This window comes from Cupressus sempervirens, chromosome 1 (genome assembly GCF_028749045.1).
Source record: "Cupressus sempervirens isolate cs-2001-9-10 chromosome 1, ASM2874904v1, whole genome shotgun sequence".
NCBI lineage: Eukaryota > Viridiplantae > Streptophyta > Pinopsida > Cupressales > Cupressaceae > Cupressus > Cupressus sempervirens.
The window spans coordinates 480266940-480339028 of NC_143118.1; positions in this window are offsets into that span (position 1 = coordinate 480266940).

Here is a 72089-nt window from a genome sequence, read left to right on the forward strand (position 1 = left end):
TGGTATTGAGTCAAAGTATAAAATTTGACCCTTGGGTCATCATAAGGTACAAAATAAGAGCATCAATTATCTCTCAAATCAAAATAAACAAGGTACAGACTACAAACATGAGAGGCACTACAAAAGCTATATACTACTATGACCATAAATTTTTCATTAAAAAGTTGGATGACACAAAAATAAAATGTAACTCTAGGATAATTGTAGTCTTCAAGGTCACTAATATTTCATGTAGAAATGACATATATCCTCAACAATATAAAAATTGATACTATGGATTTTTGGATGATTTACTTGAGTGCAACTTTAATTCTTTCAAATTAATTCTATTCATTGTCAAATTGTACCGATACGATTGAATAAAAATAATCCTAATAGAACTATTATTGAACATGATAATGGATTTACAATGATTAATACAAGCTCATTTGAGCTAGTTGGAGATGTGCCCTATGTTCTTCCAAGCTAATGTGAGAAAGTGTTTTACATTAGCATTCCATATAAAATGGGTTGGTCATATGTTGTTATACATGATCTAAGAGGAAGGTTGGTAAAGTATAGTGTGATAGAAGAAGAAGATACCAAAGAAGTAGAAGATGAAGTAAATGAGTATCACAAATGATAATGAATCAATGATGAAGAAGAAGATGATGACAATGTTGGTGATGTTGGTGATGATGGTGGTGGGTGATGTTAGTGATGATGGTGGTGATGAAAATGGTGGTGGTGGTGATGATAATGATCATGATCATGGTGATGGTGATAATGATGATCATTGTGATGATGATGATGATGATGATGATAATGATGATGATGATGATGGTGATGATGATGAGATAGATGAAGAAGATGATCAATGACATGAATGAATGTATGAGGTATGTGATTAGTATATTTATATATATTTAATATTGATTTTTTCAAATAAATTTGTTTGAATTATATGTTTTCATAATTAATTTACTATGTGTTGAACTCTAATGTTATGGTATAATTAATTCATTGTGTTCAATTCTAATGAATTACAACATAGGTTATTTATGATACATGTGTTTCAAATATTACTTGAATATATTTAATGTATTTATTATTTTAAAAATTACCAATGTATTGATTATGATGCTCAATTATTGGTGTTGATTGCATGCAGTATATATTTTGTGTGATTATCACCCTTTGTGGAAACAAGAAAATGACTATAGACATCATCACCCCTTTTGTTGATGTTCATGCATAGCTAGCACACATAAAGTAGAGGTAATGAATTAAAAGCTATACAATGATTATGATGAATGCATATTGATCATGTTGTCTTCTATGTAATTTTTAGCTAACTTAAGATAAATGATTTACATATGCAGGACGTATAACCCCTTTGATGAGTATCGTGCACAATGGCATGGATCAATAAATATAGGTCAATACACCCTATAGAAACAGTTTATTATTTGCTTTCTTTAAGTCCATCTTCATTGAGTGGTTAAATAATAAGGTATTAAATTTCTCATGATTTCATAGTACTACCCTCAACATAAAATTTAGGCTGATTTCATCAACATTACCCTCATTTAGCAAAATATCTCACTCCTTACCAACTATATCTCTCATTTGATGGACTGTGGGTACCACCAAATAGGTATCTATCAGATCTATCTTCCTTAGGTGAGGGAAATGTGGGAATAGAAGACAAAAATGAGACATGTAATAGGTCTAAAATAGGGATATTAACTAGAAGTCAAAATATTAGAAGAAAATTCAATAAACGCATGCAGTAATTTTTCCTTGCTGAAGGGGAGGTCATGTTCTTATGATGATGAGATCAAAGGTGACATAAAGGTTCCCTTGAGGTACACACTATTGGAAACTTACAATTGGAACAATTTTTGTTTTTTCATTGATGTCAAATCTATTGATGAGACATATTGCTATCTAATCTAAATGTCATATATATTTTATTGATGAAGATGATTTGAGAAGTTGATCATAACTATAGCACCTAGAGGAAAGGTTGAAGTTATGAAAAGGGAGCTACAATGGACATTTGATTAGATAGACTTTGATAAAGCAAACTAATTGTTTATGTCAACAAAGATAAGCCAAGCTAAGAAGAAGAGTAAAATACCAAGGAGTGTCAAGTAATGTTAATGTTAATCTAGCTACAGTTACTATCGAGAAAATCTAGCATTAACCAAGCATTAGTATTGACCAAGAAAGTTAGTTAATGTCAAGATAGAAATCTTTGTAGTGACCCAGTATTTTAGTGATGACTATAACACCCCACCAAGGGATCCAAAAGAATTAACCTAAAGTTTCACTAAGTTTGATAAACATTTTTTTTTTTTTAAAGTAAGAAAGTATAACATACACATCAAACACATAGTAGCGGAAGCAATAACATGTAATCATCGACAAACATACATTGCAAGTTACATTTCTTAAAAATCCCAAGACGTCGAGTCACATTTAAATTTAATTAATTCTAAGTCTAATAACTATCACATACATATGAAAGAATAATTAGAAGTCCCATGTCTATATTATACATTTGTTCTGAATGCCTCTTGGCAAATTAATTCGGAATGCTCAATCATCCACTGTACATGTCACAGGGTATGAAAGGCTTAAAAGAATATACATATGTAAAAATAGAAATGCATCAACCTCCATGAATCCATGATACAAAGTACAGTAAAGATATATATAAAACTATTCACCATACATGAGACATCCATACATCCATAATGATAAAACATCTATCATAAAATCTAACCATCCATCATAATAATCCAAGAACATAGTGAAGATAAAGGCCAATCATGAAAACTCCAGCCACGGTGACCACTGAATGGATCTCAATGGTAAGAGTAAAAAGCACTACCACCCGACCGCGTGGAACCTAAATGGTCCACTCCCACCGCGTTGAGGAGATAGTCGCAAGTCCCAAATCGGATAACAAAACCTATAATTATAAATACTCTCTAAGTCCAAAAAATCCTATAAGTATACTAACTCAAGAGTTCCTAAAAAGATCGACATCTAAAACCCAAAGGTACCACAAGACACGTAGGAAACCTAATATGCAAGCGGGAAAGTGTCATCGCAAAAGTCATGTAGAAGTTACCCGAGCAATCCCTTAGGAATCTCAAGTCCCTACTGATCCTGCGGCCACTAGTATCCTCTCGTACTAACGAGACATACTACGAAGTGCAAGGTCATAACCAAGCGTTCTCTCTATCCCATCCTAGTCTGTACTAGCACTCAAGGCATGGGAGAGAACATACAATTATCTTGTTAGGTTCATTTTCTCTCATTTAGTGTAAATGTTTTCACTTATTAAAAACAACTTACAATGGGTTTCTCAAGGCAGCCTCTTAGGGCTCCGACCCCCATTGCAAGCCACTTCCCGACTCTACAGATAGATAACCTACCCTAGGCTCATGAAATCATAAATCAAAGAATCATAATAAAACCACCTCAGTCCTATACAAGCAACTGAAAAGACATCATAAAAGATAAGCCACAAAATTACATCAATTCTTCATGAGCAATAGATAATATCCAATAATAATCATATGATCACGACAATTCTCTATCAGCAACTGAAGGCATCAATGATAAATCAAAAAATCCAATGGTTCTCCAATGAGCAACCAGAAAGTATCCCAATAGTAAATTACAATACTGATCAAAGACTCCAAAATGGTCAAGTCAAAACATGACATCATCAAGAACATAATAAACACTTCAGTCCTCTCAAGCGACCAAAAAGAAATCCAAGTATAACTGATCGAGACTCAAAAATGGTTATCAAATATAACTGATCAAGACTCAAAAATGGTTAAGTCAGGTATCTCAAATACATACACCTCAGCTTCACACAAGGAAACTAGAAAGCAATAACAAACAGTAAACACAATCATGTCATAGAGCACTTCATCACATTACCATGGTCGGGTTAAGAAAGATCGAGACCAAATCATCATGACATCACATTCACAACCCCGAGCCTCTGGTAACAACCTAAACTGGTCAATACTAGAACCACCCCAAAACACAGAGAACACAAAGAAAACATCAAAGTCTCAGAGATTGGATTTGAAAGTATATTATTGAGTTAAGGTAAGGTTTATGTTTCAGTTTAACGTCGATTTTCACGTAACTAGGTTTCCACAATTAGCCCTTACAATTAACCCATTTCTATTTTTACATGATTGTACAATTACCCTATAAATATTCTAAGGATAATCTTTTATTTATAAGTTATATAAAAAAAATGATTCTTAATGATTTTAAATAAAACAATTATGACTTTATTAAAATTATCTTTATTTAAACCCACATTAATAACTTTCATTAAGTCGATAGTCTAATTATACAATTTTATCAAATAATATCTATTAATGATTTAAATAAAATAATTCCAATTTTATTAAAATCAATAATTAAATACTTGATAATAATAACTTCTATTCTTAATTAAATATTAAATCATAATAACATTAATCAATATTTTATTTTAAATATATATATATATTACATTTATTATTAATATAACAATTATAAAATATTGTTTGAAATTTAATAATGAAAAATTAATATTAAATAATATCATAAATTTTATTTAATTAAAAACTATTAAATTAAATTATAATTTATAATATTAAGAAATATCACATAACCAAATCCGAATTTCGCATGGCATTTGAACTGTTTTAAAATGTGCATTAGCGATTTAACAATCACTGCCTGCCAAAAGCGTAGGGCAGGACTGCTGTCGCAGTCGTCCTGCGTCAGCAGGTACGACTGCGTATAGCAGTCGCCTGCTGCATGTTAATAAGGGGGCAAGGGGTGGTTAAGCCGCCCCTCCCCAATACTTTGTTTATTATTTGTTTTTTATATTTTTTTTTTTAAAAACTATTTTATTTAAAAAAGATCTTGTATATATAAAAAAAGATTTGTTAATTAAAATTTACATATATGTATATATATTTTTTTTATCTCAAAAAAAATATAATCATTATAATAAAATTTATTGATATTCAATCTATTAAATATATATATAAAATAATTTTATATAAATATATTGAAAACTTGTTTTCTTCCTTATATTGATATAGAAAATATAAGCCAACCATCCAAACTTCTAATTTAGAATTTCAGTCTTAGATTCAACCCTTCCCATTTAAATCTTATGTATACAGAAGTTTATTGACAAGCATCTGATAAATTCTAATATCGTAATGTTTTAACATTCATCACAGAGAATTCCAGATTTACAAACCCCAGACACGAAGAAGACAGGAAAGGATAATTGCGTAATAAATCGATAATAAAAAAAACAAGACCCTACCTGATCCTGATGCTATTATGCAATCTCCAGGAACTGTAAGAGAATTTGCTTCCCTCAATAACCTTCCTCTGGAAAACTTTCTTGGTATCAGCCTTCTGAAATTTGCTTCCAAAAGTTGTCTCCCAAAAATTCCCATCTAATATTCGTGTCCCCCTAAAATGAACCCCCAAAGTTGTGATAAGCAATTTTCTCCTCAAATCGGGGCACTAATTGTGCGTTCACCCGAGAAGACTCTTTGCACAACTGAGTTAACTCCAAATTAACCTTTCTTCTCTTTTCTTTTAATTTGCATTCATCTTTTATGCACATTAAGTTGATTTATTAAATAACTTTATTTAATATTCTACTTGACTTCTATTTTAAATTAATTTATTACTTTAATCTTATGTGCACTTTATGAAATTAAAATAACATTATTAATTTCTATAATTTAATCCTTTAATTTATTACTCAAATTTAAACTCATGCTTAGATCATGCGATCTAAAATCCTTTAATAATTTAATGTCTTTCAACTTTTTAAATTAATTTTAGAAACTTAATTGATAACATATTTAATTAATTTAATTAACAATAATATTTAGCATTTATTTAAAAATGAACTCCAATTATATTATTATTAAATTAAATAAATATTATCCTGTTCTAAATTTATCTTTGAACTTTAATCTCCAAATTTAATTCTTTTATTTAATTAATTTCTCAATTAATTAAATATTAAAGATAACATATTAATCCTCTATTAAATTAATTCATTAATTAATCTTTTAAATTAGGCTTAATTAATAGAAAACACATCAAGTAACCATATAACAACCCCCTTTTGCCCATATTGTTCATCATTTTAGCTGAATGCTTAGGAAGGTTTATAGACTGTAGAAAGAGTGAGGCTTGTATCAAAGGGATCCTTCCCTCCTCTAATTGCGTTCCCTTCACTCATCAGCAATTTGTTGACGATACTATCTTGGGGGGGGAAGCTTCGGTCAAAGAGGCCAGAGCCCTGAAGAAGATTCTTGATACTTACTCCAGTGGGACGGGTCAGTTGATTAATTGGAACAAAAGCTCGCTCTTTTTCATCAACACCTCTGAGTTTAGACAAAGTAAAATTGCCAGGATTCTGGGTTGTGTGTTAGGCTCTTTCCCCTCTACCTATCTTGGTCTTCCCTTGGGATCCTCACCCCCGGAGTCTTTTTGGAATGATATTTTGGACAGATTCAACAGGAAGATGGCTGGTTGGAAAGGGATCTCTCTTAGTCAAGCGGGGAAATGCCTCTTAGTCAAATCTTCTCTTCAAAATCTGCCAATCTACGCCCTGAGCCTCTTTGGAATTTCGGGGAAAATAGTTGAAAGAATGGAGAAAATCCAGAGAGACTTCCTCTGGAATGGTAATGAAGGGAAGAAAAGATATCCTCTTGTTGCTTGGGAGAAGGTTTTCCTCCCTATGAGGTACGGAGGTCTGGGCATTAGAAAGATCACTCACCTCAATAAGGCTCTCCTAGCTAAACAAATATGGCGGATCTTTAGTAGCACCGGTGAATGGAGGGACACCCTGGTAAACAAGTACCTTAGAAGACCCACTCTTCTTTTCACCCTTTTTAATGAAGATATCCCAAAAGGATCGAACATTTGGAATGGGATCATGAAAGCCAGGGACCTGGCTAAGGCCAGGATATCATAGAAATTGGGAAATGGGAAGGACATCTAGTTCTGGTCGGATAGATGGCTTTCCCAAGATCCACTTATCAATAACCCTGTTTTTGAGAGATGGATGCAAGCTTGTACTGATCAAATTGGGTCCAAAGTTTGTGATTATTGGAATGGCCAGTAATGGAGTGACCTATCCCTCATCTCTGAGGACTTGACTCCTATAATGCTTATGCTCAATTCCATGATTCCTATCAATTTGGGGGATGAGCTGGTCTGGAGGGATAATCCCAATGGAAGATACTCTGTTGCCTCAGGCTATAATTCCCTTTGGAGCTTAAAAGAGAAGGCCCCTTGGGCGGAGGCTTGGATTTTGGGTCTCACTCCAAAGATCAACATTTTTTACTGGCTGGCTATTCAGAACAAAATCCTTACTCATGACAATCTTATGAAGCGAGGACATGTTATGCCCAGTAGATGTCCCTTGTGTAAGAATCAGGCTGAGACCGGAAATCACATTTTCATCTTATGTGACTATGCCAGGGAGGTGTGGAATGTCATCACACATGATAATGAAACCCTATGGTGCAAACCGGATAATCTCATGAATTTTTTCCATCAGTGGAAAGGTCTTTGTAAGATTGTTGGTCAGCAGGATCACTCGGACTGGATTTTACCCCATTTTTGCTGGGGAATCTGGAAGGAAAGGAACAATAGAATATTTAGAGACAGAGAGGAGCCGGCTATAATCCTTGGCAGGAAGGTCTTGAAGAATATAAAGGAAAATCTCCAAGTGCTGAAGGAGGAAGAAGAAGAAGAAGGGGACAGAAAGATAGCTAAAGAAAAAGACAGGAACCTCAAAAGGCAAGATGCTAGCTGGCTTCTCCCCCCAGATGGTTGGTCAAAAGCCAACTTTGATGGGGCCTCCAAGGGTAACCCAGGCCCTTCAGGCTGCGGTGGAATCATAAGAAATAGCTATGGGGAGGGAATAGCTACCTTTGCTTCCCCGCTGGGAATCCAGACTATTCATCTGGCTGAAGCTAGAGCTACGAGTAAGGTGGTCAAGTTGGCTTTTGAAGCCGGGATTACTAAACTCTGGCTTGAGGGGGACTCCAAAAACATTATTAATACCATTAATGGTATTTCCCCTCCCTCATGGACGATTGCGAACATAATTGCTGAGACTTGTGCCACTCTCACAAAGTTTGATAAGGTCCACGTCACTCATGTTTACAGAGAGGCAAACCCACTCGCTGATTGGTTTGCTAATAAAGGGGTTAACGCCACCAATAATCTGTCCTGGCATGCCGAAAAAGATTTTTTGGCGGAGGCAAAGTTGCTCATCGACCAAGATAATATCTTGGGAAGGACGGCTCAAATCCAATGCAATTATGGATAATAAAGATTGCTTAATAAATGGTAAGTGCCATTATTGGTATCGTGATTTGCACTACCAAAAGGGGTTTCCTCTGACATTTCACCTCGTTCGAAAGGACGATACCATTATTTTCAGAAAGGGGTTTATTCATGGGTATCATAAAAGAAACATCACCATTTTTTCGAATGCAAATAACTTGCATAGATCAGAGTTCATGAGAATTGTGGAAGTTGATCAGGTTAACATGAAGGGTGAGAGGAGCAGAAAGGAGCCGGTGGGGGAAGCTCAGAAGTGGAAGAACAAGGCCAAAGTTTGGAGAGAGCTAGAAAAGGGTGGGGTTACTAATTTCTTCAAGAAACTTCATGGCTCGGATCCTGAGATCACTAACAGCATGGTGAATTCGTGGAATAATGGTAAGGTTAAGGTGAACGGGGTCTACTTTCAAATTACTGAGGATGTGGTTTCTGAAGTCACGGGGATTCCGATGGAGGGGCATAAATTTTTCAGAGACAAGAAGATGTCTTCTAATGCTATCAAGGATTTTGTGAAAAACACTGAAGAGCTGAACAAGCTGGGCAAGAAAGAGACATTTTTTGTAACGGATACTATAAAGAAGCTCTGGAGGTATGTTCTCTATGCTGTCATTGAATATATAACCCTAGACCCCAGGTTTGATAGGGTTAGGACTCACCATTTTGTGATTCTGAATCATTTTAGGCATGGTAGTAAGATCTCCTTCCCGTATTATCTTTTTAACTCGATGAACGAGGCCATTTCTAGTTTTAAAAAGAAAGCTACCGTCAACCCGGCACTGCATGAGGGTCTTCTGCTTCTGATTCATGAGCATTTCCATGCTCAAACCATTAGCAAAAACCCTATCCAGGGGGCGGATGTTGACAAGAGCAGCTCCAGTTTTTCCTCAGATTCCGACGATGTCGAGAGCATCAGCTCTGATGAGGTTTTTGAGCATTTAGGTAAGAAGACTAAAAGCCATAAGAAGGATTACCCCTCTATCAAATTACCCAGCAGAAAGAGCCCTAGAGGTCATACCCCAGCTAAAATTGGCTCTGCTGAGGAGGAGGAGGAAATGGATACGGATGATTCTGACAAGGCTTCGAAGGAGGAGCTAGATGAGGAGAAACTGAGAAAAAGATAGAAGAGGGAAGAAGAGAGCATGGAGCGCTCCAGTAGCCAGGGAAAGGATTCTCTACCCATTCCCCTCTCCCCTATACATCCTCAGCCTCCTTTGGAGGAAAATGACAACTCTGGACAGATTGAGGGGGAAGTGCAAGTTAATAACAGAAGGAAGGCTTGGAAGAACTTCAATGTGAGAACGGCCACTATGGGAATTTACAGAGAGGCGATGAACCCCCAACTCCTGGTGGACGACCTCGAGAAGCCTAGACTCAATGAGCTAATTGACCCGGCTATGGTGGTTATTTCTGATAATGCAAGAGAAACAGGTATGAATCTGTTGAACAATGCCCACAATAGCATGATCGACAACTTCAGATCAATTAAATGGCTTTTCCATGAGCTTGAGGATGTCAAAGATAAGGTTTCCCAAATGGAAAAAATCAAGAGCAAGACAGGTGCTGAAAGCCAAGGTGACCGGAACAGTTGGGAGACTCTGATGGAGAGGAGAGTAAAAAATATTGAGAACTACAATCACAACCTGGCTAGTCAAATTATCTCCCTCCTCGCTTCAATCAACGACAACATCCTCTCTCTCTTGGATAATCTCAAAGACAGGAACCAGATGGAGGAAGATGATAAACAGAACAGAGACAAAGATAGGCTGGATGTGGATAAAGCCAAGGACAACACTATGGAGTAGGATTTGACGAACGCCCAGGATCATAAGGTAGAAGAGCAACAAGAGTGCGCCGAAGCTGCCCAGACCATGCTCGAGATGGAGAAGTAGTCTGCTAGGTTTGGTCTCTGTCCTTTGGTTTTTGTTTCTCCTGGCTTTGGCTTTTTGTCTGGTCTCTGTTTTTTTGGTTGGTTCTCTGGCCTTTTTAGTGGGCAGCTGTTTCGGGCTGGGCCTTTGGGCTTATTTTCAGCCGTAAGGATTATGATTTGGCTGGGCAATTTTTCGCTTATTTTCAACCTTTCTTGTTGTTAAACTTATGGGTTTCAGGACCCCTTAAAACCTGTTTACCTTATCAAAAACATACGAAAACCCTACAAAGAAAAACACATACTAAATCAAAACAAAAAGGTTATAATCCCAAAATTACATCATTTGATGTATTTGGAGGGTACTTAACTCAGATACTTGTCCTAATTATCAATTAGGACAATTGGCTAAAGGGTTTAGGAATTGGACTTAAGAGTTTATCTCCCCTCTCTTACCATTGAGACAATGCGATAGGGTACGCTCATCCTGACAATTTAGGGAAGTCGATACCCGGTACCTGCAACCTGCATAAAATTCACGCATGTACAAACACAATATTCTAAGCTAAATAGACAATGGCAGGAAGTGGTGCATCGTGTAGATCCCGTCTAGCAGGTGACTACGACTCCCTCCCTTAACCACATCAGAAACACCATACATAAATAAAACAAACACGCACACCATACACATGTAGTATGGGGTAAGTATCCATAGGAAGCACATGAAATAATAAACCATCTAACTAATCATCATCGATAACTGAAACCATTGAATAATCATCATACATGCATGAAATATAGAGTACCAAGTAATCTCATCATATAATAAACTGAGTGTAAAACAACATCTAATAATCTCTAAAATAATAATACTAATCATCAAACATAAATTGGCCTAAAAGAGTTTGGCAATGATATCAGGAATGTAACTAGAAAATGTAGACTAGGGGCAGGCTCTACAATGACTGAGTGTCAAAATTTAGAGATTTTCAAGAAACACTAATAGAATAAATTCAAGGGAATTGCAAGATAAAGCTGACTCACTTGATTTCTTGGTAGATGTAAAATATGTTGAAGATAAGATTAATGAGTTTGATCATTAAATTCAAAGAGAAGATTAGGCAAAGACCTAATAGACAGATTCTAGAACAGTTTCTAGAGGATAATCAAGAAGATGGAAAGATACATTGAATCAAGTTGAACCTGATTGTAAACCCTAAGATCTACATTAGAAATGGAAAATGGTAAAGCAAGAATTTCCTATTTAAAGAGGTATAAAGCTTTAAAAATTATTGAGGAGAACAATTAGGAAATTAGGAGATCAAAGAAGTGCAAGTGCAAGGCACATACATACAAAGGTGGATCAAAATCACACAAGAGTGAGAATGAATGCAAAGCCAAACAAGAAATATTGCATATGTTGTGTTTTTTTTTATATTGTGTTGATGAGAAGAGTGGATTTATTGCTTGAAGAGTGTCCAAGCAAATCAAGATAAAAAATGTCAATGGAAGGATTATTAGTAAGCTAGCATAAGGACCGAACAGAGATATGAACCTACAAAAGTGAGTTATAATAACAGATCAAAACTTATTGTTTTATTTCTTATCATTGTAAACAATGTGTATTGAAATCCTTCTAACAAAAGTTGACCTAACAGTCATTTGAAGACTTAATAGTTTATGTAAATCCTTTAACTAGGTGACATTCCAATGGAATAATCAAAGTCCTCTAACAAGGCCACTCCTAATAGGGTGATTAAATCCTCTAACTAGGTCACATTTAACAATACATTTTGTAACCTTTAATAGGATTGGTTCCTATCAAGGCTCACTTCGAAAGAGTGAAATAAAGTGACATTTTGTTGGTGGTTTTTCCAAATTGGGCTTCCACGTAAAATCCTAGTGTCAAAAATATGATGAATGTTTTATGTGTGTTTACATTTGATGATGTTTTCATCATGAAATGCAAGTTATGTTTATGATAGTTGTATAGTAGAGATTGGATAACTATAGGATAAGTAGAATAGTGAAGTGTTTATTGTTTAATTGTTCAAGTGGTACATATTGACCTTGAGTAACTAATTCACCCCCCCAGTTATTCTAAACATTGCTAACACACACATCCTAATAAAGAATGGGTAACCAAGGAACTACCTCCAATTAACATTGATTTTTGTATTAACAAGAGGATATATTGCATAGCTCCATTGTCATTATATGGTTTGGGCCTATTTTTCATGCATGGCATAAAGGCTAGTTATAAAAAAAAGTTGTTGAATTGGAGTATGTGGGACCTTGTTGCAATTACAATAATTGGATGTAGATTATTCAATATAAAAAATTATGCATGGGTATGCATTGTCATCAAATTAGATATAATGGAAAATAAATGATCAAAGTAAAAGAATTGCTAAGTACATTTATAGAAGCACAAAAGAAAAAAGAAATATTTTTGGTTTAATAAATAGTAGTCAACCTGGGTCAACTAATAAGTGACCCAATTGTATATTCAATGCATGTGAGGAAAATTAAGGTTCTATATGTATGAGAAATGCAGGAAAGAGATGATAATAGATTACAATTTAAATTGCATAAATACAAAAAAAGTTACCATCATGCAACTAGTAAGTACTATATATATAACATTTAAACCAACCTTTGAGAAATGAATCCAATCTACAATATACCATTTTATTAATAATTTTTTTCTAAGTCTATTGCTTTCATTTCATTATTGATTTTATATTTTATCTTTGTCACAGGATGGCATGGATCCATCACATGATAGAGGCAAGGGTGTTTCTCCCACCCCTTCTTCGACAAAACTAAACCTTAGTATAATTGTGCAAATTAGATAGAAGAAAATTTTTATATCATTATGTTCTTTTCTTTAGGGTTTTGGAGTTATTTTGATAGTTTTACTGATATTCCTACCATGAATTGATGTTTAGGGAAAGGGAAAAGCATAGACAACAATAGAGAAATTACTTACTCATATGGAAGTGATAGTATTATGCAATGACGACATCATATATACCATTGACGCCATAAAAAGTTAATGCACAAATTCTTTTTTTTTTATCAAACCAAATCAAAATGAGTAGATATAGGCAAGGAAAGATGAATTTATATGGAGAGCACATTGTCTATAAGTAAGCAATAATGAATCTTTAGGTATAACAAAAGTTCAATAAAGGTTTATATTTCATACTATTTCATGGATCATGAACTAAAATGTGTATGTATTCTTCTTACACAAATTTTGAGACCTCAACAACCTGTTCAACATGATGAGGGTACTAGCATAGTTCCTTTAGCTAAATAACCCTTAAGGGACTTTGATAAAGTTAACAAGTTACAAGGAATTTTAATTTGGAACATTCACAAACTAGATTGGACTTAGATGATTTTATGCAATAAAATTTATTCTTGTTTGATGAAAAGGAATTATGCAATAGATAGATGAAGAGATTTATTTTAGGATTAAAAAAAACCTTTCACTTGACCTTTAACCATTCATTTATCCTTTAAAGGAATTATTGACTCAACTTATGTTTGGGAGGCTTTGAGAACCTCATTTGATCTATATCCATTACATATTTATTTTGTAAAAATGTATTATTTATATCATGACTCAAGGAGCACCACTCCAATATTGTTGTGTACAGTGTTGGCAACAAGGAGCATACAAACTTTCATGTTTGTACGGACTAGATCTAGTAAATTCTTGTTTCAATATTTTTTTTATGTGCTAATTATGATTTGATTTGTAATTTATTGGGTGGATTTTATAGTCATAGTTTAATTTTTTGTAGTAAGTGATACACCTCCTCATGATATAATAGAGACCAATACTAGTGATAATTTTCCATCATTTCGTGTACTAGCATGTGTTGTTAGTATGTGATCATTGTAGGTGTCATTGTTGTTGACTGAGAAAGATATGATTTTGTTAAAATATCTAAGCTTTCATGTAATTTTAAAATTACTATTATTTATAGTCTAATTGTAGTTTACTTAGTCATAACTTGTTTTGGACTAATGATCTCATGATGTTTTTGCAAGAAACAATATTTTTGATGAAATTCTTTATGAAATTATATTGAATCTATTCAGGATCACCCTACGTGAAAAGTGTGTGGCTTCATATCATTTCTAGAATATTTTACCTTTCATCCATTTAATGTACTATATTCAAGGTACTTAGCTTCAGTTAATTTTTTTATATAACAATTTTATTTTTCTTAAAAGGTGGAATGATCAAGATGGAAAATTAAAAATCATCTCATAAAATATTTAAAGGAGCTCTTTAGAAATAGCATTTTTGACACTTCCAAAGTTCTTCAAAAAGCTTGCAAACATCTAAAGTATGTGAGGGACCAATACATAAGGGGTTTGAAGACCAACCCAAAGTAAAGAGTGTCATCCTCTGATTCCAGAGATTGTCGTAGATGCAAAAGAGATAGCACAAAAGGATAGAGGAATTGGACCACCAAGTGACAGAAGAAGGCATGCGATAGTATTAAGTAGAATGTAACTATGCACTAATTACTGATCTTTATATTTATATTTTCTAGCATATTTCAAACTTTTCATAGATTGTAGGACACATCAAAGGCTACAAAGGCTAGACCAGCAAAGCATGTCCAACACAAACTTGTCTTTGGTGGTTATATGAAACTTCACCCATGACTTGTGAGTAGCAATAAAAGAAATTTTAAATAGAAATTTTTATATTAAATTACAAACCATTTTGTTTAATCAAAAAATACAAGCAAAATTAATGATATTAAGGAAAAATGTAGTCCTCAAAATTTAATATAGCTCCCATGGTAAAAGAGATTAAAACTTGCCTTCAAGTAAGGCTATAAAGTTATGGTGCAAGCCTGCACCAAGATTAATGTGGCCAAATCAAACATTCTAATGCATTGATTCATACATAGGTAAATAGGTAAAATGAAAAATATTTCAAATTGAATACTTGAAAAATAATCTATCCGATGTTAATTTCAAACATAAATTGACTATTTTTTTTATAAAGAAAAAAATGATAACAATGTGCATGATATTTCACTTCAACCTTCTAATCCACAACCAAACCTACACATTATGAAGGCCCTAATGTGTATCAAATTGATGGAGGTATTCATATCTATTGAAAAATAATTATGTAGTTATTAATATAATTTAACATCTTAAATTACAATTGGTGTAACCTTTTTGTGTATATTTTAGAGCATGGAGAACATCATGGTGAATGAGTGCAGTATGATCCGAGTGTTCAACATGTTGAGGTTGGGGCTGAAAAAATGTTATTATAGATGATGTTGTTACTGTACATGATGATTCACATATTCAAGGAACATTAGTGTTGAAGGTGTACAAACTTTACCAGATTTGAACGTCTGAATGTTAAGATTGAGTAGATAACAACCTTCAAAGATTGCCTTTTGTCTCCCTAACTAAAACTACTAAAATGGTCCTCAAAGAAGTGTCTTAGTGATGGTTCTAAGTGGGAAATAACATGATAATTCTCAATGGATGTAAATATATAAATAACTATGTGAATCTAGATACAAGATGGATGGATTAGCTAGAGGTGAGATGAAAAAACTATGATAATGTTAAATAAATGCTATGATACATTCTCTAGCTTAATGCAAAAATAACAATAATGTCTATGCTTCGAGAATTTCGGTCACTTTTCTCTCAATTTTGCCTCCTATTTATAGGAATTTGGAAGTAGTTGGGATAAATATTTGGGATTTACTTTTTTACTAAGGGTAATGGTGAAATTGGAAATATTTCATTAAACAAAAAGTCCAACAGACTTGAATTGTGAGGATAAATAGGCTTTTTCATTTCCTTTTACATCCAAAAAAGATGGATTTTTACTTTTGAGAGGATAATGGCTTTATTTGAATTATTCAAACTTGTATTTCTTTTCAATTTTTTACTCTTTCTTTTTCATTTTATTTTTTTTATTTTTGATGATTTATTTGATTTTTTATTTGTTGTGGATTTATTTTTTATTTTTTATTGATTTTTTATTTTTATTTGATTTTTTATTGGATTTATTGATTACTTTTTGAATTGATTTTAATGCTAAATTTAGGGTGTCTATGAATGCCCCACTTTGAGCTAATATGCAAAGCATATTAGCTCAAATATTATTTATGTGTTCCATTTTTTAACTCATTTTATTCACTGAGTCCCTGATCGCTGGTGATTTGATAACTAATATTTTCATTGTACCTTTTTATTGATGACTAGATGATGATGTCCTTATGTGATTCATTGATTGATGATGATATTTTGCATATTTACAAGACTTCGTGTTGATAGTATGAATTTTTAAAAATACCCAGGTTAGATGCCCCACTATAGATGATTGGTTGGTTTTTGGAGGATATCCACATTTGAATGATTTCATGGTGGATATAGGATAGGTTGGTACCCAATTGGAATTGAAATTGAAATAGGTGCCAAAGGTGTTGATAGGGTAAAGATAATTTCATTTTTATTTTTGAAAAATACGATGTGGTAGAACATAATACCCAAAAGTGATGCGTGTTGATAAATCTGATAGATTGGATATGATAGGATATTCCATGTTCAATATATAGAGGTAGGAAAATAATGATTGGTTCTTGATCAAACCATTAGTATATTAGAAATATTGACTGATAGTGTTGTTAGGGTGTGCAAGAAGGTGCAGGGACATAAGTTATATGTTTGTGGACTCTACCCATGGACATTTGAGTTCATAGAGTGATTATCTACTGGGGAGTGATAGTTGATTAATGATTATGGGATGGGATACCTACTAGATTTTTCATGATTATGAATGAATTGGGGGCTACTAACAATTGTAGCCAAGTGTTAGAACTCAAACCACAACACATTTCATTTTCCCATGGGTGTGATGATCATCACTCTTGAGTACCAAATATGCTGGATTTCAATGGTCAGGGAACTGCTTTAGTTTGATCAGAGTTATGATGGGATGGAGTTCTATGGTTCTAGAGAGATTTTTCTATATGAGGGTTCTTTGACAGTTTGGGTGATGATAGGGGATGCCACATGGAGTGGCAAAGTATGCCAGATTAGTCATAGGATGATGATGTTCTTATAGATATGTTCATTGATGTGATCTGATGATGTGTTTAAATTTTCTATGATGCATATCTAATGTGAAAATAGATGGATATGATGTATTGATGTATGACTAGAAGAGAATGTGTAGGATAGATGGATATAAATGATATATGAAATGGTAATAAAAAGAAATGATTAAGAGATGGATATAGTAAAAATATTCATGATATAATGAAATGGTGTAGGTATGTAAATTAAAATATAATGTTAGGATTTATGGATTATGTGATATATGTAAATAAATGAGAAATAGAACCTAGATGGATTTATGCAATATACAAAATGATGTGAATGAAAATATAAGATTGATGGACAAATAGTGAAATGAAAAATATGTATGATATGGTGTATGGATGAATATTTAATGTCATGATTTTATGAACCGTGTGGATAATAATATATGTTGTTAATGAAATGATAATGAGAGAATAATTTATAAAATATGATTTGAAATTTGAAACACGTTAAATGTAAATGTAATGTTTGAAATAATATGTCAATTATGATAGATAGATGGTAATGTAGAAAATGATGGGATGAATAATAAGATGCAACTGAAATGAACCTAAAGAAAATAGTATGATAATTGATAAAAGAAGAATGGATGGAAATAAAATTAATGAGAGTATAAGTGTATACATGTAATGTGAAACTGAGATGTAGTGAGATAAAATGCAACCTAATGACATAATGAAATGAATCACAATTTATCTAATGATCAATAATGCCTTGGTCTAAGAAATTTGAGATTCAAATGGTACCTAATTGATGTGACATAATAGGCAACACAAAAATTGAGATTCAAATGCTATGATATGATGTGATGAAAATGTGATATGATTGTTACAAAAGTCCACAATACTTGATAGAGCTCATGATTATTTTGATGTTTAATTATTTTTTCATTTTTTAATTAGTTAAGATAGTGATGACATAATGTATTGATTATCTACATAAAGCTGCAAGGGATAAATACATTGATTAAGTCCAGAAGAACAAGTAAGAAGAATTGAGTCTGCTAAGCTTGACCAAGTGCATAGTAGGTGCCGAGCAAAGTTAGTGCAAGTTGAGTAAAAAATTATTTGGAGCCGAGCAAAGTGAAGTTTCAGTGTATGCCAAGTGAACTTAGTGTAAGCTAAGTAAATTTTAGTTGTTGTTGAGCACCAACAAACTTTAGTGTTTGCCAACTTATCTAGTGGATGAAAAGTGGAAGAGCTATATGGAGGTCGAGTGATAGCATATTGATTTTGAGTGTCAATATTCATGTTAAATCATAGATTTGATGTAATGCCCCACCCGAAGATCCTTGGAAACAAGGATGAAAAACAAGCAAGATAAAAATTTTTAAACAAAGAGTAAGTGCACATGATAACAACCTACCCAGATCCTAAATATCGCAATGGAAGACTGACAATCAACCAACACCAACAGATCTCCAAATGCCACTACTAACCAAAACATAAATAAGAAGACATACAAGATCAACCAAGCTAGCAAACAAATGCTAACTCCTAAAAATTGGCTAAGTCTGAAATCGTGAAGCAGGTAAAGGCACAAATCTGTGTCACCATTTATGATACAAAAACTTGTTTTGGTCAAATCTCATTTCTCTATCAAAACTCAACTTTTTTCAAAAACTAAAAATACCCTTTTATAGATCTTAGATTCAATATCATCATTATATAAATTTTTGAGTGTTTTGATTAGTTATAATATGTTATAATCTCAAAATATTATAAGTCGACATTTCAACATTTTAGAAGATGCTCCCTTAAAAAAGGAAAAAAAATAGTAAATCATATCAAAAAAATTAAAAAATTATATTTATCTCTAGAGGAGAGAATCCGCTTTACGAATATGTAATTTTTTTTCAAGAAGGTATAGATTTGATAGGGAAGTTTTGATGGGAGGAAAAAACTATTGGATTTTGATAAGGGCGAACTTGAGTACTTATAACAAAGAAAATATACATCAAAAATAATTATTTCTTTTTTTGTGCACTAGCTATACATGTCATCTATAGGATATTTTCAAATCAATACAAAAAAAGATGATTTACATATACTTGTTTGACGGGAACTACACCCTATATTTTTTATAGTTAAAAAAAGGGACTTCAAAATAAAATAAAATGAATAAATTCTTAATCAAAAAAATTATAAAAATTATAGGCATAAAATTCATCCAATTCTACACATTTCATCAGTTTACATCATCTCCATATTTTAAACACAAATACCATTTTTTTTGTCATTAATGTTGAACTGTCACATTCTGATATCACGTTTCTTTATAAAAGGTGACACAGGTTTGTGCTTTTACCCAAGCCCTAAAATTTGGCTAAGTCTAGATTTTTGAAGCCCTGAAATTTCCTAGAATCTTTATCTTAGCCCGTAAAGGTCTGAAACCCATCTCAAATGAACCATCGCATATATTAAAATATATCTTAAGTATCAACTTATACTTAAATGATATATTTTAAACCCCAAGAGACTAACTACAGAAACACACACAATTGGAATAAAAAATGTGACACCATAGGGTTGAAGAACATGGAAGAGGGTATCCAAATCAACTCTCAAAAAGTTCAGACCAGATCGAATAGTGCTCGCTACCTGCCTGCACAAGTTTTTACAAAAACCAGGTGATACTTTAATATAGCATAGAAATGTATCGTGTGACATTTCTAAAGAAGGAGGGTGACATTTTCAGGGACTGGGCGGTACTTCTCGCAAAGGGGTGCGAGTCTTTAAGGGTGTCGTATGACATTTCTTATAAGGAGGTGCAATACTTTCCAGTATTGCATGACATTTCTCCAAGAGGTGTGCGATAGAATTAGGGGACGCATGATATAGTTTCAATGGGTGTGTGATACAATTTTGTGTTGCACCATGCTGATAAAAGGTCACCCATAGAGACACATGAACACTTAAGAAAAACACCAACGGGGAAAAACAAAGTTCAAAACCTCCACACTAGGGAGTACTGGATCCACATTTTGAGACAAGAACACTCGAATAGAATAAGGAAATATGGAAAGAACAACATCTAACCATCTAACAAATAAGAGAAGAGGTACAGAAGGAACATTGTAGTGAACTAAAGCAACATCGTAATAACTGAAATAACATTGCAATTTACAAAACAAGCAAACTAAGTACGCAGTTCCTCCTCACCATTAATGGCATCATAAGAGCATCATGGGCCTTAGCCATCCCCCATGCATAACATCCCATGCCATTGATCAAACCGTCAGTACTGTTGTGATAGGGATGTCACTACTAAACATGCTAATAACCAAAAACATAAGGAAATCTAACATGCTAGTAGTATAATAGAAGATAAACCGAGAAGTAGATAACATTACCTATCACATGCTAATCATCATAATAAGGAATGCGTCAAAACTAATATCATCTAAACATGACAAACAACATCCCAATGAAAGCATAAATCACAAGAAGCATACTTCGTAAATCGAAGTACCAAGTGAACACATCCAACAATAGTCACATTAGGATACAAGACCATCTTTGTACACTGGTCCCTAGCAGTGGTGAAGGTAGCTATGCCTCCTAACCATGTGGCACTTGTAGGTCCACACCCACCATACTAATGGAGATAATGATCCAATCACAACCAAACACAAAACAACATCCATGGCTAACACACACGCCAAGCAGTATGATGACTAAAACCAAGATATAGACAATGCATAAACTATAGGTCCTGGTTAGACATCTCAATGGCTACTATGTAGGGACTAACATTATGTAGAGTTGTTTGGAATCGAAAACCCCAAGCTCGGGTCACATGTGGAAACATTCTCAAGTTACTCCCTTGGAGGCCATCACACACAAAAATGTGGTGCCAACTTAGAGCTTTTTCCATAATGGATGGGGCTCTTCCTCGAATGCACTCTCAAAAACACCTTGTCACCAATAGAAAAGAGACGATCCAACCTATGGGCATTTGCATACTTTTTTTGCCTATCCTAAGTAGTAACCAAATGCTCCCTAATAAAAACAACCTACTGCTCCATATCCTAAAGCATCTCTAGACCCAAAAGAACTTGGTCCTCTAAATGATCCCAACTCAAAGGGGTATAGCATGATCTATCATACAAGTCCTAAAAAGATGACATGCCAAGAGAACTATGATACCCATTATTGTAAGCAAACTCAACAAGGTAAAAATAGTCCTCCCACTTCACCTACCTATCCATAACATACATGCGAATCATATCCTCCAAAACTTGGTTCACTCTCTTAGTCTGACCATCGGTCTCTGGGTGATAGGTTAAACTAAAATTGAGCTATACACCCAAAGCATACTGGAGAGACATCCACAGTGTAGAAGTAAACACTAGATCTCTATCTCAAATGATCCGATGAGGAATCCCATGCAAATGAATAATATCTGACAAGAAAACATGTGTTATAGAAGAAGTTGTGTAGGATGCTCTCATGGGTGAAAAATGTGCTACCTTGGACAACTTGTCCACTATCACCATGATACAATCATGTCTCCATGATGACATAGGCAACCCTCTGATAAAATCAATGGATATCATATCCCACTTCAACTCTAGAATGGCATGTGGTTGCAAAAGACCTGCCAGATGTTGATGCTCTACCTTCACTCTCTGGAACTCAAGAAATCTAGCAAAAAAATCAGCAACATCGCGCCTCATCCCTACCCAAAAGTACAGCTATTTGAGATTAGCATGCATCTTTTTAACACCAGGATGTGCGGAAAATGGTGCACGATGCACTTCAGACAAAACCAAGGTATGAAGATCACCTGAGACAGGTACATAGATATGCCCCATGTGATGCAATAGTTCATCAAACTCAAGCATATAACCTAAAAACTCCCCTTAAGGGTATGTCCAGACTTGATCTCTACCCTCACCTCCTCATACAAGCGTCACTAGGCAAAGCCTCCAAGATACAGCCTTGCAAATCCACTCCTAATGACAAAACTGATACCTCATGTTGCCTTTTGCTAAAAGCATCCACGATGAAATTCTCCTTCCCTTTAATGTAATGAACATCAAAGTCATACTTGCACAAGAACTCCATCCAACGATGTTTTGGTGCATTCAAGTTTGGCTAAGAAAATATATACTGCAAGCTCCTATGATCACTATGTAACTCAAACCTGTGTCCCAAAAGAAAATGCCTCCAATAGACAAGGGCATGCACTATGGCCACGAGTGCCAAATCATGAGTCAGGTAGTTAATCTTATGGTCTTTGAGTTTTCTAGACTCATAAGAAATCACTTGACCATCCTGCATCAACACTACACCCACGCTTTCCAACGAAGCATTGAGCAAACCATGAAATCACCTACATGATTAGGCACTGCAAGAACTAATGCACATGGCAAACACTCCTTAAGAGCATTAAATGCTGCCTCAAAATGGTCTGACCAAACAAACTTCTTCCCTTTCCTTTGAAGAGAAGTAATGGGGTGGGCTACTCATGAGAAATCCATCATGAAGCGATGGTAGTAACCTACCAATCCCATGAAACTATGAACCTCTAAGACATTAGTGGGTGCTGGCCAATCCATGATAGCATGAATCTTTTCCAAATCCACTACAATTCCATCACCAGTGATGATATGTCCCAAATACTTCACCTCAGACTGGATGAACCCACATTTACTCAAGTTTCCATACAACTGATTTTCTCTCAAGCACTACAATACCTAACATAAATGGACTTCATGCTCCTCCACAGTCTTTGAATAGATCAATATGCCATCTAGGAATACAATGAAACACTGATCGAGGTAAGTGTGAAATACACCATTCATCAAACTCATAAAAACTGATGACACATTGGTCAACCCAAGGGTACAACCATGAACTCATAATGCCCATACCATGTACAAAAATATATTTGATGAATATCAGCCTCTTAGATACGAAGCTAATGGTATCCTAACTTAAGATCAATCTTCAAGAACACTCAAGCTCCCATCATCTGATCAAACAAGTCATCAATCCTCGGCAAAGGATAACGATTCTTTATTATCACCTTATTCAACTATCAGTAGTCAATGCACAAATGCAAAGAGCCATCCTTCTTCTTCACAAAGATGACTGGTGCACCCCATGAGGATACACTAGGATGAATATGGCCCTTGGCCAACAATTCCTCCAACTACAATCTAAGCTCACTCAACTCCTGAGTAGTTGTGCGATAAAGAGCTCATGAAATTGGCTCCACTCTTGGTACAAGATCAATCCAGAAATCAATGTCACATTGTGGTGGCATACCTAGAATCTCATTAGGAAATACATCAGCATACTCACGAAGGAGTGGGTGATCATCAAGTGTCATCATATAACCCTTGGCTTCGTCAAGATCATTGAGAGACATAAGAAACAACTAGCAAGCCTTCAACACACTTTGCTTCAACTGATTAGCTAAGATCATACAAAGCGAGACTGGCCTCTGGACTCCCAATAGGTCCACCTGCCCACCTATGTCATCAACACATTGTACCACTTACGATGGCAATCAATATTTTTTTGATGGGTGACTAACCAATCCATGCCCAACATAATTTCATACTATCCCAAAGGTAGAATGCATAGATCTATTGTGGTGGTGAAGGTTTCCAAATTCAAAACACAACTCCTAAACAATGAGTCTACAACCACCTTAGAACCCATGGCTAACTCAACCTATCACCTATCAACCTAATGCATTGCCACTAGCCCACATCACTAAACCAAAGATGGTGATATAAAAGAATCTAAAGCACTAGAGTCAAAAAAAACTGAAGTAGAAATACCATGTAATGTACTTGTAGCCTCAACTATCATACCTTGATGCTCAACTTGATAGTTGTCAACTGTTGCAAAGACTCTGTGATTCCAACCTGCATATCCTATAGTAGGCTCTGATCTTGCTACACCCTTACTACATCCTGAAGATGGTTTGATGGAGAACTCAAAAGATCTATGGCCAAGATATCCACAAGAGTAACTGAAATATTTTTCATGACCACCCTGAGTAGCACTAGGGTAAGGTGTACTACCCTTACTAGAATTCTACTGAACACTCTACAGAGGATGATCCTGCTGAGATTTCTATCATTGGTTCTAATTATCTCCTTTCTTTCCTAAGGTACCAGAAGATTGACCACCTTTGGTCCAATAACCCTTCTATCAGTTATGATGAGAACCACCCTAAGAGGGTGTTCACTGAGTCTGTCCCTTCCATAAGGACTAAGAATATTGTGCATCCTGAATTGAATTCTTTGTACTCTAGTTTTGAGAACTAGCTTTGCTACTGAAACCTCTAGCCATATTTTCCTTAGCAATATGTTCCTTCTCAATAGTGAGAGCAAGAGTCCTAGGCTGATGCATGTGGACTTCTCCAATGAGGGAATCCTTAAGGCCATGGATGAAATGATGAGCTAAGAGAAAATCATCATTGTTGTAGCATGAATGCTACCTAAGTTCTTGTCTCCTTGTTGGATTGCATGAAACTCATTAGCATGAGCCTCTCTAAACTGAGGAGATAAGAATCTCTCTTAGAATCTCTCCTCAAAGATCTCCTAGGTGAGATCTGCAACACTAACCTACAACTTTTGACTCTCAATATTCCACCAAATCAAACCGTGGTCCCTCAATTGCATAATTGCACAATGGGACTTCATGTTGGTTGAGTATGGATACATGGTGAAGCAATGCTCCATGTCCAACAAATAAGTCTCATCTTTGAGGCCACTTCCCCTTCCATCATAAGGTGGTGGTTTGGAACTCTAAAGGGACTTCATGATGTCCAATCTGATGGAATCCTCACTGTCGAGGTCTCGACCACCTCAACGCTGCCCTCTACCACCTAGTGGAGTAAGAGAATGCTCGCGTTCACATTCCTCATGTCTATGCTTAGAGTGATGGGAATCCCCATGATGAGATCCCTCTTCCTAATTATGATCCTGTTGGTGCTCCTCAACACGAGGGCCCAATAGAGAAAGAATTTCCTAGACTATTGGCAACAATACTCCCATGCCATCATAATTAGTGTTATTACCTTGTTCTACCTCTCCATCCTAACATTCCTCTTCATGGTTTTCCTCCTCTTGAACAACCTGTCGATTACCACCCCAACTAGACCTACATGCAAGAGGCATCCCTATGGAAGAAACAAGGAAAAATCAAACATAAGGATCATAAGCATAAAAGTTAGAACATGAACCCAAGAGATATCATAATAGAAACATAATATAATAGTACACAATGGAAATCAAAGCCATAGTGGAAGCATAACACAGAGATCCCAATGTTGCAACATGGGCTCTGATACTAGATGTAATGCCTTGCCCGAAGATCCTTGGAAACAAGGATGAAAAACAAGCAAGATAAATTTTTTTAAACCAAGAGTAAGTGCACATGATAACAACCTCCCCAAATCATAAAGATCAAAATGGAAGATAGACAATCAACCAACACCAACGGATCTCCAAACACCACTACTAACCAAAACATAAATAAGAAGACATATGAGATCAACCAAGTTGATAGAAAAATGCTAACTCCTAAAAATTGCCTAAGTCTGAAATCCTAAAGCCCTAAAATTTGGCTAAGCTTAGATTTTTGAAGCCCTAAAATTTCCTAGAATTTTTATCTTAGCCCGTAGAGGTCTAAACCTCATCTCAAATGAATCATCGCATGTATTAAAATATATCTTAAGTATCAACTTATACTTAAACGATATATTTTAAACCCCAAGAGACTAACTATGGAAACACACACAGCTGGAATAAAAAATGTGACACCACAGGGTTGAAGAACACAGAAGAGGGTATCCGAATCAATTCTCAAAAAGTTCAGACCAGACTAAAAAGTTTCTGCTACTTGCCTGCACAGGTTTTTAGAAAAACCAGGTGATACTTTAATATAGCATAGAAAAGTCGCACGAAATTTCTAAAGGAGGGCAACATTTTCAAGGATGGGTGATACTTCTCCCAAAGGCGTGTGACACTTTAAGGGTGTCGTACAAAATTTCTTATAAGGAGGTGTGATACTTTCCAATATCGTGCAACATTTCTCCAAGAGGCATGGAATAGGATCAGGAGATGCACGATATAGTTTCAATTGGTATGTGATACAATTTTGTGTCACACCATGTTGATAAAAGGTTGCCCATAGAGACACATGAACACTTAAGAAAAACACCAAAGGGGGAAAAAAAATTTTAGAACCTCCACACTGGGGAGTGCTAGATCCAAATTTCGAGGCAAGAACACTCAAATAGAATAAGGAAATATAGAAAGAAGAACATCTAACCATGTAACAGATAAGAGAAGAGGTATAGAAGGAACATTTTAGTGAACTAAAGCAACATCATAATAATTAAAATAACATCACAATGTACAAAACAACCAAACTAAGTACTCGGTTCCTCCCAACTATCAATGGTGTCATAAGACCATCGTGGGCCCTAGCCATCCCCCGTGCATAACATGCCAAGCCACTTATCAAATCATTGGTATTGTCATGATATGGATGTCACTATAAACATTCTAATAACCAAAAACATAAGAAAATCTAACATGCTAGTAGTACAATAGAAGATAAACCTGCAAGTAGATAACATCACCTATCACATGTTAATCATCATAATAAGGAATCCATCAAAAATAATATCATCTAAACATGATAAACAACATCCCAATGAAAGCATAAATCACAAGAAGCATACTCTGTAAACCGAAGTACCAAGTGAACACATCTAGCAATGGTCACACTAGGATACAAGACCATCTCTGGACACTAGTCCCTAGTAGTGGTGAAGTTAGTTATGCCTCCCAACCATGTGGCACCCGTAGGTCCACATCCAACATACTGATGGAGAAAATGATTTGACCACAAGCACATGCAAAACAACATCCATGGCTAACACACACACCAAGCAGTATGATGACTGAAACCAAGATATAGACAATGCATAAACTATAAGTCCTAGTTAGACATCTCAATGGCTACTATGTAGGGACTGACATCATGGAGAGTCACTTAACATCCAAAATCCCAAGCTTTGATCACATGTGGAAACATTCTCAAGGTACTCCCTTGGAGGCCATCATAGGAATGCGGACACTCACTCAAGGTACTCCATTGAAGGCCAACACATAGAACTTTTTCATTATCTTAAGTTTTATTACCATCCAATGTTTTATTTAATTATCACTTACTTAAAACTTCCTCATGCCAACCCTATGGGACAAGGTCACCAGGCTACAAAATAGAAGCCCCCTACATATGCTACTCTACCCTACCCATGCTCATCCAGCGATGAGTGCGCATAGGCATGCAAACTCCCAACCCAACCCCAATTATCATAACTTCTAGAAATACCATGGAAGATCGGGCCCTGAAAGTCACTCAAAAATTGTACTTGTGTGTAGCACACCACCATCATGAAGATCAATGCAAGGACTAGATGAGAACACAAACAGAAAGTCAATCAACTAAAAGCATAATCAGGATGACAGATGCTACACGCATTCTAATGCATTAAAAAGTGCAAAAGTGGTCTGATGGATATCCAAACGAATCATCCAAGTCCATGACCCACATTGTGCCAAGAAAACTCGAGAAAACAAGGCAACATGCAAAATGAGGCAAAAACCCCAATTTTGGAAAAATTCTAAAGTTAAAACCCCTTTGGCCTTTGGGTGCAAAAATCCTGAAATTTTAAAAAATAATTGAAATTGGACACCATATGTAAAAATAGCTAGCATAATAGCTCAAAAACCCAAACCCCCATTTCAAAAATAGGGAAAATGTCCATACCCAACCAACCGGGCAGAACCAGCAAATAGAAATAGAGGGGAACACTAGTTCTCAACCTCCTAACATATTGCTACAAGAAATAGAAGCTGAAATGGAGCAAAAACAACAAAACAAAAAGGCCCTACTTGATAGAAAAAGGGGCTGAAATAGTAACTCACCCAATAAAATAAATCACCCATCGAATCTGCTAAAAATGACAACAAAGTATAAACTCCCCAAATTGAATCCAATGAGACCAACGTCCTGCAGATCCCACACTCACAACTCCTAGAACAAAAAAAACAAGAATCCTTCAGAAGAGGATTCTATTTCTAAAAAGTGAGAAGTGAATAATGAATTCACTTTTCTGAAACTTATTCTTTTTTTGAGTGAATAGTCAATTCTGAAAATTAGCCAACTAGAGTAGCTAAACTCCGAATCAACCCAAATGAAAATAGGTTATTATCCATAATAGAAATTCACCTAAGGCAAAGCTACCAGAATTAAATCCAAAAAGATTAAAAACCCAAAAACCTAAAATCACATAAAATCACTTAACACTTTTGCAACAAATGCAAATTTTTAAATGCACAGACACGCTCACTAGTCTAATCACATAATGCAGATGAGTTCGGATTTACTAGTCACCAAAAGGTTTAGATCTAAACAACTAAATAAGGGTACGTCAGCCATACAGGGATGACATTGGCAAAATATGAACAGTTGAATCACTAACTCCATGTGCCACTGCCAACGATATAATTTATGTACACTAAAACACATGATCAAGTGCAATTGCATATAATATCATAGCCGAAGCAACATGTATTAAAATACCTATTTAATCCATTTACATCACTCACATTTGCAAAAAGCATAAAGATACAAGAATGAAGTAAATAACCATAACATAGGATCCATCTCATAACATACTCAATAAATATGTCCAATAAACCATAAAACTAGATATCATCATAGATCTACTGTCATCTCAAAATAGCATCAACATGAAAAATGATAAAGTGAACACCATAGCATCTATGGAACTGAGTCAAAGTATAACATCCAACCCTTGGGTCATCATAAGGTACAAAATAAGAGTATCAAGTATCTCTCGAATCAAAATAGACAAGGTACAGACTACAAACATGAGAGGCACTACATTTGATGAATCTAAGCTGAGTATTTTGTTTTCTTGAATTGTGTAAAGCATGTGGTAGATAATTATGATGAGTTTGTGGCACAAAATTCAAGGTAAATCATTTTGAGGTGAATCCAAAGAGGATTGAGGAGGAAGTTTGTAGAGGAACCAAATGGAAAAGTGGGTAGATTCATTGAATCCTACCTAACCCTAAAATAGACGATTGAGGTTGAATAGAAAAAGATCTAAAATCTCTATTTATAGAGAGAGATGGTTATAAGAAAAGGTTGTCATATGTGAGAACCTAAGGAAGATAAGGAGTCTAGGGTATTGCTTCATTCAGTGGCCAAATAGAAGAGACTATTATGAGAAAGCAAAGTAAGAAGACTTAAGAGTATGAATGCTTGAAGGGTGAACAAGCTATAAGAGCTAAATTGTGTGAAAGTGAAGCAGAATGGCAGATTGAAATAGTGATCTATAATCTGCAAGTGAGTTATAAATTGTTATCAGGTCAAGCCTTATTGTTACTTTCTAATCATTATACTAGTCTAGGGTAAATCCTTTGGATTAAGGTTGACCTAACAGTCATTTATAAATCCTTTAATCGGATCACATTCGAAGTGAATGATCTAAAGTCCTCTAACAAGACTTACTCCTAATAGGGTGATTGAAATCCTCTAACTAGGTCACATTTGACAGTGTTTATTGTAACCTTTAGCAAGGTTGAACTTTTATAGGGCATCATTTCAGAAGAGTGAGAATTTGTTGCATGTTATAGGTGGTTTATCCCAAATTAGGTTTCCACATAAAATCCATGTGTCAAATGTCTTATTGAATCTTTTATGTTTCATGTTTAAAATTCTACAAAGATATTTTGACCTAGGACATTAACCTACAAGTTTAAGCATTGTATGCTCTAATGGATGCATGCATATTAAGTTTTTATGGATATGGGTTCACTAAGATATGAAAAGTTTTATTTGTACATCTAGACCATGGATAATTGATTCACCCCCCACTCCCCTCTTAGTTATTCTAAAGGAATCTTCCAACAATTAGTATCAGAGCCATCTACTTAAGAGGACTAGTTTGAAGGTACTAGAAGCAAAAGATCAAGATGTCAAAAAGAGAGGTGCCCAAGCTTAACAAGGACAACTTCCCTACATGGAAAATTCTAATGAAGCTACATCTAGGAGGTCTTGAAGATCATGCACATGTAATCACCTAAAAATGGTCATCTAGACTATTAGCCCCCTTTTCAACATTTTGGCTAAATTAATTTAATCACTTACCTAAGCCAAATTGCTAATAATCAATTTATTTGATTATAACTTATAGTTTGACTATGCTATCCTAAGTTCATTATTTGATTAAAAGAACATGTCCCCTTTTAATTAAATAAAAGACCCCATTCTTCTAACTCACTTAAAGTGCACACATAAAGTCCTTTTTCTATTTTGCAATTAAAAGAAAAGGCTTTGTGACTTTTGTCTTATATGACAAGTCAACTTATATTTTATTGGTTGATTTGTGTGTGCACATGGATCACTCCTCTTTTTGAATTCCACCGTTGATCATCCACCATCTTCATCTTGATCTCTACCGTCCATACATCTTTAAAAGGGAGAGAGCTTTCCCCCTCAATCAATCCATCTTTTGAATATTGTTATGCTACAGGTTTTCTAACAGGTTTCTTTGGAGCTTTGTGGAGAACTTCTATTTCTTGTCTACATTCTCTCATACCATAGCATTTTAGCTTAGATTCATGTTGCATGTTAGTTTAGCTTCTATTTTGCAATAATCTATCTCACATAGCTTAATATTTGGATTGTAACACTCTCATACATGTTTTAGCATAGCTGCATTTGACATTCTCATTCTAGCTTAATCTTCATTTGCATTGCATCCTTGAGGAACTCCTTGGGACATTTGCATTCTTGCATCTTGTCTTTGGAACCTCCCATTGCATGGTTTACTAGCAAGAAGAGTATCTCTAAGGCTCATCTGAGAGCCCTTGAACTTGAAATACACTCTCTTGCACTCCGTCAATAGGGAGCTCTAAGCCGGCATCCAAGCATTCCGAACTCATGGAATCGTTTGGATAGAAGGGTTTAGAGTGGGACACTTTCGAGTGTACATTTTTGGCACCCACCGTGGGGCTTGAATCAAGTTTCTAGCTCCATTTGCTTTTATTTTTCATCTTTGGTTTTTTACAGTAGCATATTGGATCTAATCAAATGTTTTTGTAGAATTATCACTTGGATTTTAAGGCCAATCCATAAGTAGATTGGTTTGAAGGCCAAAAACTTAGTTGGTTTAAAGATTTGATCATATCTTTTAAACCACTTAAAGTTTGGTTCTGAAATTTTTTTTTCAAGTTGGATATATGCTCAAAATGTTTCAGTCCAAGTTTCAGAGAATTTTGACATGATTTTCGGAAGTTATGATTTTTTCTTTATTTTTCATAAAAAGCCCTTTTTGATCGCAACTCAGCGATTTTTTTTTAAAAACTTACATTTTCAGAAATTTTTTTCAATTCTAATTGGGGTTCTTTCTTTGTGTTTTGAATTTTGAGATCTTATTAAGGATAAAAAACTTAATTTGATAAATTTGGCCTATTTTGACAAAATCAATCTCTAGAGAGAAAATTAAGAGATTTTTTAAAATTTCTTGCATTTTTGAAAAGCTCTCTGATTTTTGATAGGGGTCTCTTCTTTTCATTTTCATTTTTGGATACGAAATCATAGCAAAAAAGTCCAATCTTGTTGACTAGGTCAAAACCAAAGAGTAAAAATGAAAGCATTTGTGATTAACTTGCACTTTCTTTGCATGTACTTGGTTGGAGGATAAATTAGATTTTTGAAGCAACTCACCACTTTTTATTGCAGATTTTTATGTTATTTCACACTAACTTTTGTTGCTAACAAGTTGTGATTTCAGGTTGCCATCCTTGTGAAAAAAATTGAAACATTGCATAAAAAGAACGCATGTCAAAGCTTCAAATGCACAAGGGCTACTAACGATTGTTTGCAGGGCTGCCCAAAGCATAAAAACTCAAAATTTCTTGCTTTTTTGTTTTCATGTGTGGCATTGAATAATTTTTCATTTTTCATAGGCACATAAAACTTGTGATTGGAGTCTTTTGGTAATAGGAGAGTATGCTCTTCACCCTTGTGGTGAATCAGAAATCTTGACTTGCCATTTGGTTTCAAAAGCAAGGGGTAACTGAATCTTCTTGGCGTGTTTGGGAGAAAATGATTGGAATAGGAGAGTATTCTCTTCACCCTTGTGGTGAACCAGAAATCTTGACTTCCAAAATTTGATCCACTTTGTGTAGTTAGAATCCTTTAGAGGGCCTGCTCTCGGACAACCTGAGAGGAACGACCCAAGTGGGGACAAGCAGATTACCCGGCTCTTCCAACCCACTATAAACTCAAGGCTACAAAGGACACAAAACTTTGGTAGACATAGTGTTTATCTTCGCCTAGTGTGATTGCTTATGAGATTTCGACCATAGGGAGATCACTAGGCAAGAATGCTTAAGGTACTCTTGTGATCGCGAGATCGGTTACTCATCGCAAGGTGAGGTGTCCCATAATTGGGAGCAAGAGGAGCACTATGAACGGAAGCCCTATCTAAACACCTTAAGTTAGTAACTACCTTTTCTAGCCGCTCAACTTCTTGGTGCAAGGATCGATCGTAGTGGACTACCCGGATCACCCCAAGATTTTACACTAACCATCTGTGTTCCCTTGGTTATGCTTATGGCATTTCCATGACAAATCCAATATCTCTTGTGGGCAACCATTTGGTGTGAGGCAAAGGAACATCAAGCGTGGGCCAAGTTGTTGATTAATGAACCATGACATTTAGGTAGATATTTCTTAATGTGTTCTTGAATGTGCTAGACCTGTGAAAATCTTTTGAACATACACATGACGATAGTTCTAGGGATTTCTTTTAAGACATCACATATGCTTGTATCACGCAAGGTTGCTTTGTCCCTTACTTGATTTTTTGAAGAATACTCCATGTGTCACTATCTTGCTTGGAAAGAAATTGCTTTTGAACATCAAACTTGCTATGCTATCAACTATTGTCAAACTTTGTCAACCAAGGCAAAACATCAAATGCAAACATTTTTTTGTGTTGCTTGCTAAGGGGAGTCTCATCATTTGATTTTAATTTTCTATGTCTCTAGTTTTTGAACATGCTTAAAGTGGCTCTTTGGTCTTAGTTCTCTTGGTCTTTCTATCTTCATGGTCTATTTCCACTTGCTAGTTATATTTTTGTTGAAATGGTTGCCTTGATTTCTTGACTACACTCTTGGGTTGGAGAGTTGTTCACTTCTATCTATTTGGCTATTTGGGCATCTTGCCTAGCTATTGACTTGAGTCATTCATTTCGTAAATTTCTTGGACATATTGTTTGACAAGTCACTATAATATCTCTCTACTATCTTGGCAAGTGAACACTCTACCTCCTATAGTTTCAACATCAAGTTATCTTCTAGACTCTTTTATGCTTGGCTTTGCATCTACCACTATGGAATTCAAATCTTGTGCTACCAAACCTCAATCAAATCTAGATGATCATGATATCCTCCATGTCACTAAAGAGTTTCAAGTTCTATATGCACAATACAAAGAACTAGAAGAGACAAATGATCTTTCTTACCTTCATCTTTCTAAGCGCATGATAAAAATGAAGTCTAAACTTGAGAAAAGGTTAGAGGAGAAGATTGCATCATTACATGAATCTTCCTTAAGGTCTTTACATGCATGTGAGTCACCTTCTTTGAGGTCATCCTCTTCTTCTAGGTCTACATGCTCTACTTCAAGACATCAAATGTCTTCATCTTCTAGATCTAAAGACCTCTTTAGAGGTCAAGCAAGTGATACCTACTTTGAGCCTATTCCAAAATTTCATGATGGACCTATCTTTGACCAAGCTAATGATGAAGATATGGATGCATACCATTCACTTGAGAAACAAAAAAAGGATCCTAGACATACTTCTAATAGAATTTTTACTCCCTTGGAAGATTCTTATGATGACACTTTGCAAAAAATTCTTGGCAATAAGCTCATCATGTTGCCTAAGTCTAGCTCCAATGGAAATCCTTTCTTGGATGCTTATTGTGCTTATCATCAATCTAATGACCATGCTACTTTTGATTGTATAGAGCTGAAACATAAAATCCAAGATCTCATTGATGATGAGATTGTTGATCTTGGAACCTCTAATGATTCATGCAATGAGGATACTTTTCTTGAGCAAGATTACATTGATGAACCTATGTCTAGTAGTGGCTCCATTACATCTTCCACTTCTTCCAACACTCGAGCATCTCCCAACACTTCAAAGCTTTCCAACATGCCTCTATAAAAAAAGGAATCTAATGCTTTCCACATTGACTATGTGTACCCTCAAGGGCTACCTCTAAAAGAAACTCAAGCTAACCTTCACTTGGTTGCAAACCTTTTACGTGCTACCAATCCTAAACATCCTCAACCTTCATGCACTACTATGCCTAATCCAAGCACTACTCCATTCACTCTTCATTCTCCCTTGTCCTTAGAAGTGGCTCCATGTCAAGAGGACTCTCAAAAAGAAAAAGCTATAAATGTTAAGAAAGATCAAGATCAAGCACCCTTTCATCTCTTTCAATATTTTTCCCCTCCATATTCTATATCTTATCCACCTCCTAAGTATGATGAAGACACAACTTCCATTATCTCCCTTGAGCTTACTGAAAATTATGAGAAAAGTTCTCTTCATATGCTATCCAAAGCTACTTGTCAAGATCAAAGCATCCCCTCATGTTCTACTTCTCCACATCCACTTCAAAATTTTACTCAAGCTTCAAGTGCTCCTATTAAAAATGTTGCTCATGTCAAAGCTACTCATGAGTCTATTGATGGCTTTGACCACATTGCTCACTCTAAAGATGTTGATGTCCCTTTTCACTATCCATTTTCATCTCCTACGTCTATCCTTGGTCCTTATCCATCAAAGCTAAAGCCTTCAAACCTTCCATCTATATTGGGACCTTATGTTCTATCATATCTTACATTTTCCACTTCTAGCTCTCTCGTCATACCTCAAGATCAACAAAGACGCTCATCCTTGATGAATTATCACCCATCTATCCACCTAAACCAGTCATATCAGCCTTATTCATCCACAAATCTCAATTCCTTTGGAAGTGATAACAAACATAAGAATCCATTGAAAAATGAAGATCACTATGTCCCATCTAATCGACATGTGAATGCTAAGAAGGAAAATGCACAAAAGATACTACAAAGGTCCATTATTAAGAGAGCTAAATCAAAGCAAATGTGGGTTCCTAAATCCATCATTGAAGAAATGAAATCTCAAGCACCCAAAGTACAAGGAAAATCTAAAGCTATATGGATTCCCAAGTCTCTTTTAAAAGACTTGAAGATTGAAAATACTTCAAAGTTGACATTCAAGCTTCCAAAGGCTTCCATTCCATCCTCTTCCAAAAATCTTTCTAAAAATATTCCAAAGCCTTCCACTCCACTTTTTTCCAAATCTCTTCTACCACCTCATACATCTAAACCTCAAGCTACTTCATCCATGATTCCTCCATTGTTCCAATACCCTTCAAGGTATGTGTCAATGTTGATCTTGCCCAATATTTCAACTATCCTCATGAAACCCTCTAAAGCTTACACCTCCTTTCTATACATGAACTCTTATCCTTCATATATTCTTCCTACTACCATTTCCCTTTCATCACCCTATCAACATCTTTGAGCATACCTTTCTATGGTCTTGGCTTATCATGACTTATCTTTCTTATAGGAGCACTATGTACGTTCAAAAAGCTTGAGCTCTTTCTAACAATTCAAGAAAAAAAAAAATTTTAAAAAAAATGAAAATGTGCCTTGGTGAAAACCACTTCTTGTGGCACCTTGGTAGCAAAAGTAAAGAGAAATAAATCCATAAATTGGTGAAAACTACTTCTTGTGGCACCTTGGATAAGTACCATGATGAAAACCTGGCAAATAGGCATCATGCATAATTCTTTCATCATCCATCTATCCCCTCTTCTCTCTTTGATCTTGACAATGTTGAGCTATCTTTGCATATTGGCTATCTTATCCATGAGATTCTTTATTAGTGCTTTCTCATTCCCTCATAGCCTCCATCTTGAGCTTTATTTTTATTGCTCTATCCCATCGCTATCCTATCTAGTCGACCCCTTGGTCTTGATCATAATAAATGAAACATGGTTCTCATAGGTCTCTTGACATGGCTACTCTTTTGGACTACACACTTCATGCTATCTCACTTGTTGGCTTCATTGCTTATCCTATGTGCTATCTTTCTTATTACTTCCATTGCTTATCCAAAACATGCTTCATATGACTATTTCACCTCTTTCCCTAGCTTGGGTACTCTTGAGGAGTCAGTCCTTAAGGATTTCTTTCACTTGCTTCACATTCCTTTCTTATGCATCTTTTCTTATCTATCGACTTGTTTCTCCATTGTGTCCTATACCTTGCTAGACATTGGGAGAAAATGATGTGATCTTGCTTGAGAACTAGTAATATCTAAAACCTTCTAAAAAATTCCAAAAAAAATCATATATGATCCTGAAAAAATCCTAAAAATTAAAAAAAGTCCTGAAAAAATTTGTCAAGTGGTGAAAATCTGGTAACAGGCGCTACTTGAAACCCTTGCACCTATGTCTATCAATCTCAATCATCCACTTTGCTACACATTTCCTAGCTTGGAATTGTTTCTTGTCCTCATCTTGGGGGCATAGCTACTTAGCCTATTGAGGTATTCTTGTGGATTAGGTTTTCTTTGACAACTCACAAAATAGTGTTTCTCAACACTTCCCCCACTTTGACATCAAGTGTTTTTTAACACTTTACAGATAGTTTACCTACGGTCTTCGATGTCGCGATATCTCACTATCAGAATCAAGTCTGGAAGAAATGGCCAAGTGACTTACACACACGCACTTTAACACTTAAACGACTAAGCTATGCTGACATTTATCTATTTTGTGTGATGTCTATGATGATTTCTTTGCCATGTATTCCCTCCCTAATAGTCTTTCAAGGATGTCCTTGACTAGAAGACTAGGGGCATGGGACATATTTTCTTGATTTCTGCTTGTGGGTATACTTTTGTTTGTCTATAGTGTTGTAAGCATTCATGCTTGTCCTATTCAACACTTTGACTTATAAATTTATCATCCTTGATTGTTTTGCAAGATCGCACTCAGAGTTTATCCTGGCACTTATGCCTTGATACAGGTGTAATCTTGCTAAATTAAACTTAGGGAATCTAATCGTGTAGTTATCTTGACTTACATGTCTCTGATGCTTAGATTGGATTTCCACATACCTATCTAATATCGATCATATTCATATCCTCATAGTTACACTAGTGATGGTTGTATGATCTCATGATGTCCCTAATAAATGCTCAATGATGAAATTAAGAGTCTAAATGTTATGCACTTCTTGCTGATAAACCACTTTGCATGTTAGCTTGCATTTTAGGTTCATTTTTTTGCTTAGTCTTGCATTCTTTCATATGGGGAGAGCTCTCTCTTCATCTTTCTGTGGACATATCAGCTAACTCCTTTCATATATTTCTTTACTTTCTTCTTGTTCATGTCTTTTCACCTTCTTAATCTTTCGCTTCATCTCTTTTCTATCTTATCATCACATTATATAAAGTTTTGACCTCTTAAATAATTTTGACGCCCTAGATTCATTTTCGGGATCGAAATCCAAATTCGAGTTCATCTTGATGGTCAAAATTGTCTTTTAAAATTCTACTTTCTTCTAAGCAGTTAGCTGACTTTTTGAGGTCTAATCTCCGAATCATCACTCGAGCATCTTCATTTCTTCATGTCTTCATCATTTCTATACTTCATATCTACTTAAATTCACTATTTCATGTCTAAAATCACCTTTCTACTCATTTCGACCTTATTTTTATGCTATATCCTTCAAGGTCAACTCTAGTCAAACTGGGGCATTTTATCAGTTTTTTTATATAGTCATTCTTGGGTTCTAATCATCTATTTGTCATCTTGGACATTGCTATATTCTAATTTTCTCATTTCTAGCCAATTTTTGCATCCCCTTACCTCATTTCAATTTCGATCCCGAGGGGGCAGAAATACTCTATCACTGCTTAGGAGCATTTGTTTGATCTTCTCACTTGCTCTCACTCTATCTACTTTTCTAAGTGTTAGTATTCTTCTTGAATTCTAACATCATCTCTTCCTAGTGTTCAGTACTACTGCCATCAGGCTGTGCATTTAGGACTTGCTATCTATTTCTGCATTTCACTCTTCGGAATTAGACATCTATATCTATCATCGCCTACTTGGCTTCGATTTTCTTTAACATAATGTGTTCCCAGATCGATCACGCATTATTCAAAGAGGGGCAAATGTAATCACCTAAAAATGGTCATCTAGACTATTAGCCCCCTTTTCAACATTTTGGCTAAATTAATTTAATCACTTACCTAAGCCAAATTGCTAATAATCAATTTATTTGATCATAACCTATAGTTTGACTATGCTATCCTAAGTTCATTATTTGATTAAAAGAACATGTCCCCTTTTAATTAAATAAAAGACCCCATTCTTCTAACTCACTTAAAGTGCACACATAAAGTTCTTTTTCTATTTTGCAATTAAAAGAAAAGGCTTTGTGACTTTTGTCTTATATGACAAGTCAACTTATATTCTATTGGTTGATTTGTGTGTGCACATGGATCACTCCTCTTTTTGAATTCCACCGTTGATCATCCACCATCTTCATCTTGATCTCTACCGTCCATACATCTTTAAAAGGGAGAGAGCTTTCCCCCTCAATCAATCCATCTTTTGAATATTGTTATGCTGCAGGTTTTCTAACAGGTTTCTTTGGAGCTTTGTGGAGAACTTCTATTTCTTGTCTACATTCTCTCATACCATAGCATTTTAGCTTAGATTCATGTTGCATGTTAGTTTAGCTTCTATTTTGCAATAATCTATCTCACATAGCTTAATATTTGGATTGTAACACTCTCATACATGTTTTAGCATAGCTGCATTTGACATTCTCAGTCTAGCTTAATCTTCATTTGCATTGCATCCTTGAGGAACTCCTTGGGACATTTGCATTCTTGCATCTTGTCTTTGGAACCTCCCATTGCATGGTTTACTAGCAAGAAGAGTATCTCTAAGGCTCATCTGAGAGCCCTTGAACTTGAAATACACTCTCTTGCACTTCGTCGATAGGGAGCTCTAAGCTGGCATCCAAGCATTCCGAACTCATGGAATCGTTTGGATAGAAGGGTTTAGAGTGGGACACTTTCGAGTGTACAGCACAATCTACCATTATCACTAAGCATGTCAATCCTATTGAAGTCCTCACTGCTGAAGATCTAAAGAAGAAGAAAGAACACAATTAGGAAATGTTGTAGATTGCCTCTGCCTTAAGTTATTTCAATTTTGATGATATCAATGGTTGTGATAGTGCAAAGAAGATTCGGGATGCTCTTCACACCATTTACAGAGGAGACATGAATGTTTTGAGAGCCAAATCTAAAAGTCTTAGAGGTAAGTTTGATGATATGAGAATGGAAGAAGGTGATAATGTTGCTCAATATTGCTCTAGAATAAAAGATTTTGTTAATGCTATAAGAGGAGCTATTAGTAAGATAGATGATGATATTGTATTGAATAAAGTACTAAGAACACTAGTGCCCATCTATATTATTAGAGTTTCTTCCATACAAGAGATGAGATGTGTACCATGTTCTAATCTTACTTTGGAAGGTTTGGTAGGTAGGCTTACTACCTTTGAGCTCTTTAATTTTGATCATTTCAAACCTGACAATGTTGAATCTACTTTCAAAGCTAAGTTTTCATTAAAAACCTAAAGAGAAGAAGAAAAAGGTCAATTATGTTTCTAGTGACAATAACACAGATGAGGAGAATGTAGAATAGCTTGAAGCACTGTTAACAAAGAGATTTCACAAAGGAAAAGGAAAATTTAAAGGTAATTTATCTATCATGTGTTTTAATTACAATGAGGTTGGTCATATTGTTGCTAGATGTCCAGAGAAGAAGAACAGTAGAGGTGGTGAAAAATACATAGGTAGAAGAGATGAGGATGACAAAGATTACAAAGATGAAGGTAAGAAGTCTTGCTACATTGTTGAAGAGGAAACCAAAGATGGATCTGATGATCTTGATGATGAGGTGGTGTATGTTGTAATGAGGGATGAATTTGATGAGGATGAGGCAATTGCACTAGTGTCTTGTGTAAACAAGACTTATAGTCGGATCATTGATAGTGGGTGTTTACATCACATGATTGGAGATAAAAGTAAGTTCATTACCCTAAATTATTATGATGAAAATAGTGTGAGGTTTCAAAATGATGCACCCTGTCTGATAAAAGGAAAAGGTTCTACCAAAATCATATAAAATATTTTATGTTATAATGCTTATTATGTTGAAGGACTTAATTATAATTTGTTGAGTGTGTCACAACTGAAAAGTTAAGGTTGCAAGGTTGAGTTTGAGAACAAGATAGCTAAAATATATGATACTGATGAGAAACTAATTGGGAAAGGTGATCAAACTAGAGGTAATCTATTTTATCTTGATATGGATGATGCTACTTGCCTCCTTGTAGAATTTGATGATGTTTGGTTATGGTACAAGAGGTTATGTTATATTAATTTTGATAACTTGGTTAGTATTAGTAACATGAGAAGGGTTAGAGGTTTGTCTAAGTTGAATAAACCTTATAATATAATTTGCAAATAGATTCAGTTAGGCAAGATGATAAAATATACTTTTAAAAGTAAGACTCAAACTTTTAAAGAAATTTTGGAGATTGTTCATACTGACTTTTGTGGACCAATTAATGTGTAAACCTACAAAGGTGATAAATACATTATGCTATTTGTTGATGATTATTCTAGGATAATGATAGTTATGTTTCCAAGACAAAAATCTAGTTCTTTCCAAATTTTTAAGTGGCACCTAGCAAGAGTTGAGAAGAAATTAGGTAAAAGCCTAAAATGTTTGAGATCTGATAGAGGAGGAGAATTTATATCAAATGAGTTTAAGATTTTCTGTAATGATAGAGGAATCAAATGACAGACATCTACACCTAGGACCCCTCCACAAAATAGAATTGTTGAAAGGAGGAATAGATTTGTAATGGACTATGCTAGGACACTCATGAAGGAGAAGAATCTTGCTTCAAAATACTAGAGATAGGTTCTAAGTACAACTATCTATATGTTGAACCATGTGCATGTCAAGAAAGTTACTCATTCAACATCTTTTGAATTATAATATGGATACTCACCCAATGTAAAATATTTTAAGGTATTTGGAAGCAAGTGCTATTTTCTTAAAGATTTTAGGAATGGAAAATTAGATGCTTAGAGTAAAGAAAGTATATTCTTTGGCTATTCCATAAGAAGTAAAGCTTACAAGTGTTTAAATACTAACACTAAAAAAGTTGTGGAAAGTACAAATGTGAAGTTTGATGAATATATAGAGGTACACGAGGCTAAACCTATGAAGGGACCAGAGGAATACAAATATTTTGTATACTTTTATGAAGGTATTACTACTAATGAAGATGTTGTAAATCAAGTTGCAAATAAACAAAAAAATTTAGTGGCTATCAAGTCACATACAATGAATGTTGAGTTGCATTTAGGAACCAAATTGTAGTCAAGTGTCGAGTTGTAGATTGAAGCTAAGACACATTTCGATTCTAAGATTGGTTTACATGAAAGAGATGTTGAATTACCTGAGAGAGAAGTACATAGTGATTCAAAAATTGATAGACCTAATGAGGAAAATAGAGCATAACCAAGATTGGCAGAGTATGTCAAGAGACATCACCCTACTGAACAAATTATTGGAGATAGAAATGCTAGACCAATGACAAGGAACAAGCTAAGAAATGAGACATGTTTGCTAATAATGCATGAACCTAAGTCAATGAAATATTCCTTAGAAAATTTGTACTAGAGTAAAGCCATGAAAGAAGAGATTGAATAGATTAAGAAAAACAAGACATGGACTCTAGTTCCTAGACCAAAAGATAAGAATGTGATTGGAACCAAGTGGGTTTATAGAAAGAAGTTAGATGACAATAGTGAAGTCACAAGGAATAAGACAAGATTAGTTTTCAAAGGATATGCACAAGAAGAAGGGATAGACTATGGAGAAACATTTGTCCCTATTGCAAGATTGGAAGGAGTAAGAACTATGCTTGCTTACTCTACATACAAAGGTTTCAAAGTTTATTAAGTGGATTTGGAATCTACATTTATGAATGGCATATTAGAAGAAGAGGTCTATATAGAATAGCCAAAAGGATTTTTTGATGCTAATAAAAAGAACATGGTATGTAGAATACACAAAAATTTGTTTGGTTTAAAGCAAGCACCAAGACCATGGTATGAAAGGCTTCTCAATTATCTTGTGAAAATTGGATTTGAGAGGACTAGTGTAACAACAATCTATACTTGGAGATAGGAGGTAAAGGTATTTTTCTAGCTGAATTTTTTGTTGATAATATCATATTTGGATGTCAAGATGGATTATGTAAAGCATTTGCAAATAAAATGAAGAAAGAATTTGAGATGTCTATGTTTGGAGAGATCAAGTTCTTTGTTGGTTTGCAAGTATATTAGATGAAATATGGTATACACATCACTTAGTCTATTTTTGTGAAGGAGATATTGAAAAATTTTGGATTGGAAGATTCAAAAATAGTTAGCACACATATGGTGATAGGATACAAGTTTCCAAAGAGTGATGATTTAGTTGTTGTGAATCAAACATTATACAAGTCTATGATTGGAAAATTACAATATGTAGTGCATAGCAGACCTTACATTGGGTTATCTATTGGGATAGTTGCAAGGTTCCCTACTAATCCTAAGGAGAATCATTTGATGCTTGTTAAGAGAATAATGAGATATCTAAAAGGAATAGAAGACTATGGTCTATACTACAAGCAAAATGAGAAATTTGAGTTGAAAGCCTACACTGATGTTGATTGGGCTGGAAACATGGATTAAAAAAAGAGCACTAGTGGAAAGAGGTTGGTTACTTGGGCCAGCAAGAAATAGAATTGCATATCTCAATCTACTATTGAGGTTGAATATGCTGTTGTTATAGTAAATTGTATAAACATTGTATGGATCAAACATCTACTCAAAGGTATGAAAGAAGAAATCACTACACCTATGATATATTATTGTAATAATACAAGTGTTATAAATATATCAAAGAACCCTGTGATGCACACAAAGACTATGCATATTGCAATCAAGTATCATTACTTGAGATAGTTCAAGACAAAGAGGAGAAGATCGAATATGTGAATACAAAAGAGAAGATAGTTGATATCTTCACAAAAGCATTACCTAAGGATGATCATGAGTATCTAAGAGGAAAATTGGGGGTTATACCCCTGTAAAAGGTTGCTTAAAAGGCTAAGTAGTGCCCTGCATCAACTAGAATTAAATATTGTATCTTACACATTGATGTAGTTGATCTTACTTTAGGAGTTGCATAAAGTAATCAAAGAACTGAAAAGAAGATCAGTCACAAGTAAGGTGATAGAGGGAGAAATTGAAATTGTTCATATCTAGATGTTGAGATGACAAGTCTTTGGCATTTTTATCAAAGAGGGAGAAATAAGAGGATACCAAAAACATACCAAATATAGTGAGAACAAGGGAGAAATACTTGAAATATCTACTTAGAGGGAGTTACTGTACCTGATGTTTATTACAAAAGGAGAAATGAATCAAAGATATACATCTTCCTAGTAAGAGGTAAATAGTGCTAAGGGAGATATAAGAATAGAATAGAGATACCTTAATATCAGAAAGAGGGAGTCATAAGGATGAGTTGATTTTTTGTTGATTATAATAGAATTTTGTAGCCTATACAGAAGATGCAAGCTGCTAATAGAGGGGAAGATTTCAGTACAAAAAGGAATTATTTTCTTTTCGATATTATTGTTGGTATTGGTTGTACAACAATTCCAAAGAGGGACATTGTTGGAAACAAATTGATATAAGTATGAGATTGTAATGTTTCAATCATTGTTTTGGTACTGATGTCAAACCTGCTACTTGCTAGTAAGACAACTGCTTAATTGATTTGAGTACTATCATTTGCTTGATTAATGAGTTGGTTTTGATCAAATATGATAATAAGAACACCTAGAGGAAAGGTTGAGTTATGGTATGTAAAAGGAGTACAAAGATCAGTTAAGATAGTGATGACATAGTGTATTGATTATCTACTTGAGGCTGCAAAGAATGGATGCACTGATTAAATCTAGAAGGAAAAGTAAGAAGAATTGAGTTTGCCAAGCTTGATCAAGTGGACAGTAGGTACCAAGAAAAGTTAGTGCAAGCCAAGAAGAAAATCAATTGGAGCCAAGTAAAGTGAATTTTTAGTATATGCCAAGTGAACTTAGTGTAAGCTAAGTAAAGTTTAGTTGTTGTTGAGCACCAGTAAAGTTCAGTGTTTGTCAATTTATCTAGTGGAAGAATAGCATGGAAGTTAAGTGACAAAATATTGATGTCAAGTGCTAGTATTCATGTTTAATCATAGATTTGAAAAATCTAAGTTGAGTATTTTGTTTTCTTGAATTTTTTGATGTGGGTGTAAGATAACTATGATGAGTCGGTGGCACAAAATTCAAGGTAACCATTTTGAGGTGAATTTAAAGAGGATTGAGGGAGAAGTTTCTAGAGGAACCAAATGGAAATGTGGGTAGATTCATTGAATTCTACCTCCTACCTAACCCAAAAATGGATGATTGAGATTGAATGAAAAAATATTTAAAATCTCTATTTATAGAGAGAGTTGGTAAGAAGTAAAGGTTGTCATGTGTGAGAACCTAAGGAAGACAAGGAGTCTAGGGTATTGCTTCATTCAGTGGCCAAATAGAAGAGATTTCTATTGGAAATCAAAGCAAGAAGGATTAAGAGTATGAATTCTTAAAGGGTGAACAAGCTATCAAAGCTAAAGTGTGTGAAAGTCGAGTAGAATGGAGGATTGAAATAAAGATCTATAATCTGCAAGTAAGTTGTAAATTATTATCAGATCAAGCCTTACTGCTACTTTCTAATCATTGTACTAGTCTAGGGTAAATCCTTTGGATTAAGGTTGACCTAATAGTCATTTGTAAATCATTTAACTAGGTGACATTCCAAGTGAATGATCTAAAGTCCTCTAACAAGGTTCACTCCTAATAGGGTGATTGAAATCCTCTAACCAGGTCACATTTGATAGTATATATTGTAACCCTTAATAGGGTTGGCCTCTCATAGGGCATCACTTCAGAAGAGTGAGAATTAGTAGCATGTTATTGGTAATTTTTCCCAAATTGGGTTTCCACATAAAATCCATGTGTCAAATGTATTATTGAACCTATTATGTTTCATGTTTACATTTCTACAAAGATATTTTGACCTAGGATAGTAACCTACAAGTTTAACCATTGTATAATCTAATGCATGCATGCATTTTAAGTTTTTATGGATATTGATTCACTAAGATATGAAAAGTTTTATTTGTACATTTAGACCTTGGATAACTAATTCACCCCCCTCTCAATTACTCTCAAGGATTCCAACACATGCATTGTGCTATGTGTTAAGGTCTAGGCTATAGGCATAGTAAAAAAATGCTATTTGCATGTTGTTATGCAAAAGTGTAATGTTCAATGCATGGATTTTTGATTGAAGCAATGTCAGTACTGGGATACAAATGATTTTATACCACTATGGTTATAGTGCACATTTTAGATTATAGGACAACATAATGAGCAAAAAATATCAAGGTAATTAGGCTCTAGAGGAAATTCTCTAGAATGTGTCTGTAAATAGGGGATGAGAGGATCGGTTGCAAATCATTGCTCCTTAGAAAGTATTAAGCAAAGTGCCAAAAGAATCATTAGTGAAATAAAGTGGGTGAGTATCAATGGCCAACTTGCAAAATCTATCAAAGATGCCAAGAAGGTTGAGACTAGTGTTAGAGGATGTGGGGAAGATGAAGGGGAAGGCTTGGAAGAAGGAGGATGGGCAAGGCAAGGGTGAAGGGTGAAACAAACTCATTATGTATCAGGTGACCTAGTTAGTTACCCTGAGCTCCAAATACTAGAGCAAGATCCTACTAGAGTTTGTCAAATGTAGGCTATAAAGGAGCTATTAGAGTGAATTAGAATAATTAAGAGGGGGAATGAATTTTTTATCCAAGGTCCAAATGTACCAATTGAACTTTTAATCACTTCAAATACTTCAAATCTAAACATTCAATAGCTTGGTCTCTATAGCAAATAATTAGTAACATGAACTTTAAGTCCAGTGTCCTAATCGTAACAAACTTGCAAAATGTAAAACATTAATAGTAAAACAAATCATATGACATACATAAAGTATGACACTAGGATTTAATGTGGAAACCTAGTTTGGGAGAAGTCACTAGTAACGTGTCACCAATTTTTCACTCTTTTGAAGTGAGCTATGTTAGGAGCCAACTCTATCAAAGGTTACAAAAACACATTGTTAAATGTGACCATGTTAAAGGATTTAATCAACTTGTTAGGAGTGGCCTTATTAGAGGGATTAATAATGTTCCATTAGAATGTCACCTTCATTAAAGGATTTTTATATGATTTTTAGGTGAACCTTGATTAAATGGTTTCAATACTAATAAAATGGTTAGAAAGTAATAGCAAGTTTTATGTGACAAATATAACTCACCTTATAAATATAGATCACAATTTAGTTCATATGCTGATGCACTAACTATCCTCCATTTTCATCTCACTCTCTGATCTACTTGGAAACCCTTCATGAAATCACTCTTTACCTCTTTACAACTCTTCTTATCCTTTTGCTCAAGTTTTTTAATCAATAGCATCAACAACTACTCTAACCTTATTAGTTCTTCACCATCCTTTTAAATCTCTTAAGTTTATCCCTTGTACCTCCTTAACTAGGTAAATTTGATATTATTTTCTTAAACATCACCATACATCTTAGGGTTTGGTCAAATTCATCAAATCCTTCCATCATTTCATTTCCTCTTTTCTCTTCTAGAAACTTCTCCAAATTTATTTAATTCTTGCATAGAAATGCTCAAACATGGTTTCCCTTGACTTAAATGCTCTAGCTCATTCAACTTTATCTTCAACATGATTTACATATTCCAAGAGATCAATTGTGTTAGAATCATTATTTCCTCATAATTTATCAAATGTTGTCTCTCAACCAACACTAAGTTTTCACACCCAGTCATCACTAGATTACTTGGTTGTTACTAACTTTTTTCTTTAGCACATATATTGATGCTTAGTCAACACTATATTTCACTCATCTTATAATGTCACGCGGTCAACTCTAGCATCACTTAGCTTAAACTTCAAGTTCCTTAATCTTCTGCTTTTTGTCTCTTTTACTCGGTCAAGCCTATGCATTTGGTCATTCTTTGATCACTTCTTCTAGGCTTCAATACAATTGTCTTCATCACTTGTGTTATGATTAAACAATCAATTTATCTTGTCATATTTCAATTGATTCAAGTTACCATTGTAGTTCCTCATAACTAACCTTTCCTCTAGGTCCTTTTTTTATGTTCTTCTTCTCAAATCCTCTTCATCAATAATCTTGATATGTCACTCTAATCAGATAAAAAATTGTCTTACCAAAAAGGTTTGATGTTAATGATAACGTAAAAATTGTCTCAATTGTGGTTTCTAATAGGAGCATCTTGGGTGCTCAGAAGTTGGGGTGGAAGAACCTTCACTATCAACTTTGTTAATGTTGTCAAGGAATGCGGTGCAACTCATTCTTCAAGAGAATTTGGGTGCTGAGTCATCAAACTAGGCAGAGTAGAGTCAACTTGGGATGACAAAAATTTCCCAAGAGCCATTAATGGGTGTAGAGGAGGGGGGAATCTCCTATGAGGCTAGGAGAAAATATGCACAAGGAGACTGATGATATTAGTGGATGTGAGGTGACATACATGGAGAACCATCTAATCCTTAGGAGGCCTATGTAGGGGCTATCAAGTGAGGAGGGAGTGTCTTTGGGTCAGCTAGAGCAAGAGCCTAAGCTTGATGATGTGGAACAACCAACGTATGAAGTGGAAGAAATGTGAAAAGAATTTACAGTAGAGAGAATTCGGATTGACAATGCAAAAAGAGAAGTTACATTTTTTTGGGGTTTGGTAGACAAGGCACATGAGGATGAGGTGTAGGTAAAAGTGAGCTACCTAAAAGTCTTGTTAAATTTCAAATGGGCTTAGGTGCAAGCTTTGGAAGCTACACTACAGGTGCAAAGATCATGGGAAGAATGAAATGATGTCACAACATGGGCAAAAAGAATGCAAGATGCATTGAGGATGATGCAAGCAGGTTGAATAGCACACAGAATGAGTTGGGGCTATTACAAGTATAGTTATAGTCATTTAAGGATGTGATGTCAAAAACTAACAGGATGTCTATGAAGATTCAGGAGTAGTTGGTGGTGAGTGATGTAGAGGTGTAGTATTAGGAGTGGCTCAATGAGGCTAAGGCTAACATAGAGCACCAGAAGATGGTGTAAAAACATATGTAGCTTGAGTGTGATGTGGCCCAATAGGCAATTACCATGCTTGGTATAAAAAAAATTGGTGGAGAATGTGTTCATGGAAATGCAAAGGACTACCAAAGTTAATCGAGAAGTAGCATATTACATAGGGTTATATCATGAAGCATTCATGTGGATCAACAACAAAGGACTCATTTTTTGAAGAGATAATACACCCATTTGTTGAATACTCAATTATGCAACAATAAGTTTTTGATACTGATGAATTTTGTTGGGTGAAGCAAGGATCTATGTCCGGAGCTTCATCCTTTGGGATGACACTGGTAGGATGCCCCCTATTGAGACTCCAAATATGTCACCCCACAAGGAAGGCCACAGTGAGATTCATGCTAATTTGTGTATAGTTGTAGTTGAACCAAAGCTTAATGATGAATAAAAGGCCCTTATTTTCATTTTTTTTGAATCTTGTGTGTTTTGTGCATATATTTACTACATTATGAATGAGGATCTCAGCATCAAGTCCATATAAACCTAGTAGAGGTACACCAAACTAAACCTGAAGAATGGAAATTATAGATGGGCACCAACTTAATATGAAATTAATAGATCATCAGATTAAAATAATTTTGAAAGACACAAATAAAAATTAATTTACAAGATTAATTTTTATGATGATATATATATTTTTGTGATTTTTGGAATATTTATATTTTTTGGATTTTAAGATAAATGTGTGAAAACTAAAATATGTGTAACAAGTATGTGGGTTTTTCATCACATTCAACAAGGTTTTGAATTGAACAAGAAATTAGACTTAAAACTATCAAGAAGCTAGATAATTTATATTTTTAAAATATTGCCAACATCTTGTACTTGTGTGTCTTGTTAGAGGAGGACAAACCTTCACTTATGCATTATAACCTAAAATTATAAAGATTTGAATTTGACACCAAAACAGGGGTCTAAAGTGTTCTTTGAATGAACGATGTGTGCGAATATGTGCAACATTTAGAAGCTACGACAGAGATACTTTGATAATGATCATAACATTTGTGATGAGACATTACTAGATTTAGATGAGGGGTGCACTGAGTTGGAAAAGTAGGAAGTGATAACTTGTGAATTGTAGGTCAGGTTTGGAGGAGAGCTTGGTCCACTATCTGACTTGGATGATTGGTGTTCAATTGTACTAACTATCTCTTGATTGAGAAATTCTACATATATTGATAGTCTTTGCAAAAAAGTTGGAACCAAAATTAGGATGAACTATCATCCCCTTTATTGAGTGTTGTAAACTATACTTTTTCTCTAGGTTTGGGAAGAGAGACATTTCTAGGTTGGTAAAAAGGTATTTTTTAACCTTTGAAAGGTGTTCTTGGGCTTGAAAAGGTGCTTGAGGGCTTAAAAAGGAGCTTGTGGGCCTAAAAAGGAACTAATGGGCCTAAAATGGCATTTGAGGGCCTGAAAAGGAAATTGGACCTTGAAAAAGATAATTTGGACCTTGAAAAAGGTAATTTGGGCCTTGAAAAAAGTGCTAGTGTGCCTAAAAAAGCCTAAATGGGACCAAAAAAAGGTGATGGAGGGTCTGAAAAGATGATTGGGCCTTTAAAAAGGCACTAGTGGGTCTAAAAAGGCATGAATGGGCCCAAAATGGTGATAGAGGGCTTGAAAAGGTGTTTAAGCCTTGAAAAAGGTGCTAATGAGCTTGCAAAGGAAATTGGGCCTTGAAAAAGGTGCTAGAGAGCCTAAAAAAGGGCACTTTGAAGGCATGGATCTTGTAATTAGATGTTAATCTAGCCTTGTAGGTTTCCAATAGCATTGTTGTGTTGTATGCAAAATGTCAGCCTATTTGGATAGTGATGAAAGAGTGTGATGTGTCTTTGTAGCAATCTGAGTGGTGCCTCATTTTCCAAAGCCTAGAATTATGTTCAAGGCATAAGGATGGGTTTGAGGGTCACAAGACATTTTAGGATAGCATTGATATATTTTTTGGATAGCACGGGTTAATTATGACCTTTGCAACATGAATAAGTCTTAAAATCCATCTTGATTCACATTAATTAAAGAGAAAGGGGTGACACTGGGCTTAGGAAACCTCATGTCGAATATCTACATTGTGCCAAATTTTCCCAAGCCTAGAACCATTTTTTTAGACACAATGATATTACTTCTTAATCTTTAGGTCTATAGGGGGCACTATTGACATCTTTATTGATATATAGATGCTAGGACAAGGATTTTTTGAGATGTAACAATTGGATCACAAGGCCTTTTAGGATAGTATTAATATATTTTTTGAAAGGTACCAAGATCTCAATAAAATATTTAAATATATTCAATATAGGACCTTGCCATTGATTTCACATAAAATAGGTCAAGTTAAGCAAACCCATCCTAGAGGAATGACAATTGTAGATGAACATGAGCTTGACATGAAATTGATGGATCATCGGATTGAAATGTATATTTAAATAATTTATACAAAAAAAATGAATGTTTTGTTATGGATTTTTAGATTATTTAACTTTTTTTGGATTTTTCAAAAATGTTTCAATGCCTAGATGTGTTAATAAAATTAGATTTTTGATTTTTGATCAAATGGATATCGTTACTAAATTTCTAGGAAACTCAACGAACTGAAGCCAATATGAACCAAGACTCTTTTTATACTTTATGTAAGAATAGAAGATTTAAGGATGAAAAATACACCCGCTAGGAGGATAATTATTGTAATAAATGTCCTCATGATCATTCACTAGATCAGTTGGGTAATATTTGGAGATATTGGATAATATAAATGGAAATTTAGGATCATCATAAACTTGTGCATGACCATCAAAAAATTTGGGATCACAAAATGGATTTTTAAGATTATAGGGGATCTTTGGATGGAAAAATAAAATTTTGGGAGCCTTGATATTTTTTAAAAGTTGAGATGTGTAGTGCTTTACTCGCAATTCATGTATGTGGTATCTTAACACATAATATAACACCATATTTCCTTCAGGCCACAAATTTCTCTCTTTTTTGGTTGTTTCTTCTCTCCCTCTCATTTTTAGTGTAGAATGTAGAGCCACAATTATTTCTCAATCTGGTGTGTCTCTCAACCCAAGATAAGACATATTTTTTGCCCAAATACTTTCAAATAATTCAACTTTAAAAGTTTTCCCACTTTCTCTCAATTTGTTGTTTTTGCATTATTAATAGAAAAAATTTGTTTGAGACACAAAATCAACCATTCATTTGTAGTCCTTTGTTGTGTTTGAAGGATTTGTGAAATCCCAAAGGTGTTATTTCTGACTCTTTTTCTACCAGATATCATCCTTTTTGGGTATAGGAAGTTAAAAGAATCCTTGAAAAGATATATGCCACAAAGGAATTTTTTAAAAGATATAGCCAATATTTTTATTTATTTTTTATTTTTTAACGAGGTTTTTGGATATTTTCTAAATTTTTTTAGATGTTTTGAGATATGTAGTTATCATTCAAGACTCGAGACATATAATCTTTTGAGGTGGATGCTAGTTCTTCCCTGTCACAATTGACAAGTTTGTAGGTTCCAATCTTAAAAGATTCTATGATGATATAGGGATGTATCCAATCAGCTTCCCACTCTCCCTTCTTTTCCCTATCAGATCGATTATTGGGGTTTTCACAAAGGACTAGATCTCCTATCTAAAATAAATTGTGGCTTAACCTTTTTGTTCTAGTGTCTAGAGAGTCAATTCTGATACACTTTAACATGTTCATATGTCATGTTTTGGTTTTCCTCCATAAACTCTAGCTATTTGATGTAGGCTACCCTATAGTCCTAATCTGTCATGACATCATGTAGAGCAACTCTTAAAGATGGGATTTTGACCTCCAATGGCAACACTGCTTCACTATCATAGACCAAAGAGAATAGATTTTCCCTTGTAGGTATTCAGCCATGGGTTCTATAGGCCCAAAGTATTGGGTTTAGTTTTCCATGTCAATTTATGCCTAAGTTATCTATAGTTCTTTTAAGGATATTAATAATGTTCTTGTTGGTTGTCTCTGCTTGCCCATTCCCTTGAGGAAAATAAAAAAATGATGAATGATTTATGATATATACAAAATCACAGAGTTCATTAATTATTTAGTTCTTTAAGTATAGAGAATTATCTATTAATATAGTATGAGGTATACCAAATCTACATATAATATGGTTGAGGATGAATAAGGAGATCTATTTGCCTATAGCATTGGTCAATGGTGCAACTTCTACCGACTTTGTGAAGTATTTTTTTTCTATTGTAATCCATTTGTATCCATTGGAAGAATTGTGGTAGATCATACCTATCAATTCAAAATCTCATTTCTAAAAGGTCCAAGGCATGGTTAATAGGTGGAGATCTTGAGCTAGTGCATAGATCAGGTTCTCCTAAAACTAACATTTCTTGCAAGTCTTAAAAAATTCAATGGAGTTTCACTCTATTGTGGGCCAAAAATAACCCATCCTCAAAATCTTCTTGGCAAGGGTGAAACTACTTGAATGAGACCTAGAGATACCTTCATGGACCTCATGCATATTTGTATTAGCCTTTTTACTCTCTAGGCAACTAAACAAAGTGTCATCAAGACCTCTCTAATACAAAATTTCAACTAGTAAAGTATAATGTGAGCTTGGAAAATAAAGGTTGTTTTTTGGTTACATGTTTGGTTAGTGGGAAGTTGGTGGTCTTTAAGGTAGGTGTATTTGGGACCATAACAAGGGGATACCTATTCAACAAGTAAATAGATGATGTCAACTTTAGCTTGGGTAAACATAGGTAGAACCATCTCTTCAACTAGAAACTCATATCACTCATTTTGATCATGTTGTTGAAGAAAAGATGCCAAATTAGCCATGGCATCAGAGACCTTGTTGTCATCTTTGGGGATTTTCTCAAAATTGACTCATACAAAGCATTCTTTGAGGACATCAACCATCTATTTATAGGGAAGAAAATTTTCATCCTTGGTTTGATATACATCGGTGACTTGATTGATGACTAATTGAGAATCTCCATAGATATCCAATGTAGTCAACTTTTATTCCAAAACTAATTTAATTTCAACAACTAATACCTCATATTCTATATGTTATTTGTACAGGGAAAATCTTGTATGACTTGGGAATGGTAACTACCAACGATTTGATAAAAAAAAATGTCTACCCTCGATCCATGGTGAGTGTAACGGCCATCAAAATAAAGCTTCCATGTAGCAGGAGAAATATGGAGTATGTGTGCATCTAGGAAATAAGAAACAATAGGATTGGAATCCTCTAGCAATGAATCTACCAATTGGTCTACTATGGCTTGTCCTTTAATGACTTTATGCTCAACATACTCTATGTCAAATTCTCTCAAGATCATGACCCACTTGGTAAGTCTTCCATTCGAAGTTATTTTGTTAAGGAGATACTTCTAAGGGTCTATTTTTGCCAAGAGCTTTACTTTATGTTCAAGAAGATAATGACATAGATTTTGGGAGTAAAAACTATTGTGGGCTAAGCTTTCTCTATGAATGTGTAGTTGAGTTCATAACTCACTGGAGTCCTACTAATGTAGTAAATGGCCTTTTATTTTCCCCTATCATCTTCCTGGGCTACTATTGCCCCTAGTCATCTCTTGGTTACTAAAACATACATTAGGAGTGCTTGTTTGTCATAAACAACATCAAAATAGGAGGATTACTCAAATACATTTTAAGCAAGTTGAAGGTAGCATCACTCTTGTCATCCCATTTGAAAACAACATCTTTGTGTAAGATGTGGGTGAAGGGACTACACTTTTTAGCTAGTTGGGAGATAAAACATCTCACTGACTATAATCTACCTTGTAATAACCATAGCTAATTTAGATTTCTAGATTCTTTCATATCTAAAATGGCTTGCACCTATTTGGGATCCACCTCTATCCCTTTTACAAAAATAATATAGCCTAGCAGTTTTTTTTATTGAACCCTAAAGGCACACTTCTTTTGGTTAAGTCAAACATTAAAAGCTTCAAGTCAAGTGAAAATCTTGTCTAGGATAGGAAGATGTTCTTGTTGTGTATGAGACTTAACTAAGATATGATCGACATAGTATTCCATGAAGATGTAGAGCATGTCATTGAAGATGGTCGTCATGGCTCTTAGATAGGTAGCTCCCATATTTTTCAATCCAAATGGCATAACATTCTAGTAGAATGCTCCCTAAGCACAAGTAAAGGTTTTCTTCTCTTGATCTTGTGGTGCTATATAGATCTAATTATACCCTCACTAGTAAATCTGGACCTATTTTTTGAGTGCGTTCATCAAAATTGTGACTCAAAAATGTCAAAAACTATTGTCACTAAACTAGAGTTGAAAGTTCATTGCATAAGATGAGTGTCAATATCTCGATGACAAAATCTATCATAAATTATTTCCATCATTGTCACATGGCAATATCAAATAACTAGTTCAAAATGTTATAATATTGATGACTACAAGAGATGATGTGACAAGTATTTCACATCATTGATGGTAGGATTCATCAAACTATCAACGACCATGAGAGATGATTTGATGGTTCTATCATACTCTCAATGGAAAGATGAGTCAAAATAGCAATGATATGTAGAGATGTTTCAATGGATTGCTTATATTGTCAATGGTAGTAACCATCGAAATATCAATGGTAATCAAAAAAATTTAAAAAAATCTTTACCCTTTGACACTAATCGAACTGGCTATCATTGACAGGCCATATCTTTGAATGAGAAATTAGATTTGTAGTTTTGTGCTCAAGGGCCAATTTTATGACTGCATTTTCCAAGTGCGATTGTGGCAAGTTTTGAGCACATTTTCAATGTAGCATGTCAATCATCAATATATGTAAATAATGCACATGCTGGCAATAAACAAGATTGAATTCAAGAACTATGACAATATAAGTCCATTTATGTGAAAGCATATCAAGGAGGGCTTTATATATGAGAGCACTTTTTAAAAATGGTAGTGGCAAGTTACTTTGTAGGGTCACTCCATGACAAATAGTCAAATGTTTTCATGACATACAAAACCATTGTGGCAAATAGAACACCATTGTGGCAAACAGAAAATAAACTTCATTATATATCATTGTCACTGGTTATGACAATAACTACAATAAAGTAATGATGAACACTTTTTGCATACTAACAAAGGCATGTTTTTGTCTTCAAAACCTATAGAATTCTTGACCTTTTTCTCTCAATATAGACATAACTTTTTCTATGACAGACATTAAGGAGCTTATAGAGACCAGGGATCTAGGGGTTTCTTTTTTATTTTTGGAAAAATAAGGATGATAATAAATTAAACTTGGAAGAAACTCTTGGTATCAACTAAATTAAGTCTATGGTCTATGGTTCCTAATGCTCTCATACCCCTCCAATCTCAAAGTCATGTTTTATCCATGATCTACATTCATTCACCTTCATTTGACTTGTACATATTCATAGCTCATACTTGTAGAGAGTTTAATAAGATATTGATAGTAACAAAGATAGTATAAGAAACCTAAAGCGAGTAAAATTAGAAGACTAATATACATTAATATTGACAATCAAATGCTTTCTCCTCCTTGGTGGACAAGTGTGATACACAATCTCTTGTGAGAGAAGCTCCATGTATGCATACAACTTATAGAGAAATCAACATGTTGTCTAGTTCTACTTAAGAAGTAATTGGTAATTAGTAATAAATGATAATTTGCATACAAGTTATAGAGAAAGAAACATTTTTTAATTCATAGTACTTATGTTAAGGCCATTTTAAGGCTTTTACCTAGAACCTACTATGTTCATTCACTAAAAGTAAGTACCATGTTGGAGACTTCAAAGTTTGAGCATCCCCATGATCTACAACAATGACAATAATGCATGTGAGAGATAATAATGACATCATACAAAAATAAGTTGTAACTAAAATGCTTTTAATGGGTGTAGTTTGAGCTTCACTTGGTTTCGAGGATCCTTTCATATTCTTTACTTAACAAGGCCAACCATGTGAAGGTGGAAGCTCATTTGGCCTCCCCCCCCCACCCCCCATAATCACTCTAAATTCCCCATTAATAACTAAGTAAATATTTCATTCATTCATTTTAGAAGTATATCATTGAATCATTATAATCACATAACATACATTAATATGATGTACAATTAATTAATAGATATAAACATTCATAAATAATTTGTGAACACATCAATCATTGTATTCACATAACATTCATTAACATGATATATAATTCATTAATACCTATAAACATTCATGAATAATTTGTGAACATATCAATCATTATAATCACATAAAAATATTCAATAATATAACATAAAATTCATGAACATTCATAAAAATCCATCAACATTTATAAAAATCTATTAATAAGAAACATTCATCATCATAAAAATCCTTTAATAAGAAAAATTTATAAAAATTCATCAACACATTCATCATCAAACAAGGTTTTTTTCATTTTTTTCTTTTGTTTTTTGTTTTTTTGAAGATGAAGGCTAATAGGCACATCCTTCTATCTTCGGCATTATGTAGCTCTTGTGGTTTTGATCTTACAACATGAGGCTTCCTCTTCTTTCATCAAGGACAAGGCTGATGTGCCCCTGCAATAAGAAATAAATGGGTTTAATTCTAAACTTTTTTTTAATGTTATAAGTATTTCATTAATCTAAAGAACATAACAGGGATTTTTCTTTACCTGATAGTGCTACATCATCTACTATTACATTTTGTTCAACACCAACCTCAACATGTTGAGCACTAACATCATGCTCTTCATACTCAAAAATTATCACATAAAGGTTACACCAATTACAAGTTAAGATCTTAAATTTTATTAATAATTACATGATTAATTTTCAAAAGAAATTGAATATGTACTTGTATCATTGTGATGCACATTGAGGTCTTCGTCATGTGTAGGACTCGTGCCTTTGTCATCATGAGTAAGATCTGTAGCAGGAGCAGGCTAAAGTGAACTATCATGTGCAAATTGTTATCGTTGTTCAAAATTAACATCAAATAGATTATTTGTCATTGTTAGAAATATTAATCTTTCCTTGGATGTATTTAATTTTGGATATTCCAAGGATCCCTACATGTGGTTTTCCCTATTGTACACATGTGGAGGACATGCCATTTATTTGTCCTTTAGTCCACATGTGAGGACAACTCATTTTATAATTCCTTTTATTAAGGAATTTAGTTAATCTTTCTTAAGAGGATCTTGACACTTTGCACACACTTATTATGAATGTGAATGGGAGTTACACATGCAAACACATGCAACTCCTTTCTCATCTCTTTATAAGAGATGCTTCTTTCTCTTTCTTCAACACACATCACCTTGATGTTATTATATTGAGATATTTTGCTCCACCACTTCCCCTATCTCTCTTCTCTAGGCATTTACCTTCATTCATAATACTCACAAGGGGTTTTCTTTTCTTTCCCCTTTCAAATCCTTGTCTCCATTATTGATCTACTTTGGTGTATGCTCTTGGATCTTGTTTATCTCATGGTAACATTATTTCTCGCTTAACTCAGTTGAATTATTTTCTTTCCCTTGCTCTAATTTTTCATTTCTTACATCATATCAAAGCTTGGTTACTAATCCTTGTTTTGAGTTTTAGTGTTGATGGTTGCCATTCATTGGAGCACACCTTGGAGATTTTATTGAGAGAAGAAATTTTGGTTGCAGTTATCCTAACATCTTGCATGTGCAGGTTTTTTATTTTTATCATCTTTTATTATTATTTTCTAACCCTCTTTGGAAGGGTTTCTGCCAAAGGGTATTCCTATCAAAAATAATAATAAAAATTTTGCTCTTGTTTTCGAAGGCATATCGCCAAAACAAGAAGCATTTATCATTCATATTATGATAGCACTTATTTATTATAAAGTGTGTAATTTTTTTTAATATTTAAAACAAAAGTTATTACTTTACTAATGTTTCACTTGGAGGAAATACTTCATTAATATTAATTGTGCTTACTATTTTACTCATCTCTTATTTGTTAGATAAAATTGTTTCATAAAATTGACAATTTAAAATTTTATTATAATCTATCTCTTTCAAGAATCTTTTATTTATTCAATTTTTAAAATATCAACTTTAGCAATTCTAAGATTTCCTAATCTACTCTAAACTTTTTTTTAGTATCTTCCATTACAATCTCTAGCTTTTCTTGTTTTCATTCCTATTCTTGCCTTGAATGGGTTGTCTCTTTTATGTTTTTTTGTTAACCTTTTATTGCTCTTTGTTTTCCCTTTCCTTCTAGCAGCTTCCCTTGCTTATTTTTTGTAGATTTAAGTTGAAGTTTGGGGCTTTGCTTTGAGTTCTTCTTCATTGTGTGCAATTCTTGATTTTTTCGTGTTTTCTCAGTTTGACTTCCCTCTCCATTTCATGTCTCTGCCAAATGAGGGGCTATTTGGAAAAGTTTCTACAAACTAGCTTCTTTACTCATATTTTTACTCCATACTCTTCAATAATATTTGTGCTCTCACTTTTCTCAAAATTGTGGGATCTCTCGATCTTGCATTCTCTTAATTCTTGAATCGTGAGATTGCCTAGTTTGGTTGATATTGTGATTGCTAGGATTCAAGCATGATCTAGTTTTCATTGTTGTGTGATTCTTCTTATGTGTGATTTATATTTTTTATTGATATTTGGTAGTGCTTCTTCTTATTGTATTCCTTTTGGTCATGAGCTTCTTTCATCCTTGCTTTTAAAAATAAAAAAAATCAAACTCCAATCTTCATTTCTTTTGAGCTTGTTGTGCCTTGCTGGCATGTGTGCCTCCCTCCTTGCTGGTTGTCATCCCTCCTTCCCTCCCCCTCCTAAGTTGGTTTTCATCCCTCAATTTACCTGTTGCTCCCTCCCACTCTTCTCTCCTTCACCTGTGGCTCAACCTTCTTTCACCACCTGCCTCCTCCTCCGTAGCCACTCTAAGACTTCTCTAACCTCCTTCTCTATTTCTAATAAATGTGTATTTGATTGTCCTCTTCCTACTAACATGTGTGCCTAGCTCTCATCCACTTGGTTTTTTCTTTTAGTCGTACCCTTTCTTATGGCTTGCTGCCCTATTTTTTTATTTTTTTCCATTTCATTTGTGTCACCTATTATATATTATAACTTATAGGTTATTTTATAACTTATACATTTTTTTAGTTAACTTCTAGTTATACATTAAGCTATAAAGCTTTTATTAATTTTTTTTGGATTGTCATTCATCATTTATCATTTATTATTGTGGTCATATTATAGAGTTATAAAATTAATTTATAACTTTAAAATTTGACTTCTTATAAGTTATCTAAGATTGGTTAATCATTTAAATTCATTAGGAATCTAATCATATCTAGCTGGATACAACTGCTATTCAATTTTTTAATCATTTTTTTCTCTGTGTTTCTCTTCTACAATTTTTTTTAGATTCTTTGCACATTTAATCATTTCCTAACACTTTTGCATTATTCTTTTACATTACAAATTAATCATTCATTTAACAATTTCTTGCAAGGTTGCCTTATTAGTAATCTGTTACATTTTTTCTAGCTTTTCTCTGACGAATTTTTTTTTAACTTGATTTTCTTCTTCTTGAAACTTATTCACAATGTTATCAAAAAAAAAAAAATTAATTCACATTAATTTTTAAGTCATATTTCTATAAGGGGGACTTTTTTTTTCCATAAAGATGTCAACCTTAATTCTAGAAATAAAACTTAATAATTATAACTATCACTCCTGGAAAACACATATTTCAGTCATTTTTTATTTTAAACACATGTTAGATATAGCCACTAATCCTTCTATTGGACTAGGTTCAATAGCTACCCAAGATGAAAAAGATGCTTGAAAACTTAAGAATAAATGAAGCTTTACATTTAATTGGTATTTTGATTATTCTAGAATTATATGCATTAATTTCAAATTGTACCAAAGCTCATGATGCCTAGACAATTCTACAAACCACTTATAACAGTGCAGATGAATATCGCAAAATACAGTTGCAAGATCAACTTGAAGATCTAAGGTATACATATTTTAAAACCATGGATGAATTTCTATTAAAATTTGATTCTATTAAAAGTCATCTAGTTGGTTTAGGTGTTTAGTTAGTTGACATTCAATTAATTTATATTATTCTTAAAAAGTTTTTTCCTAGAAAGTTTCAACAGTTTATAACTAATATACATGCCCAGCTTGCAATGCCTGCCTTAACTACTCAATTAACTTATGTTATTTTTCAAAATCTATTACGATAGGAAGAAGCTAAGCTAATTCAGTTTGGTACTCTTAAGTCAACTAAACATGCATTTATGTATAAGAATTCAAATAGTAATAACTTTCATTCAAATCATTATAACCATCATCATAATAATCATAATAACAATAATAACAATAATCATAACAATCATCACAATAACAATCATAGTAATTCCAACTATAATAATAATCAAAGGAATCATTCAAATTCCAAATCTCATTGTACTTACTGTGGCAAAGATGGTCATGTTAATAATAATTGTTTTAAAAAGAAAAAAAGATAAGCAACATATTAATAACAATAATAAAAAATCTCATCCATCTCATCATGCCTTTACTTTTAGTTACAATGTTCCTAAAAATTTAGAATGGATTATTGATACTTGTGTGTCTCAACATGTTTCTTTTCATAAAGAAGTGTTTGATTCTTTAAAACTCAATCCTTCTAATATTCCAATTCAATTAGCTGATAATCATAGTTGTGAAGTTGAAGGGTTTGGTAATGTTAGTATTCCAAATGGAAAATTACATAATGTCCTTTATGTTCTTGAGTTGAAATACAATCTTCTTTCTGTTGTTAAATTATGTCAAGATTACAAAGTTGAATTTCGTAAGGACATGTGCTATGTTATTGATCCTAACACTAATGAACTTGTTGCTAATACTAAGTTAGGCCATGATAACTTATTTAAATTTTTTGGGTTCACCTCTTCAAGACACGCTTTGCACGAAAATATTGCTTTTAATATGGAGTATGAAATGCTTGCTTATTTGAATACTGATCTTATCTCATCTAATATGGTTGAAATTTTACCTCCTATTGCTCCATCTAAGACTCATCATATTCCTAACAAAGTGCACATAGCACAAAATGTTTGTCTTGCAAAAAATGATGTGCATGATCCTTCTAATGCTCAAAATGAACAATTTAGTGAAGGAAAAATTGTGTTAGTGGAGGACCAACCTCCTTCTCTAAACCCTACTCCACGTATATCTATTTTTATTCCTCCTATTCTTTCTTATAGTGGTAATGGTAATGATGCATTTACAGATAATGGTAATAATTCTAATGTTGATAATGCTAATAATGCTAATGTTCATACAAATGATACATTCATACATCATAAGTCTTCCTCTAGTGATAAATCTATTAAGAGAAAAACTAAATGGTTTCAAAAATTACTTAGTAAAAGAGATCAATTTCTAAAATGGGTGGACTTCAACTTAGGAGGATTAATTACTACAACTATGGGTTGATGTTAATGTTTCTCATTCATTATCTTTGGCATTTCTCTTTAGTATGTTGCCTAGGAATTATGTTCTATTAACTATTCACTTTATGATCTTAATTATATTTGCATACCATGATATTTTAGGTATATTTATTTGTGAATATATATGGGGGCCCACATATATATCCTGATAAATATACAAATTATTGTGTCTTTGTGACTTGTCAATTAAGAGTTCATTCTAATATATTTTACATTTGTAATTTTATTTTATTTCTATTCTTTCTTATTCCTTGGAATTATGAGTTATTATACAATATTTCCTTCATCATTTATTTTGTTCTATTGATTAGCACATAAGTGTAGTTTATGCTTTTCTAGCATCATTTTATGCCATATTGGCACTATATGGTTTATACCATTTATTCTTGGAGTTTCCCTCCAATTTTAGTTAATCTAACCCATCTTAAAGGCATTTTACTCTTATTTGAAGGAAATCTATTGTTAATACTCATACTTATTGCCTTTGGTATCTTTCAAATCATGACGTATAATGTTTCTCATACTTCATTGCTTAAATCGTGAGTCATGCAGGTTATGGATTGATCACCCATTAACCTATTATGAAATGACTTATTAGTGAATTGTCTATATCAACATGATTGATGCATTGTTGATGTTGTGCACATTATTTGGCCTTGTCTATGGTCATTTGTGCCTCATATATTCCTTTCTTGAGAATTTTGATAACATATTTTCTCTTTCAAGAATATGATTTATCTTGCTTTACTTTATTCCAATTTACTCTATGCTAGTTTACTTATACTTACAAATTTTCTAACTTGAATATAAAATAAAATTCTCCTCGCAGATAGTTTCCTTGTTTCTTGTTTCCATGTTTCAGGTAATACATCATGGCACATAGAAGACCTCTTGAAGATATATCACACTTGAAGGACTATCCACTTCTCTTGGCTCTCCAATGATTTACCCATGCTAATACGAGACCTCTTGCATGATTGAAGATATTTCAAAAAAATCAAGCTGTACTATTGTAAATTGGGTTTAACTCCCTTTGATGTAAGCTCCCCAAGTAAAGATTTTTTTTTTTTGGCAAAGGGGGGGGGGGGGGGGTGTTAGAAATATTAAGCTTTCCTTGGATGCATTTAATTTGGGATATTCCAAGGATCCCTACATGTGGTTTGTCCTATTGTTCACATGTGGAGGACATGTCATTTACTTGTCCTTTACTCCACATGTGAGGACAACTCATTTTATAATTCCTTTTATTAAGGAATTTAGTTTATCCTCCTTAAGAAGATCTTGAGACTTTGTACACACTTATTATGAATGTTCCATTCATAGAAATGGGAGTTACACATGCAAAATCATGCAACTCCTTTCTCATCTCTTTATAAGAGATGCATCTTTCTCTTTCTTCAACACACATCACCTTGATGTTATTGTATTGAGCTATTTTGCTCCACCACTTTCTCTATCTCTCTTCTCTGGGCATTTTCCTTCATTCATAATACTCAAGGGGTTTTCTTTTCTTTCTCCTTTCAAATCCTTGTCTGAATTATTGATCTACTTTGGTGTATGTTCTTGGATCTTGTTTATCTCATGGTAACATTATTTCTTGCTTAACTCACTTGGATTTTTTTCTTTCTCTTGCTCTAGATTATCATTTCTTACATTCATGAAGTTCTCAACTACTGCTATTATTCATTTGGCCTATTTACCTATGTGTCAACCATTGTACCAAAATCTTCTACACCTATTTGGCCACTGGAATCTATGTGGTGGCGAACAACCATTGCTTTATAGCCTTGCTTGAAGCCAATTTATTTATCCTCTTCTGTGGGTGCTAGATTAAATTTAATGCCTTGCATTTTTTGCATAGTATCGTCAATAATTAATTTATTGCTTATTTGTAATTTTATATTTAAAAATTGATATGAAATTTTATTTATTGCTACTTAGAAGGTGTGAGTGAATTTTCATATATCCACCAGAGCCAAGATGGTGTTGATCAACCTTCCCTTTCCTAGTGTGTGTCACCTTTGATGTGTCCTATAGCATGTATATGTAAACTTTAAAATATGTTAGATTATATAAATCCACAATCACACTTCTAGAAATATGTTAAATTATATAAATCCTCAAATGAATTAAACATATAAATTGTATTAAAAAAAAGTTGTTGTCAACATTTATTTGCAAAAATGATAAGTTTTGGAAGATGGAAAGTCATCCATCTTGGAAGACCTCTTAGAGGAGGGGAATGGTCATGTTTTTGCATAAAAAAATGTAATCTTGTATAGAAGAGAGGAGAGGAGCATAAAGTTAAAAAGATGAAGAGAAGGGTGTGAGAGTTTGTATAATAAATCAGTCATTTTTTGTGAAATATTGTTGATATACTAGTATTTTGATTGTAGCCTTATTATATCCTCCTTTATCACAAGCTTATGGTGATTATTAAGTTTCTTATATGTGGAAATGAATATCTAGAGCTATTGTTGATATTATAAGTTTGCATAACATCTCTAGCTAATGGAAAAAGGCCTCACAGCTCACTGTTAGATAGTAAGTATTGTGCAAATTCTTAATGAAGAATACATTGATTGTATGATTCTCACTGTGTAGGGATTACGGAAGGTGTTAATTGTTTCTTGGTTGTCTTGATAGCTATCTTATGAGTTTGAATCATAACCATTTCTCCTTGTGAAGATTTGACCATGAATCAACATGTTAACTATTGTTGCCAGCAAAAATAGTGAATCAGCATTCTTGAAAAAAAATGTAACAGAGGCATGGTTATGGTGTGCATGTGTGTTTGAAGGTTGGTATGAATTCATGAGATTTTGAAGATTCTCTTGGAAGGATGGAATATATGAGAGACTGAAGTTTATGAGACACATACCTATTTTTTTCAGGTGGTGGGTTAATTCCTTTATCACCCAGTCTCTTCTTTTTTGCATCTTCAATTATTTCATTGCACTCCAACTGTGGCACCATGGGAGGATGCTTGTACTTTTGGTTGAGCTTTAGAGCCCTTCTATATTGGTCTCTCATAATCTTTAGATGTTTGCAAGCTTTTTTATAAGTTGGGCTCTATTCAAAATATTTTGACCAAAGAACTCCATAGTTTTTATGAGATGATCTTTCAATTCACGGGCTTGCTCAGTCCAGCTTTTAACAAAAAATAAAATTGGTAGATAAAAAAATTAGTTCAAGCTATGTACGTTTAATATATTACAACAAATAGATGAATGGAAAAATGTAGCAACCAATTATATCAAGTTACATACCTTTTACGTAATGCGGGCCCAAATATCTTAAATGTTAAATCATAAAAAAAAAATCATTAGAAAGATCATTTCCTACAAAATCATCACCACATCATTAGTCAAAAATGAGTTATGAATAAGTAGACTACAATTATACTCTAAATAATTACAATTTTAAAGTACCTAGAAGATTAGAAAATTTTAAGGGAATCATGTCTTTCTCGGCCATCAACAATGATGCCTCCAATGATCCAGTACAAGTAACATGGGCTGCTTCAGGAAAGGATGGTAAATTATCAGCAGTATTGATATCAATTTTATCATTGCCATGAGAAGTTGTACCTGTCCCTACACAAATTTAATCAATGTCATTATATAATCAATTAACAATAAAGTAAAAATATTATCATCTTTAACACATCACAAAATATAGCAAAACAAGTATTTACCATCTCTATGTTGGAATTTACAAGTTGGGAAGATTTACTTCTGAGGGGGGTGAATCAGAAGTATCAAACTTTATCCTCTAAAACTTTTAACTGAAATCAATAACATGCATCTAACATCTCTAATAAACATGAAAGTAATGGCATGAGAGAAAATAGATAACACAAGATTTTGGTCACCCAGAAACCCTCCAAAATGAGAAGGTAAAACTGGGGTGGGGATGACACCCATAAATTATCACTGCAACAATATGTAACTAGTTAAGGTTACAAAGTTTGACCATCAACAATGGTCTACCCTATGAAAGGCCTACCTTGTTAAAGGCTTTACACCCTGTTAAAAGTGATCTGTCTAAGGGATTTACAAACAATCACTTGGAATATGATGCGTTCTTGCTGAGCATATATGAAACCAAATCTATGAAGGATGCATTAGAAAATGAAAATTGGAATCAAGCCATGAAAGAAGAAATTGATCAAATTCATAAGAACAAACCATGCTCACTTGTGCCTAGACAAGTGAATGAGAATGTTATTGGACCCAAGTGGGTGTAGAGAAATAAATTGGATGAGAATGGTGAAGTAACAAAGAATAAAGACAGGCTAGTTTGCAAAGGTTATGCTCAAGAAGAAGGAATTGACTATGGAGAGACATTTTCTCTTGTTGTTAGACTAGAAGGAGTGAGAACTCTACTTGCTTACTCTGTATAAAAAGGTTTCAAAGTTTATCAAATGGATGTTAAGTCATCCTATCTAAATGGTATACTGGAAGAAGAGGTTTACATTGAGAAACCTAAAGGATTTTTTTATCCTAATAATAAGAACATTGTATGTAGATTACACAAACCGTTATACAGTTTAGTGAAATCTCCTAGAGCATGGTATGAAAGATTGCATACTTATCTTGTGAAGATTGGTTTTGAGAAGACTAATGACAACATCAATCTATACTTGAAGACTAAAGGAGGTAAAGGCATTTTATTGGCAGAATTTTTTGTTGATGATATCATATTTGGAGGACAAAATGCATTGTGTAAGACATTTTCTAATGAGATGATGAAATAATTTGAGATGTCTATGTTTGGAGAGAATAAATTATTTTTTGGTTTTCATGTGTCTTAAATGAAATATGGTATTTATATTACTCAGTCTAAGTATGTGAAGGAGATCTTAAAGACCTTTGGTCTTGGAGATTCAAAACCAGTTAGCACACCTATGGTGATAGCACACAAATTATAAAAGATAGATGATTATGGTGAAGTTAATCAAACATTGTAAATTTCTATGATTGGTAAATTGCAATATGTAGTGCATAGCAGACTTGATATTGCATTAGTTGTTGGGATTGTTTGGTTTGCCATCAATGCCAAAGAGGGAGATTGTTGAAAACATATTGTTTTAAGTGTGGAACCTATCTTGGAACAATCATTATTTTTTCATTGATGTCAAACCTACTACTTTCTTGTGAGATAATTTCTTTTTGGTCTAAATATTATCATTTGATTAATTGATGAAGAGGGTTTGAAAAGGAAGGATAACAGGAATCCATAGAGAAAGGTTAAGTTATATAGTGTATAAAAGGAACACTAAGACCAAGTAAGACATTGATGATATAATGCATTTTTGATCTACTTAAGGATAAAGTGAATGGTTATTTTAGCTAAGCCTAGAAAAAGTATTTTCATAAAAAGTGTTTGCCAAGCCTAGCCGAGAAAATAGTGTAAGCCGAGAAAATTTAGTTCAAGCCAAGCAGAAATCAATAGGTGTTGAGTGTCAAAAAATATAGTATGTGATGAGCATCAATAAAATTTAGTAAGTACTGAACATCAGGAAGTAATAGTGGTGACCGAGTGAGGAAGACTTAGTTGATGTCAAGAAACCCAAAGTTGACCGAGCATCAAAAGGTTGTTATTGTCGAGGGAATAGTATAGATGTTGAGTGATAGAAAATGTGTTAAATCAAAGCTTTGATAGATTTGAGCTAAAAAAATTGATTCAATATAAATCATTTTGAGTTGAATCTAAGGAGTATTGTAAGATAAGTTTCTAGAGGAAACAAAATGTAAAGAGGGAGGATTCAATAAATCTAACCTAACCCTAAGATGGACGATTGTGATTGAGCTGCAAAAGATCATAATTCTTTTTATAAGGGGATACAAGGCTAGAAGAAATTGTTTTCATGTGTGAGAACCTAAGGAAGACAAGAAGCCTATGGTGTTGCTTCATATGGTGGTCGAATAGAAGAGACTGCAATTGGCATACAAAGAAAGAAGTCTTAAGAGGATAAATGCTTGAAGGGTGAAAAAGTTGTCAGAGATGAAGAGTATGAATGCCAAGAAGAATGGAGGACTAAACCAAAAATCTATAATATTCAAGTGAGTTGTATTTTGTTATCAGATCAAGTCTTACTATTACTTTCTAATAATTGTATCAGTTTGGATAAATCCTTTGGATTAAGATTGATCTAACAATCATTTGCAAATCCTTTAATCGAGTGACATTCTAATGGAATGTTCTAAAGTTCTCTAACAAGGCTCACTCCTAATAGGGTAATTGAAATCTTCTAACCAATTCACATTTAAGAGTGTGCATTGCAAACTTTAACAGGGTTGGCCTTCCATAGGGTATCACTTCAAAAGAGTGAGAATTGGTAGCATGTTATTGGTGGCTTTTCCCAAATTGGATTTCCACATAAAATCCTTGTGTCAAAATGTGTGAATGATTTTTTGGTGTTTAATGTTTACATTTCTACAAAGTTATTTTGACCTAGGACAATGACCTACTAAGTTATGGAATTATTGGATGCATGCATGATAAGGATATATGGATATGAATTTGTTAAGTGGTGAAATGTTTTATTTGTACATCTAGACCTTAGATAATTGATTCACCCCCTCTCCCCCCCCCCCCCGCCCCACCTCTCAATTATTCTAAATATTCCAACAATGATGTGCCTCTACAACACCATTATTTTCCATGTTCCTACTATTTTTCCTTCACCAATATCTAGGGTTTTCATCAGAGTGGTTGGTGGAATCGTAGGTTTGGGGAGAGTTATTGGTAAAACCATTCCCATCTTTTGAAATCTTTAGCCCCTTATTGGCTATTAAGATTGTCTCCACTTTTAGTGCATTTTCTAATATAGTCTTAAAGTCTTGAAGGCACTAGAGTCGCAATTGATGGTTCATCATCTTGGATAGACTATTAATAAAAATTTCCATCTTTTCTTTCTCAAGGGTCTCCTGATGATACTTTAAAAAAGTGTGTCACCACCTTTGCAAAAAAAAAATGAACAACTCCCTTAGTAATTTCTTTGTGTTGCACAAGTCAATCATTTTAACCTCTTTTTCTATCTTGTAGGAGAATTGTGTTACAAATAAAGAGGCAAGTTGGTCAAATGAACAAATGTTGGAGGGGAGTTTAGATAACCACTCCATAGCTTTTCCTCCTAAGTTGCAAGGAAATAGTCACATGAGATAGGTCATTTCGTGCAAGAACTCCATTCTCAATGTGTAAAACTATTTGAGATGTTCTTGTGGATCTGACGTACTATAATATTTATCATGCTTTGGAATTTGAACATTTTGTGAAAATGGCACGAACATGATGTTCTTGTCAAAAGGAAGTGGACATAATTTCTCCAAACTAAACTCACCTTTTGGTGGTTTGGATTTGTTTAGCCTCTCAATTTCAACTTGCATAGCTTGGTTTTGGTTCTTCCTTTTGAAGGTTATTCATATAAAAACTATGTTACCCCAGGTTTCTGGGATGGGGGACTTGGGGACGAGGAAACGTGTTTCCAAGACGGATTTTTTTTTCTTGGAGCAGGGGACGGTAGGGGACAGTAGTGGGAACAACTATATAAAAAGTAGGGAAATTTTAAAATATACAAGGAAATTTTAAATATTTATATAAAAACATGGATAACACATGCTTATATAAATTATAGAACCTTAACATATAATTTTTGTGTTAAATAATTTAACTTTAGAGTTCACAGGAGAGTGGAAATCAAACAAATTAACAAAACTGAAACATTAATTTTATGGGACAACCAAGGGAAAGGTTTCCAAAAGTTTCTAAGTTTCTGGGATGGGGGGACGTGAGGATGGGGTCAATTTTTGTTGGAAACACATCCTCGGGTAACATAGTATAAAAACCATGTGGTAATTTGGCCCCCTCTTATGGAAGAGTCATAAGGTATTGTTCTTTATTTTTCTTGAGGACTCTCTTTGTGTTAACAAGCATTTCAGGGTCTTGTGGAAACATTTCTGCCCTAGTTTCAATACCTTCTTCATTCCAAGGAGTAGTTGAGGAACCCATCATAAAGGTAACTCCTTCTTGGTGCACTTCTTGGTATCATAGTGCCTCTAGTTTTGTTGGGATTATTGCTCTTGTTGTTTTATCTCTTGAGTTTTCTCTTTTTCTTGTTCTAGAGTATTCGTAGAATGGTTTGACAAAGTTGTTGGATAATCCATCTTAGGTGACTCAAAATCAATGATAGAGATAGGTTCTCTTACTTTGGCACATGTGACTTCGTTCTATGTGATGTATTTCTTAGCGACACTTTTCTTTGGTAGCATGAAGAAAGGATTCGAATCCTTTAATATTTTTCCATAATATCAAATAATTGGATTCTTTAAACTGATTGCATGGGAGTATCAAGAAAGGGCCTTTATTGTAGTGTTCTAAAATAGTCAAATTGTTACCTCCTCAAGCTGGATGAAAGATAGGTTGATAGCCTCAGATATTTAGATTAAGATTTTTTGGGAATTTTAGATTTTACTTCACCAAGAAAAGGAAGGTTGATGGTGGGTTGCTTGAGTTGACTAGGATTGATTACTCTCAAAAAAAAAAGGATTGATCCTAATCCGAGGTGCACAAAATGGTCTCTAGTAATTGCTCAATTGATAGTATATTAAACCTATTCAGATTCTAAATTTTTTTAGTGCAAGTTCCCTTTGTTTGCAAGTTTTAGAAAAAAGGCATTATCTTATGTTGTAAAAACACTACAGAAATTGATAGAAGTGTTGTTCTGATGTTCATCAGGTGTTATTCTAATAGGATAAACATGTTGTTTAGATTCAAAGGTGTTATTTAAGGTAATAGGAGCATTGTTTTAAAGAAAAAAGGTGGTGTTTTAAGGTAATGGTGTTGTTATAGAGCATGAATATTTTGTTTCACCACTTTTGGTGTGTATCTAATCTAGAGTGTCCAAGGACATCAAATTGAAGAATTCAAAATTTTAAAATTCTCATATATATACATATATTTTATTTTTTATTTTATTTTTAAATCTAGGTCCTAGTAAATTGCATTTTTGGGGGTCTTTTTCTCAAAAAATGAAGCTGAGACTTGCATCATTATTTAAGGAACTAATACTAGATTTTTAGTTTACCTTTCCAAAGGTGTAGACGATTCTAAATTTTGAATACTTGGTCAAAAGTTATGACCCTGGAAAGTTGGGCTAAATAAATACCTAGTTTTAAATAGTTTTTAGATTAATAGTGTTATTTCAACCCATTTCATAATTCAAATTCGTGCTCAATTGGATAGATTTAAGATTCTAGAATATGAGATTTATCTTGATTATATAACTAAAATAAGCAGATTTGCACTCAAAAGCAGAAGGAACAACAAACACTTTTCAACATAAGCCTAGAAAGTGAAAAGGACTTCCTAGAAAATGGTTCTATCAAGTTGATGATTATAGAGTTTTAATCAAAGATCCATTCTAGCCCTCCAAATTTTACCTCTCTCAAAAGAGAGCTTCCCACCAACACTAAGGAGGTTCTACATAATC